This window comes from Schistocerca piceifrons, chromosome 8 (genome assembly GCF_021461385.2).
Source record: "Schistocerca piceifrons isolate TAMUIC-IGC-003096 chromosome 8, iqSchPice1.1, whole genome shotgun sequence".
Lineage (NCBI taxonomy): Eukaryota > Metazoa > Arthropoda > Insecta > Orthoptera > Acrididae > Schistocerca > Schistocerca piceifrons.
In genome coordinates this window covers 244,478,934-244,551,022 of record NC_060145.1, presented here as the reverse complement: position 1 = coordinate 244,551,022, position 72,089 = coordinate 244,478,934, and the positions used below count along the sequence as shown (strand labels likewise).

Here is a 72,089-nt window from a genome sequence, read left to right as displayed (position 1 = left end):
ATATTCGTTCACATGGTCTGCGTAATAATAATCTGCCAAAGTCCCTATCTCAATGGATTTCTTCATTTGCAGGCCATATCTTTGCTAGAGCGATCCCCTGTCCGTGTCTGTTCCTCTTACATAATTTTGTTATGGCGTCACGTGCCCGCAAAGCCACCAGGCGGCACCCAACCTCGTGGTGGGCAGTGGTCATAATGGTTTGGTTTATCAGTATATATTGAGTACACTGTTGGTAAGCGACTCATATGATGCCGAATCTCGAACTTAATATTTCAATCCAAAAGGTTGAAGTGTGTTTGAAGTTATACCTATGTGCTCAATCCTATCACTGAAAAGTGCCTAATGTATAACGACCCCCTAACCACCGACCTAAAAAATCGTCCCCTCTGTTCCCACTGTAAATCTCTTCATTTCTTCAAGAAATGTCCTAACCTTGCTTCCCCTCCTTCAAGTAATACCTCTAACACAGCCCGTCGAACTTAGTCTTCTAGGGTTCAATCTCCCGCTTCCAAACCTGAACTGACAGTTCCCATCAAACTTACTGACAACCTCCTGCACCCAAAAACTCGCTCTACCCACATCCCGCAGCTGAAGACATCATCCATTATATGATCTTAGTTCTTCGAAGTGTCCACTCTTTTCAGACGTCTCACACCCTACAACAAATTTCCCTTGCTGCCCACTCTGTCTTTCATCTCAACATAGAAGCCACCTACTTCTGCAACCAGGCCCACTTTCTTTTCACCCTTATCGACATTATAGTTTATACCCACCTCATACACCCATAAAGAACACCCCTCTTCTCCCTAAATCATAGCACGAGAGCAGTATAGTACCCTACCCCACAGTAGACGCTCCTTTTCAGCCAGCAAACGCCTCTTCATGCACACCCTATCCCAACATCACGTCGATGCTTTCATCCTGAATGAGACCTTCCTCTAACGTCATCATACTATCTGTACTCTGCAGTACTCCTACCGAACACCTTATTATCATCCTCTTTCTGGAAACCATAATTGTTGCCGTTTGCTACTGTCTATATCTGACAGCATGATGCCATCTTTTATGCGATTCTCACCCACTGCCACTGACATTAACATTCGCAGCCTAGCCACTCCCATCCTTAACTCAGTTTACTGGCTGTCTCCATGATAGTATAGTTTCACTCTCACTGCATACCTGCCCTGAAACCATAAAACCAATTTTAATCCTGATATTATCCTCATTCTTCTAATCTCCTTGGGTGTATAACTAGAGAAGAGCCCATTGGAAATGACCGTTTCTCTGTCTTACTAAACATACCCTACACCATACACCCTACCTATTCACCCACTCCTCTTGTTCCAAAACTCATGTAACAGCTGGGATGCCTAAAGGGAATCCATTCTTACCCAACCCAGAAGCCACCCCGTATCCTTTCAACACTCCAGTGACATCCATCAAGCGGCAGCGACCTTACTTCAACAGATTTCGTCACGCCCCAGAACGTGTGTTACCTGAGGTTCTTAGCCCTATCTTAGTAAAACACAATCTAACCAGCCCTTAATTCCACGCAATGGCGGGCCGGAGTGGCCGAGCGGTTCTAGGCGCTTCAGTCTCGAACCGCGCGACCGCTACAGTCGCAGGTTCGAATCCTGCCTCGGGCATAGATGTGTGTGATGTCCTTAGTTCAGTTAGGTTTAAATGGTTCTAAGTTCTAGGGGACTGATGACCTCAGATGTTAAGTCCTATAGTGCTCAGAGCCATTTGAACCATCCAGGCAATGCTTCATTGAAATCCCATACAGTCTGCTATACAGATATTACGACTTCCTTAGTAACACAGTCCCAGAACGATGATCCTAATGATAAAGTATTAGTCTTTTGTACAAAAACGCGATTTCCTACTTTTAGACCATGCTCCACTACTGGCGATACAGACTACACCATGCAAAAAAACCTCAGCTGCAACATAGTGAGGAAAACTCAGTGCCACCTGGAATCCTGGAATGCATTCTGATACGAAATGTACAAATTGCTGGTCCTGAAATGCAGCCAAGAAGTCAGGCATTACCCATCTTTCTCACCCCCACTCATACCTAAGAGAGCGATAAGAGAGCGAATTATTAATGTATTGTGGCTCATGTCTGAGCTAAGTCTCTAGTACATTGGACAGTTAGTTTAAAATCAATTACAGAATTTACACAAGACAGACAGACGGACAAGAAAGCTATCAAAGAAAAACATTTTAGGAAAGGTATGCAAAACGAGAAACTTCCAGTATCCTTCATGTGTGTACCCATAAAAGTTGGGGAATTATTCGAAAGATAAATTATATCACTTGCCCTGTACACAGGGTAATTATGATGTCCATTAGGTATTTTAAACAAACTAGTATAGGTACATGGCTGCATATAACGTAACGAATGATACAGTAAGAGAAAGACAAACGGTCTAAGATTTTTTTAATGTGCTCCGGGAAGGCGGTTTGGAAAACCAGAGATAGATGCACTACTGAACGTAGTTGCTGGAAACGGAAGCGAATCGGTCACAGAAAGCGTTTTGTGCACTAGAATTTGCCCTATGCTAGTAGGAAACGAGTTTGCGGAGATCTTCCCACGATAGACTACCAATTTTAACAATATGGTGAAGTGCTGAAAGCGATTCGAGGAGGATGGTAGTTCGCATGATGCAAAGCTTGTGATCTACGAGGGGTGTCAAAGCATTAAAATGGCCATGAGATGGATGTGATGTTGCGTTGTCTCAGAAGGTCTACCCATGGAGCTAGTGCTACACTGAACATTCCTTACCGAACAATGAGAAAAACTAATTGTAAATGAAACTGTACAAACCGTTACTGCAAGCTGTATGCTATCATTAAAACTTGCGTCATATGCAGTTCTGCACTGATAAGCAGAACCATCTATTGACGACTTCGCTAGCAAATTAATATCCAGTGACGAAGGCACTTCTAATATTTTCGGAAAGGCCAACCGAAACAACACACGAATGTGGGGGCAAAGAATCAACATGCTACAGTCGAACACATCCGGGGCTCTGAGATAATTAATGTAGTCTGTGACATGTCAGCGGGGCTGTCTACGGACTCTTGTTCTTTGCTGAGAGAACTGTCAATGGTATCAAATTGTCAGTGTGGCCATACCACAGTTTAAAGTGATAGCAATGGTTTCGTCTTTCAACAAGATGGCGCCCCCACACATTTTGACAATTGTGCACGAGATTACCCGAATGAGATATGGCCGTATTAGTAGAACTAGATTACCTATGATTGCTGTGCGACGAATGGTGTACAAATCTTGCATAAAGAATATAGAGGGCTTGTCTTTCACATACTACATCATTTGTCACGTTGTTCTTGGCCATTTAACTACACCGATTTTTTGAACAATTTAATGGCTTTTATACAGGTTGTAACGTATATAAGTGCAGGTATTGTTATGTCTGCCATATTAACATATACACACATGTTTATTGTTTTTTATCTCCATTGAAGAGTCTTCTCATAAACACGCGACAAACTTTTTCTGCACAGTCGTAAGTGCATCACTAAGTGGACTACGCCTATCAGTATATAATAACTGGTTTGCATCCTCGCATCCACACTTTAACACGCGACCCGTTGCCCAGGGGAAAATAAGCATTAATGGCTTGCTCTTGCCTCATCAGTAACTAACCCAAAAACATACGACTTGAAGTACCTACAATAGTTAGTCTGCAAATGACGTAAATGCTGAAGTAATATTGCTCAGTATATCGCCGTAAGTCACCAACAAAAATATTCGCACGTGTACCTGTTAGACCCTGTATTTCCCCACTGGGTTCATTGTGTTTATGGTAATTTCACAACACTTACTGTGTTGTCAAGCCAATCATTTTAGTGGGAAAGACGTAGACAGACACGTTTTAACTTCGCGTTGAAATAAATTATAGACGGAGGAGTGACTCAGGCTGGACTAGGGGGAACCATGAAAACAGACGTGATTTAGAAGAAATCTTTCCAGCATGTATCCAACCTTCAACCTCCACGTGAATCGAAGTGGGAGGAAGAGATATGTACAGTTCTTCTCGAGGAAACAAGTCCGTCCATTCAACCACAGTGAAATAGCGGGAAAACGTTTTTAAGAGGTGTGCACCGCCGTGCCGGGGTGGTCAGCGTGTCTGACTGTTGCGCAAAAGACACTGGTTCAGTTCCCGGTAGTAAAGATGTGCTACGTCGGTGGAAGGATTCGGAATCCACTTACCCTTTTGATTGCTGTGGAGAAGGTATATTAATAAGAAAAACAGGTGCCAAGGTTAGGAAACCTGACAATGGCTGCGAGAGCGGTTTGACGACCTTTCGACTCTCTATACTGCTTGCGGATAACGTCATTGACGGAGGAAGGTACGATGGACAACCAAGGCCGGAAAGAGATGCAGCTGCTTGCGAGATATGCACCATGACGACCCGGTAGAAAAGAAAACTCACCCTCCTTTATGCTTTACACAGAAGAAAAATCATGTACTAGTCTTTACCTATCTGAAATCTTTTAACGGTAAAGTTAACTTATACACATTACAAAAAAATTGGAAGCTGTCACTGATGCAGTGTTTTAGAAACTATAATGGCTACACATTTCAAAAATTGATTCAAATGGCTCTGAGCACTATGGGACTTAACATCTGTGGTTATCAGTCCCCTAGAACTTAGAACTACTTAAACCTAACTATCCTAAGGACATCACACACACCCATGCCCGAGGCAGGATTCGAACCTGCGACCGTAGCGGTCACGCGGTTCCAGACTGCAGCGCCTAGAACCGCACGGCTACACATTTCATTCGCGTAATTAAATACATGTCAGTTTTATTCGTGGCTGCGTCCTGCTGACCTCTTGTGTCATCTGCCAGACTAAGTCTATAAGCACGTCACAGAATGGTACGAAATAAGTTTGAAAGGAAAAGAGACTTCAGTTTGAGCAGAAGCACGTTCCACTTGCGTATGTCTGGACTGACAAAACGAGTACTTGACGCTAGCACATACAAGAACGTAACTTTGTAAATCACAGCTGGTCTCTACTTTACTCTTTTTCAGTTTGTGCAACACTAGTTCGAATCGAAAAACTTCCATTCCATTCAGCAGCTCTCTTTGTTAAAATCGGTCTGAGGGCCTAATTAAACTGCAATGCTAGGAATTGGGATAGATAGTTTTCCGTGACACCATGCGAACCAAAGCTACTTGGCCATTGCACGTAGTCCATGTTTTACACAATCATTATTACAAAATTTATAAACAAGAGAAGAGATTATAAAGGGTGAGATTATAAAGTACGAAAAAAGTGAAAGCGCGTGTGAATAAATAATACATTTTCAGTAGGATAAAAAAACTGTCTAGGTTGTAAAACTACAGAAACTTTATTGATGCATTTCGCATTTTTGAGCCATCTTCAGAATTTGTTTAGGTACCTGCTGTTTTGGCGACCTAGACTGTTTTTTTCCACTGGTAATGAACACGGTTGCTGCACCATGGCCATCGAGTGCGAGGATTTAAATAAGTAATACATTATACAGCAGGGCTGTGCGTGACACATTAAACTTCGCGCGTGTATGGTGTGTTGGTCGCTTGCGGGCCACGAACCGGCCTGTCAGTCGGCTATGCTCGGTCCTACTTGGAAATAAACTGAAGAGTGCATTTCATTTATCATTGATGCGACAGTTTTCGTTCGGTGTAACTCTCTATGTTCGGTAGAATCGTACTGCAGAACAGTTTAACCTACGCTGTTCGTTCGTGGTGTGAACGACGTCCTCAGGTCCAATTGCTGGGAATGACAGAAGAGAGGGATGAGAATTCTCAGTTCGTATAAGCGACAAGTCCTGCATATTTGCTATGAAGCGATTTTGCAATACAATGGTCCGCAGCTCGTTGTCGTGCGGTAGCGTTCTCGCTTCCCACACCCGGGTTCCCGGGTTCGATTCCCGGCGGGGTCAGGGATTTTCTCTCCCTCGTGATGACTGGGTGTTGTGTGCTGTCCTTAGGTTAGTCAGGTTTAAGTAGTTCTGAGTTCTAGGGGACTGATAACCATGGATGTTAAGTCCCATAGTGCTGAGAGCTATTTTGCAATACGATGCAGAGTGAATTTAAACATTTGGTCCACAATGAAAGAGCAAAAAATTACAACAATAGACACATATTTGACACATATCAACATCTTCTTTTAAAATATTACATTCTATATAATGCAGTTTAAAATATTTAAATTATGTCTCAGAAGAAAGTAAAGTATACCACAGGAAGATATTACATGTATTCAATCAAAATTTAATAATTCGCATGATTTGAGGATTTCCTCAAATATTAATATGGCCTTATCTCGGGTGCATACAAATGTGACTTGGGACTTTTTTGCCAGGACTCCCTCAAATGTACATGTACATGGATAACTCAAGGTACATGATATCAAAATGTAGTACATGACCACTGAATTATCAGAGGAAGATATTAGTATAAGTTGTGGCCAAGATGGCATCGCATACATTTGCTTCAAGTTTACTCACGAAAGTTAAATTAGTGACTGAGCAGAGAAAAAAATGAATAAACACAAGACTGATCAAACAGTATATGTAAAACATTTGGGCCTTACAATACAGGTGAGCATGAATCACGTTGATAGTATTCACAGAAACATAAGGCTCTTATTATATGTCTTTCAGTAACGCTTTAAGTAACTTAAGATGAATTGGGCCTGTAATCAGCTTAAAGCTTGCGGAAAGTAATCCTTCACTAATCCTCTGTAATACCACGCGACTATACACGAGGCCACGCTCGTAATGCATCGTCTACGCAACACACAAAATGATAGTAGTTTAAATGTGTACGACCTAAATATTCCGACTGAAATGTCTTACTCATTACGTATTAGTAACCCGTCCAAAATAACTCTTAACTGTCTCACCAAATCTCCAACTGCACTCGCCATCTGCGATCAGCTTACACTTCATTGCTGCCACATCTAGAACACAAGTTTGAGTTTCAACTGAATTGACGGCATGGCCCATGTCAATGTTCCAACGCCTGATAGGATGAGGCAAGTGGGAGTCGCCAAACGGGAAAGTAAGCGACTCCAGCAGTGTTTCATAAAGATGAAGTTCAAAGAGCTTGTATGACCTACCGATACCGATTATCGGATTTCGTGATACAAAGAAAAGAAGACTGCAAGTAAAACGAAAGTGCTACTTAACACACTACTTTCAAGCGTCAATCTTATCTCTGAAAACCTCATTCCGACACTACCGAGTACGTTTATAGCTACATCATTTATATTACACTCCACGTCTTTTAATAACGTATGTGTCATAGTCAAAGAATACTTTTTCATTCATCTGTCCTGTTTAGTGACAGATCGCTGATACACACTAGGAAAAGAAACAGAACAAAGAAAGAATCCTGTGCCACCAAACTCTCTTCCTCCCCCCCCCCCCCCCCCCGCCAACCTTCATCCTCTTTGCATGACAAGTCAAACCTCTTCTCTGGCTGCTCATACTGGAAGACAAAATTGTGCTTCTTACTTTTCGTATATTCGTAGTTCGGTATTTTTCCTAATCCGTTAATGTTACAACTTATTTAAAAGTATTGCATGGTGTTCAGAATCAAATGCTTTCGCTAAATGAAAGAAAATATCTACTTTAGCGAGGATAAGCCTCTTTGCCAGGTTCGCAAATTATAACCTTTATTCGTGATAACAGGTTTCGGTAGTCAAAGCTATCATCTTCAGGACTCGACAGACAAGATTTTGCATATGTCTTAACAATAAGAGTAAACATACACTTTTTCATGAATTGTCTGGCACGTAACATGCTTCAGCATGACGAGATTGAAATAACTATGTATACAGTTATTCACCACATATATCTGTGTTATGTCACTGACATCATCGCAGCCAGGGCACTGCTAGACTAAACGAAGCTACCTGTACCGATGGATCCACTCTGCTGGAGCATATTGTTCCCAAGCAACGAACGTGATTGTCCTGGCAGCAGCTACCATGGAGTGATCCAGTTTATTAAAGTCGTCTGTTTGGGGCTGTGAAAGCTTGTAACCTCCCCACAAAATATTTAAATAAATGACAATATTATTTAAGAATGCTAATGGACATTGCGCTAAGTATAACGTCTCTAGCAAAATTTAAATTTAATGACAATAAAAGTGAGAATCGCGATCTGACTCAAATATAAATTCTTCACACAAAAAAAAAAATTAAAGTCTATTCAGTGATAAGAAAATCTCAGTGATAATGATAACTCAATTAAACCGAAATATCGGTCTTTGGCCCTGTGCAAAAATCAGAATTAAATTCTTACCTCATTGTAACAACTAGTCAAATTTCTGCTCTTATTCTTGCGCACGGCTTGGAGGAACTGCATTGCAAATGATAATATTCCTTTTTTTTTATTATTTAACTGAAAACTGAAACTTTTCTTTAAGGGAAGTGGAACGAAATAGTTACTTCAATTAAATAAAATTTTATGTAAAATTGCTTTTGAAATCAAAATTATTATTGGGGGCACTTGTTGAAAATTAATTACAATAAATAAACTTTACATTATCCGATGATTATCATAATTAACAGTATACCTCATTCAGCATCTTGACCAGTGTTGCCGACAGCCTACATCACACAACCGCACTGGGCTGCTACCACTGACCGACCGCTCTGCATGACGACTACTAGCGTACTGCTCTACATGACGACTACTACTGTACTGCACGCCACTGAACAGAGCTACTGCTCGCAACAACTACTGACAGAGTACTGCTCTGCATAGCGACAACTAGCGAACTGCTCGCAATACTCGCGCGGTCAAGCGCATACTCTCTGGTCAGAGACGCTGCAATGCCTCGCCATCGCTGCTACGTTACATACGTGTTTCATAACCCTCCACTGGGGGGGCAAAAATTTGGCAGCGATGGTGAGTCATTTGGACTCGCCAAGCGCGGCAAAATTTTTCTTTAATTAATAAACTTCTACAATTTACAGAATATTTAGATATAGTACATGAATTAAATGTTGTGCACACGCACTAAGTACAAAATATATCAGACAAAGACAAAAATGTGAGTACAAAACATAGTAGCAAATCAGAAAAATGTATATACAAATTATTTGACAGAAAACAAAGTGCACACGCACTGAAAAAATTCTTTGGCATAAACAGAATGGCAAAAAAAAAAAAAAAATCATGATGACAAGTGACATGAGTGCACATGCACTGGAGTTGAGAACATATCAGTAAATGATGAAACGTATATACAATGAGTAACAAATGACATAAGTGCATACGCATTGAAGTATTGAATATACAGTATAGTACAAATCATATTGAAAAATGAGAAAAGTGTACATGCACTGAAGTTCAGTAGAAAACATATTAACACCTATCATAAGTGCACATGCACTGTAATTCAGAACATATTATTAAAATAAAAATGTATATACAATATAAAAGACAAGAGTGTACATATACTGTATGTGGTGTCACCGCCAGACACCACACTTGCTAGGTGGTAGCTTAAATCGGCCGCGGTCCATTTAGTACATGTCGGACCCGCGTGTCGCCACTGTGTAATCGCAGACCTAGCGCCACCACCAAGGCAGGTCTCGTGATACGGGAGAGCACTCGCCCCAGTTGTACGAGAACCTAGCTACCGCCCAGTTGTACGAGAATCTAGCTACCGCCCAGTTGTACGCGAACCTAGCTATCGCCCCAGTTGTACGAGAACCTAGCTACCGCCCAGTTGTACGAGAACCTAGCTACCGCCCAGTTGTACGAAGCCTTTCTCTCTCATTAGCCGAGAGACAGAATAGCCATCAGCTAAGTTAATGGCTATGAACTAGCAAGGCGCCATTGGTATCAGTGCCTATAGCTTACGAGTATTCAAGAGAGATGTATTCCAAGGACTAATAAAAAGATAAGTAATAAGCATCTACATACTTTTCTTCTTATTCATTTATAAGTTCTCATGTTCCAGACTTCACGCCCGTCTGCTTTAGCCGTGCGTGCACTATCGGCTACAGCGTTAGTCTAGCATTCCTTTTCAGCCATCTAAACTTCACGGTGTCGGCCCAGCTACCGACACAACACTGTACTTCAGAACAAATCGAAAAAAATGTCTTTAGCATTTTCGCAATAAATAAACATAATGGCAAAAAAAATCATGTCCAAAGTGCACACGCACTGAAGAAATTTCTTTAGCATTTTCACAACAAATAAACATAATGGCAAAAAAATCATGTCGACCAGTGACATAAGTGTACTCACACTGGAGTTCAGTGAATCGAAAAAAAAATGTATAACCCACGAACATAAATGATGTTACCAAAAAATGATTTTCACTATGTGACAAGAATTAGGATAGGAAAGGGAGGATTGCATCATGGTTGTAGCACTTTAGATTGCACACAGCTGTTCTGAAAGTCCATATCTTTCCACAGAAGTACAACACCAAGTGACACAACTTAAAGTTCTTTTCCCATCAGAATTTATCAGCGTAGCGAAGACACTGAACTGTCGTAGTAATGTTCCATGTTCTCATTTTGGCAGTACATTAGGTACACCAAACAGTGGGACCATAATAACGTCCTCATCGTTCACGGTGGTGGACAGCATGTCGTGTCAACACCACGCTCTTACAAGGCACACCAACGTAGAATTAGTGCAAAACCAAAGATAGTGCTCCATGATCACTAGGATAAACAGGACAAATGGACATTGCAGTAATTCAGGGTAGTTAGCTTATGAGGAGAAGGACATTATGTCACATAATATTGACAATTACAGTCTTCATCAGTAGTTTGTAGCATTCATAGCCCAGTTATTGAACATTTCTGTACCAAGTATGTAGTATTACAGAAAAATGTTCTTGAATTGTTTTACATAGAATCAGTAACTTTCCTTTCCTAGTTACAAAGTATAGCATGGTTAATTAATCATTTGTCATTCCAATTGTATTAATCATTAGCCTTTTCCTAATTACAAACCATTATGAAACAATAGCATAGTTAATTAACTATGTATCATTCCAATCTAGTAAGAATCATTAGCCTTCTTCTAATTACAAAGCATTATTAAACAGTAATTAATCATTTGTCTTCCAATAGTAATAATCATTAGCTTTTTCCTAATCACAAAGCATTATGAAACAATAGCATAGTTAATTAATTACGTATCAGTTAATTAATCATTTGTCATTTCAATAGTAATAATCATTAGCTTTTTCCTAATTACAGTTAATTAATTATTTGTCATTCTAATATAGTAAGAATCATTAGTCTTCTTCTAATTACAAAGCATTATTAAACAGTCACATTCATTTCCAATTACAAAGTATGAACATTGAGAACAAGAGCTAATTAATGGCATAATTAATAACAATTCGTTGAGTGGCATTAATTATTGGCACTCAGTGGCCAGCAAGTATTGAATAGAATAAAACATAGTTCATTATTCAGTATTATTCAGATCATCACGAAGTCATTATTAAAAGTCAGTTAATTACAGTCATAGCATTAATAATCATGGGCATTATAAGTAGTCTCTTTAAATAAATCATTGTTCCTCATTCAGTATTATTCAGATCATTACGAAGTCATTATTAAAAATCAGCTAATTACAATCATAGCATTAATAATCATAGGCATTATAAGTAGTCTCATTACAATAAACAGTGGCAGTTATTAGCCAGTTACAAAGCATTATTTTATACATATATTTTTTTTGTATCATTAAGAAGTCATTACTGAAGTGACATACTATTCAAAGTTGATCAGTATTATTCAGAATTATCATAAACTAGTGACATTATGTGGGACCGGTAATACATTTTTTTTTTGTTAGCAATGCATTGCGTTGGGATCGATAATTAATTGCTGAGGCATTACACTATTTGCTTTTGACCTATTGCTGCAAATGAGGATAGGTAACGTCATTCGTCATGAGTCAGCTGTAGCAAGGTTATGCAACAAGGCAGTATATGTGATCACATTCATAAATGATAAACACAAATGTGTAAAAAATAAAAATGCAAGTACTAGAACAGGTATAATAAGTAACAGGTTTAGTAAGTATCATGAAAAGCTTCTCTTGAAAAAAATACAAAATGGATTATTGACCTGAAAGAAGAAACGCACACTATGCTGAAAAGTAGTGAACTTCGAATTAACAGGTAGTGAAATGTGTATAAAATGTGTTCCATAGCTGTCCTTTCCAAAACTTTCCGTCATCCTACTATGCAATGTAACACCTGCTATCAAAGCAAACTGCAACAAATACTTAAATAACTACGTAGCATAAATACATAACTTCAACATTATCCTCATCTGTAAAGAAAAAACTTCATTATTCATTATCCATATTATCATAAATTCATTATTATCATCACCTGTAAAGAAAAACTTCATTATTCATAACAGCATATCCTTCATCATTATTCATCAGTATTCATTATCATCTGCAACAAATCACTTCATTACTCATTATACAACTATTCCTTATCTCTAGCATATTTCATCACTAAAACTAAGATGTATAGTTCTCTCTGACAGCCTGCATCAATTACCTTGTATTCTGAAAGAAAAAATTAGTTAAGACTGCTATTCTACGATGAGTATAGTATATTCTTGTTAATGCTTGTTAATCCTGATCCATTTACTCTTCCTCATAAAGCTATTGCATCTTCTTTCGTTTATTCCGTAGGTGAAATTCCCATTTATGTTAAATTTATTTCTTAGAATCATCATTCCTTTCTGAAATTGATGAACAAAGATTAATGTCCTGCATTTAAATCATATACCCACTAAATAATGACTGGTTTATGGTGACACAATTAAGTATACAGCATAACATGACAGAAAACGTAATATGTCAAAGACATTGACAGTGTTCAGATGCAAAAATGTACACAGAATAATACAATGCAGCAGCAAAAAATGTAAAACAGTCACGATGTTGAGATGTCATAAGGCAAAAAATGTCAAAGTCAACTGGTGTGTGTTATATCTTAACTATTTCACAGTGCATATAAACAAAACTGGAATACAATCATATACACAAAAAAAAAAAAATGGAAAATGTGCATGGTCTGATGTGTAACGACAAGAAAAGCGACCTGCTAACCTTACCTTGCCGGGCACTTGCCAAGAAAAAATACGATAATCATCAGTAATTAGTCAGGTGAAATAATTGCATTAGTAAATGACATCATAGTGTGTTGAATCATAAAGTGTCTTCACTCAATAAACGGTTTAATGTTTGAGATATGGTGGTTGCCTTTCGATTTTCTGGTTCTCAAAGTTTCGACGTGTACAACATTGAGGTGAGGGATGCCGCGAATCCGATATGGACCGGCGTATAGAAGTTCAAATTTACTGCACTTACCTTTTAATTTGCTGGATAAATAGTGTGTACGTACTAATATCTTCTGTCCAACGTGAAAGTCTCGGCGTCTACAAACCTGTTTTTGCTGTCTTCTCCGGCGCTCTGCGGCACGTTTGATGTTGTTTAGCGCAATGTCAATTATTTCGTGGTGTCTTAGTCGACGACATTTAGGGAAGTTTACTAATTCTTTAATTTTGTTCGGTGGTTCGACGTTTTTCAGTATGACAGACGGAGATAGCATAGTGGATTCATTTGGAATGGAATTAATTACATCTTGGAATGAGAGTATGTGTGTATCCCAATCAATATGTCTTTTGTGGCAGTATATTCGGCACAGCTTACCAATTTCTTTCATTAATCTTTCACAGGGGTTCGAAGAAGCGTGGTACTTGGATATATAAATCGGAGAAATGTTTCTGGCTCGTAACATGCGTGTCCATACGCTACTACGAAATTGAGATCCATTGTCAGAAATTACTTTCATCACATGCCCTACATGAAATAGAAAATGTTTTACAAATGCTTTCGAAACAGTTTTAGCAGTAGCTTTGCGTAACGGAGTGAAAGTAACAAATTTTGAACTGAGTTCAACAGCGACAAAGATGTAGCAAAAACCTCTGTTAGTTCTCGGAATCGGACCAAAAATATCTACTGCGGCCATGTGTCTTAATTTAACAGGTATAATGGGATATAAAGGAGGAATATATGAAGTGGTGTCCGATTTAGCTTTCTGGCAAATTTTACAAGACGCTAAAACTCGTCGTATACGTTTCTCCATGTTGGTAAAATAACAGTTCTGTCTCAGTATAAGAAAACATTTTCGTGCTCCGTAATGTGCGTAACTTAAATGAGTGTACCAAATTAATTTATTAACCAGTTCGTCAGGAATGCATAACAACCAATTGTTGCTGTCAGGATGAGAGCGGCGAAACAGAATGTCATTGCGTACAGTGTAGTGGTTCCTAATCGTAACATTTTTCCTATCTTGCCAAAGGCGTTTAATTTCTTTCCACACATTGTCTTTATTTTGCTCTTGTGCTATGTCCTGTAATGACGATGAAATAAAGTTTTCAAATGCAACTTGCTGAATGTACATGATACTGAAATTTGTTTTGCAGAAGTTGGTTGCTACGTCTTGCTGATTGTTGCTGAGAGAACGCGATAGTGCGTCTGCTATAACATTTTGTGTGCCAGGAATGTGAACTATTGTAAAATTAAATTCCTGTAAATAAAGTTTCCATCTACTTAACCTGTCGTGAGTGAATTTAGCCGAAAGTAAAAAATGTATAGCTCTATGGTCTGTGTAAACGGTAGTATGTCTGCCATAAAGAAAGTGCCGAAATCTCGTAAAAGCCCATACAACACATAATGTTTCCAATTCTGTAACGGAGTAATTTCGCACAGCAGGTGACAGAATACGGCTTGCAAATGCGATGTTTTTAATTACTGTAGAACCGTCTTCTTCGATTTCCTGGAAAATGTGTACGCCTAAAGCGGTGTTGGAACTGTCGGTAGCAATGGAAAAATTTCTGGTAAGATCTGGGTGCAATAAAAGTGGAGCATTCAACAATGCATGTTTCTGGTTCACAAATTCACAATGCGCTTGCTTATCCCATGACCAAATACTGTTTTTACCTGTTAATTGGCATAATCTGGGTGTGTCTAAAGCAGAATGATGAATAAATTTGCGAAAAAAGTTAATTAAGCCCAAAAAACTGCGTAATTGTTTTTTCGTTGTAGGAATAGTAATGTAGCAACCAGCTTGAAGTTTTTCCGGATCAGGCGCAATCCCTTCTGCTGAAATTACGTGTCCAAGAAATTTTATGGAAGTTTTGCCAAAGTGCGATTTACTAAGATTAACTGTAAGTCCTTGTGCATGAAAAGTTTGCAACAGTTGTTCAAGAATCAGATTGTGTTCAGACCAGTTAGCTTCTGCGATAAGAATATCGTCTACGTACGTCGTAATTCTGTCCTTAATGCAAACGTGTGTCGGATGTCGTCAAAATTAATAACATTTTCGTGAAGAAGATTCTGCGTGTCAAAATTATTGCTTACGTTACTGGAATATAAAACCTGTACTGTGTCTGGTGAAATTCTGTCGTACGTGCTATTATTTACGGGAGGATGCTGTGGCATTTCGACTATTTGAACTGCTCTGTTATTTCTTACTGACGTATTACGCTATCGATGACACCCATTGTCTGTTTCATTCATCATAATATGTTGTTGCTGATGTTGTTGCTGCTCATAAGATCGACTGTTATTACATGTACGCTGAAAATTGTGCTCGTTATTTTTAAGTCTGTCATGATAGTAATTTCTATACGGCGCATTGCGATACGAGTTGAAATAGAGTGTTGTCTGTACGTAGTTATTTCTTTGCTGCCATGCGTTACTATTTGTTGGAGCTAGGACTATACGTGCACGCGGCGAAACATTAAAGCTTGGTTGACCCTGTAGACTGCATTGTTGGTTAGGTATGCTAAGCGGTTGACTTTCATGCTGTTGCGGTGAAAAACGTCTATTGTTACAAAATGTGGTTCCTGTTACTAATAATTTTACACATACTGATGATTACGATTTTATCTGTAATTAAAATTACGCTGGTTCTGGAGTGCCTAAAGAATGTTGTCACTTTCAGTAAAACTTTGTCACATCGGGTTTTCATTACAATGTTTCTTAATTCTAGATAGAGCAATAGTTAAAGAGCAGTTTGGATAGATATAAAGGATAGTAGAAGAAAAGGCAGCAGTGCAGAAAACTAAAGATGAAACAGCACTACTACAGCTCGGGGCCCTATGCTCGCTACGGCACATGTTCATTAAAGCGTAATGAATCCCTTGAGGTCAATTACTCACTGCAAATAAATTTTAGCTTTTGCGTTACAGGCAATTGCGGTATAAATTCAATAGCAAATAGTTGTATCCATGTTAATTCTAGTTTCTGCATTATAGGCAATGCTGTTGTAAATACATAAATAACTTGTCGCATCTGGTTCAAAGCTAGCTTCTGCATTACAGGCAATAACGGTGAAAGCATAAAAACAAATTGTCGTATACAGCTCAAAGCGTGTACCTGTGTTCTGTCATTATTAAATTCTTTACTTTTTCTGGCAAATACAAATTGCTTATTATCAACGTTCTCGTCACTGAATTTGAGAACACGTTCGGGTTTGTGTGTGAATCTGTTCGTCTGTGTCATTTCAAGTTGCATAGCTTTTCAGATTTTAAGTCGCGTGGCTTTTCGGATTTTAATTCGCGTAGTCTCTGTAAATTGTTCACATTATACACGCTGCGTGAGTCAGACAAATGCTCGCAACGTGGCGGATTCTGTGACGTATTGGTGACTGAAATAGTTTTCAACTCTGTTACTGTAACAGTTTCGTCAATTTTGTTGTTGTGTCGTTCACTTTTATTAACAAATTCCGTATTCACAGTGTGTGAAACTTCCAGTGACTTCAAATTAAACTCGTCGCGTATCTGTACTGCGTTTTTACGGCATTGTTCAGAGATTGCATTAATTTCGTGTATCTGTGATTCTGTTGTGCCTACACGTGTACTACTTAATTCTTGTGCAACAGTGCCAACTTCATTATTACTGTTATTAGCACAAGCCTTAGTATCCTCACGTAATTGTATTTTAGTGTCCTGACATTGTATGGTAACAGCTGTAATCTGTTCGCTAGCTTGTTTGTTCTGTTCATTAAGGTTATCGTGTTTTTCTCTCGGCTGTTTAATACCTTCAGAAAATTGTTTGTTCCGTTCTCTAAATTGTTTGTTCTCTTCTTCCAGTCGTTTGTTCTGCTCATCAAGTTTTTCATTAAGTTGTTTATAATCTTCCCTAAGTTGTTTGAACTGTTCATTAAGTTGTTTGAAATTTTGTACCAAAAATGCCATAAATTGACCCCTAGTAACATTACTTACTCCATTATCAGTGCTGTTTGATTGTGTACCTGCAATTGTCGCGTTAAATGAATCCGTCGAATTTTCAGTACACTGACCATTTTCGTTCGAAAAATTTGTCTGTACGTTATTTGAATTTTCTAAATCGGGTGTGTTAAGCTCGGCAGCGCTCATTACAATAGGGCGTCCCGCGTCATCGATTGTCGTCAAATCAACAGAGGACATAACCGAGTTCGTTTGTTCATCATTAAGACAAAAGTCATCATTAGTGGTTGGAATACACTGATTGTTAGTGAACGCAGGATTGACATCATTACACTGCGTGTCACATGTCCTATCGGTAAAGTCGTTTGAGCCGATAATTTCGTTCGTAATACTTCGCTATACACTGTTCACAGTCTTTCGCGTCATTTTTACAATAGTCACAAATATTCACAAAACAAATAAGCACAATGCAAAAACAACACACAAATACAACAGAGCAAACGAATTGTCGTTGATCTGTGGAAAGAAAGTCACAAAATTAGTAAAAGCGTAGCGCCAAATCCTAATTATACTTAAGCAAATAAGAGCAGATATCTGACTGTCGTTCAAAAGATTCTCAACGAAATTCGATCCTGGACTGGGTGTCGCCAAGTGTAACCTCCCCACAACATTTTTAAATAAATGACAATATTATTTAAGAATGCTAATGGACATTGCGCTAAGTATAACGTCCCTAGCAAAATTTAAATTTAATGACAATAAAAGTGAGAATCGCGATCTGACTCAAATATAAATTCTTCACACAAAAAAAAATTAAAGTCTATTCAGTGATAAGAAAATCTCAGTGATAATGATAACTCAATTAAACCGAAATATCGGTCTTTGGCCCTGTGCAAAAATCAGAATTAAATTCTTACCTCATTGTAACAACTAGTCAAATTTCTGCTCTTATTCTTGCGCACGGCTTGGAGGAACTGCATTGCAAATGATAATATTCCTTTTTTTTATTATTTAACTGAAAACTGAAACTTTTCTTTAAGGGAAGTGGAACGAAATAGTTACTTCAATTAAATAAAATTTTATGTAAAATTGCTTTTGAAATCAAAATTATTATTGGGGGCACTTGTTGAAAATTAATTACAATAAATAAACTTTACATTATCCGATGATTATCATAATTAACAGTATACCTCATTCAGCATCTTGACCAGTGTTGCCGACAGCCTACATCACACAACCGCACTGGGCTGCTACCACTGACCGACCGCTCTGCATGACGACTACTAGCGTACTGCTCTACAGGACGACTACTACTGTACTGCACGCCACTGAACAGAGCTACTGCTCGCAACAACTACTGACACAGTACTGCTCTGCATAGCGACAACTAGCGAACTGCTCGCAACACTCGCGCGGTCAAGCGCATACTCTCTGGTCAGAGACGCTGCAATGCCTCGCCATCGCTGCTACGTTACATACGTGTTTCAAGCTGTTGTACCTCTTTGGATACACAAGTAGTTCTAGATGGCCTTAATTATTGGTGTCGTTACTATCCATTGGCCTCTGCATTATGGACCAAACACACCTCCTCTAATGCCCTGGATGCGGATAACAGTGGCAAATAATAACTGAATGGGTGATACACTTCTTGGAAATTCTTGGCAATATTATTACATTAAAAACTCCCTTTTAAAAAAGAACAATATTCAGGAACTGTGATAATCTCAAATTTTAGGACAACATATTATTTGAAATATTACAATGTTTCCACAGCTTTCTCAGCGAATACAAAACGGAACTACAATAATTTCAGAAAAGGCACCATAGCAAAACAATATATTTAAAAGTCACACTCTATCGACCCTTCATTATCCATGCATGGAACTAATTGGCATTACATAAATTGCACCAATCTTCTATAAAACAAATAATTACGTAGCAAAGAACCATGTACATAAATCAACACAGATAATAGTAGTTATACAATATTGCTTATAACTTGTCTTATACCTCTGATTGAATACAGCAAACCAGCAAGACTGATCGCACCACACTCATGAACTGTTAAGAAAATCAACTTTCCTTAGGAAAGAGGAATTATAACCAGAGCCTTTTCTGGATACAAAACTTCCTCCGCATGCAACGCAGTAAACTTGGGTTCATAAGCCTGAAATAAATTTAATGACTCCATGGTAACTGGCCAGGAAAACATGCACGTCAAGAGCATGGAAAAAGTGTACTCCGGCTGAGTGGTCTCTGTCGATGGTCGTTACAGGATTAAAGATATTGGTGGAATATATCTCCTGTTGTCATTCAACGGCAGGCAGCTTCGTTCTGGAGACACTACGGTCGGACTGGCCACAGCGTCGCGCAATACGATGCATGGAGGAAGCGCGCGCTAGCTTCGCGATTGACTCTGAGTGGGCATAGTTACAGAATTTAAAACGCTTCGAAGTCCAGCGTGTGCAGAGGTGGCGGTGGCGTACCTGCCTAGAATGCGCCTAACAGCACTCGGTGCGCAGTCCGCTGCGAGTCGTCTTATTAGCCACGACGTCACGGGGGCGGGTTACCTCACTTGTGTTAGCTGCCAGCGGCGACCTCCCCAAGTGGGGCTGCACAAGACCTCCAGGACACGGTGGCCCGGGGCTGCACACAGGGAAGACATCTAACTCATCCGCTCAGAGTGTGTGAAGTCGCGGAGAGAAAGAGACTGTCAGCATCGGTGTGTAACACAGGAAAGGAGGTGAACGTCAGCAGTGGTATGCCCACTCGTTAGTTCGCGCTGCAATTCACAGTGACTGTGCCGTTACACACAGAACTGGCTGCTCCACGAAAGATCGAAGGTGACTTGCCGAGCAGAGGGTCGAGCGCTCTCGGCTTTCCCTCTCAACATGACTGAATAGAGCACCACCACATCAACAGTAGTATTCATGTAAGTGGAGATCGTGTGCGCTGCTATGTAGGGATGCCAATGACATCACCCGTTCTGGTTTCCCAATTTGGTCGCCCCTCTTGGTCATTCAAGATTTCACAACTTCTATTTTCAGACGCTTGCCATGACAGTTACTGAATACTTACTCTTACGTTCGATTTTATCTTTATTGTGACACATTGTGCAGTCACCATATGACAATATCCATCTGGCGCCATGATGTCACTTTGCTAAATTGCTTGCTGGAGCATTTATTGCATTCAGGATGTTGCAATAGCTTCTGCGCTTGCTGCTACTCTATGAGCACTTTTCTCTAGCTGGCATCCTGCCGGATCATTGAACGAATATGCTCTGCCTCTGGCATAGACAAAGAAGAACACCGAATTTTTTCTGGATACACCAGGTGTACTATTCTGCTGTGCAATAAATGCTACCTAATTAGCAGAACAGACGGCATTGTTATATTGTGACAAAAGAAAAGACCTATAGCCGTCCTTATGATTTTATTTCATTTTGTCGCAACCAGTTTAACCGCTTCAATGCGTCATCTTCAGGCTGTTGTTGATGCGATACTGGTTTATTTGATCCCTATATATGCCACATCAGTGGCCAGCATTACTGGATTCGCAAATAATGTGTCAGCTTCAACCAGTTGTTGGTTGATGATTGGAGTGCTGACACATTATCCGCGTGTCCAGTAATGCTGGCCACTGATGTGGCATATATAGGGATCAAATAAACCAGTATCGCATCAACAACAGCCAGAAGATGACGCATTGAAGCGTTGAAACTGGTTGCAACAAAATAAAATAAAATCATGAAGACGGCTGTAGGTGTTTTAGTTTGTTACAATAATAAACGGCCATCGTATCAGAGACCTCCTACCAAAAAGATGGACATACAAAAGCATTGTTACATGGTGTCATCATCTCCCTTGACGTCTGTTTGTGTCCGTTCTTTGGGTTTCTTGATAATTATTACTCTGTTTCTGGAAGAGTTCAGTTTATATTTTGCTTCATTTGCTGATGATAAACGTTACAGCAACTTATGTAGCCCCGTCTCCGAATCTGTAGGTAATGCAATGTCGTCTGCAGACCTTATACAATGGATTTCGTATTCGGTGATTTTGATGCCTTTGCTCATAAGCTTAAATTTTGATATGGACTCCTCAATAAACATGTAGATCTGCTGATGGAGATTAAATCGAGGTGGGCATATTTAGAATTATTTTTTATCCGCGCTGCCGGTGGAAGTACATTCAGATCTCAAAGTTGTGTCCGCTAAGCTCTTCGGAAGCTGTCGTACTTTGTCAGTTTCAATGTGCTTTTATCTTTGGCTGTAAGATGATTGCCAGGGAGTGCTGCTTCGTCTGGCGTGGTCTTGCTGGACTGCAAGGGCAGTGTGAGAGTTAGTATGATGAAGGGTGTATCAGTGGAGCAGCCAAGCAGAAAGGAGGCACCTTGCCTCTGTGTTGGCGTAAGCTGGTGAGGATGTGCGGGGGTCATGTTGGCTTGTGTTTGGCTTGTAGTGCCGAGCAACCTCGGGAGTAGATTAGTGAAAACCTGCTGAGCTGTCAGAGCCGTGTCTACCGGAATTTCTGGATGCTTCGGTTCTGTTTATTAGTACTTGAGTCCACTGCTTCATAGAATTTGCAGGCTACATTACGTGACCAAAAATTTATGCATCAAAAAGTTCCGTTACATATTTCAATTCGATTTTTGTATATTGCATCTTACTGGAAGTCTGATCTGCCAATTCCAAGTGTCCATGGTGCCTTTAATTTGGGTTAATGTTACTGTCCGACTCTACAAGGAAGCTTGCTGTGAAGTTCGTGTAGTATTTATGTGTGGTTAAGTGCTTCTACGTATCTGTTATCAATTTTCGTTTTACTTGAGGCAAATAACTAATAGTTGATATTAGTTCTGGAGCACGGAAGTGTTCGATGTTTAATATTATCACAGAGTGTCTATTCCTGGTGAGGAAGCGGACTCTCGTGGTGTGCTAATATAATCAGGGTTAATGTTAAGAACCATGATACATGTTTAATTTGAACATTTTGAATAAAGGATGTGCTCAACTTGTAGTTGTCGTTTGGCGCGACATTAAGCGCCTTTCTGGATTTGGCTCCACTGTGCCTTATTCATTGAGGCTAATGTACTGCTTATTTTGTTTCAGGTCATATGTATCATGTTTTTATTTTGTTTATATAGCCGGGCGATGTGGCCGAGCGGTTCTACGCGCTTCAGTATGGAACCGCGCGACCGCTATGGTCGCAGGTTCGAATCCTACCTCGGGCATAGATGTGTGTGACGTACTTAGATTAGTTAGGTTTAAGTAGTTCTAAGTTCTAGGGGACTGATGACCTCAGATGTTAAGTCCCATAGCGCACAGAGCCATTTTAACCATTTGTTTATGTGGTTTATATGGAAATTTTAGTTTGTTTTAGGAAACCGCAGTGTTATTGAGTGTTAATTATTCTAAGCACTCTTGTGTCCTTTAATGCTGCTGTTTAGTGTTAAGTTGAACCTTTAGAGCAAATCGGAGTCATGGTATTTGTTAATTGAAAGAGGTTCCCTCTTTATAACCTTGTTGCTTCATTAATTTAACATTTTAATAGTAACTGAGATCCCAACGGTCATTCTTATTTTAAGTAAATTTTAATTATTTGAATATTATCGAGGAACCTTGTAAGTCTTGCTACCATTTCTATTTTGTGAGGTATTGCATCTTTTGTCTCCTCCTTTGGCCACTTCGTAGTTTAGCATAAGAATTTTTGGGCAGTGGCCTATTATGTGGCCGATTCAGTTATATCACATTTCTTAGAAGTGTCCCCCGCTCATGAAATTTTGGTAATTTTTATGACTGTTTGAATTTGGTCCGAAATTTTATCATTAGTCTTTAATCTTATAGTCTGCCAAACAGCGATTGCATGCGAGCTATGACTGACATTTTCTGCCATCACTGATCATTGTTCATTATTCAAATTAATCGTTGTTTCGTTAATTCGTAATTGAGTTCAATGTCATTCAGTGTGTGCAATATAAATTTGTACTTTGTAGCAGTGGGTGAACTGTGTCAAAGGCCCATTTTTCTAGCCGTTTCCCGTTTTCATTCTTGTCCAAAAGAAGAAGCCGTATTTTTGCACTCTACAAGCCTGGCATCGTCATGCTAAGATCCGAGTACCCATCTGAAGAAAGTCCCCTTCTTTTCTTTCTTTCGCTCGTGCCGTATGCCTTTTCTCTACATGATCAGCTTCGTTGCACCGTATGTGGCCATGTTAATGGCATTTGGTGCACAGTGTGTATGTGAGAGTGGACGTCGTTACCAGCCTGGTATTTACTTAGTGGGATGTGGAAATCCCCCTAAAAAGCACATCCAGGCTGATTATCTAACCCACCCCTGGACTCGATCCGCGCTGTCTCGACACTCCAGGCGCGTAATGTTCGAATAAGTTCATTCGTAGCGAAAATTGTAGCCACGAGATCCTTTCCAGTGTAGATAGGTGTTTATTTTATGTGACATTGAAAATGACCCCATAAGGAGAAATATAAACGGCTCATATCAGTCACTAATCGTTGTCCTGCAAAGACATTGTTATACTATTTTCCTTGATCTCTTAACGACTGGAAAAGTCTTTAATACATACATAAATACACCTCCTACTTGTCAGAGACGTTTGAAAATGTTTCTGCAAGTAGACCGTGTCAGCGAATTCTAGGGGTAGGTTCTTCGAATACTAACAAAAACATACTGGGTGCTGGGTTAGATTCCTGCCATTGATTTCATTTCAAACAAACATAATCAGTCATAGTCGCTGCAGAGTTCCAAAGCAGAGAGGAGCTGTTTCGTCAATAAAGCGGAGGAGGAGTATAGGTTATTGTCAAACTCCGCTAAAGGCGAAAGATTCAGCAATGATCAACGGCATCAGTACGCAGCGAGCAATGGAAACCACTGTGTTAATGATACAGCTGTGATTTCAGAAGAACCCTTAATAGTGCAGATCATAAATATAATTTAATTTTATTATTAGTTTGGGCTTAACTAGATGCTATTTTCAGATCATAACAAAATACACTGATTCATGTACAACTGCTTAATGGCGGGACGCATCGTCGTAATTTGTGTGAACAGTGTTTCTTGTACAGTCCAATGGAACAATGATTTAAAGTAGCCCAGAATAACAGGTAGTTTGGAATCATTACCTCATTGTTTGTTCAACAGACGATCTTGTTCACATATATTATGATAACGTGTCGCGCCGTTCGGCAGCTGTACACTACTCAAGTATAAGGCGTGATCAAAAAGTTTCCGTTTGAGTGCATTGCTGCAGCGTGTGTGCAACACAGCGTGACTCTGATGCAGGTCTATAAGGACCGACATGTAGTCAAAGGGTTAGTGGGGTCTTCGAACGGAAACTTTTTGATCGACCTTTTTATTTTGTTACAATCTGAATGTAGCTTGTAGATAAGCAGAAACTAGTAATGAAATAAAATTATATTTGTTATCTCGGGTATTAAGGGTTTTCTGAATCCACAGTCTTAACACAACAGGTCACTTATCTCCAAATTTAACCAAGTCAAACAACTTGATAACGTGCCTTCACTGATGAAAGTTTTCAGGTGAGCCGCCATTAGAACATGCAGAAAGTGCTTCCCAAGGGTTGGGGGAACATGAGTGGGATACAGCGGCTCATTCTTGGCACATGAGGGTCATTCAGCAATCAGACAGAAAAACCGATGAATAAAAAAACTGTAATTTTACATTGAGACTGTTACTGCTACTCAACATAACTCCCAACAATGTTAATAGGCTTGTCGTAACGATAAACTAGTTTTTATATACATGTTGCAAAGAAGTCTCTGTCTTCTTGTTTGATCCACTCTCCCACAAATTCTTTGACCTCCTCGTTGTTGCCGAACTTTTTCCCACATAATGCCCCGTTGAGTGGATCAAACAAATTAAAAGCGGGGGTAGCCAAATCTGGAATGCAGGAATGATTAGGTAGCACCTTCACAACCCATATTTTCAATCGTTTCTTGAGTCAACTGGATGATGTGATGCCGAACATTGTCATGTAGCAATACCACGACTTTTGTTTGAGATCCGCGACATTTTTCTCTCACTGCTGGCTTTACTTACTTCAGTTGTAAGTCTGAGTATTAGGCACAATACAATGTCCGCTGTTCTTCCAAATAATCACAAAAAACGGCACCTTGCGCATATCTTTTTCCACTGATGCTTGCATTCAGTGTTTCTTTCGGACAGGTGAGATGGTGTGTTTCCAGTACATATTTTGTGGTTCGGACTCTGGTTCAAAAGATGAGTCGAAGTTCATCACAAGAATAAATCTTGTTCAGAAGAAGTCATCTTCCATTTCATGCCGTTATTTCGAGTCGGTACAAACTATGAGTTTTGTTTCCTTGGGTTGGAGCGATAACTCTCTAGGGAACCAACTTACACTCGTTTTACTGTGCTTGAGCCTGTTACTGATAATATTACTGAACTGTGCCAGCACTTTGTACAACTGTTTCTGCTGTATGCGCTGCTGTAACACGCCGGCCTTCACGAATAACGTCGTCAGTGCGGGTTTCAAGCGAAGGAGCTGATGTTTCAACATGCCGGCCAGGACGTTGCTCGAGAATCAAGAGAATCGGTCATGGTTTTACCCACCAATAAAAATTTCCACGGTTCATACAACTTTCAGTATTCCGAAAAACCGTTCGAGAATTTTTTTAGCTTTTTTTCACCATCAGAAATAAGTAGTTCAACTAATTTGAAAACTTCAAGCGGACACGTGATCGTTACTGAGGTTATAAACGGAGGAATTCTTATCCGAGCTATTCTCAGCTCATACGAGTGGTGCCAACATAAAGTTGTGAAAGTAGAAAACTCTTACATCAAAATATTTTACTTTTACATCAACTTGTCTCTTTAATTATAGAATGTCGCTGCTAGTAAGACAGTGAGTCAACTAGAAAGACAATAAGTATCTCTGCTCCAGTAAAGAGTAATATCAACAACAGTAAAAAATGCCAAAAGTAATCTGCTGTGAATAGGAAGGTAGTTGAAATACTGAGTTACTGTAAGCGGTTAGGATTATTCTCATCGGAAAACACAGCAAACCAGCAATTCGCGGACATATGCCGAGGTCACAGCAAAAGATGAAGAGATATATTTGAGGTCACCGATCGAGATATTCAGAATGTAAAGCGATGCAATAATGTAGCAATTACGCATTATGTGAACGCTATAATAGGGAAGGATAGTAAAGCGTACGTATTGGCAGACTGCACACACAATGCTGCGCAAAACCGACGAACATAACTGTCGAACGAAATACTATAGCTGGATGAAACTTTGAACCATACATAGAAAGAATTGCTACAGCATAGTACAGACGTTAACTGAAAGAAATACACAATGAGAGAAACATAAGTTACACTTTCATTAGAACACGATAATTACCCCGCGATATATGATGGTGCCCTGCATATGGCAGATGGTGAGACGTTGTTCTCAATAGCGTATCTTATAACTGCAGACGGCACTGCTTCCTCTGTTCCGTGCTCCCACGATAGCTACATGTTTGGCAGAGAGTTCTTTTGGAAGGGCATTCCATTCCTGCACCACTATGGTTCGTAATTGCTGGATGTCCGTCCGTTCATGCTGCTTGTAAACGGAAAGCGTCAAAATGATCTCGTCATTGGCTTGCATTCTGATTTGCGGGAGAGGACTGTTAAGGGTGAGGTGACCGTGAGAAAAAGACTGAATAACCGACCGAAGGATAACCCTCGCCGTGCAGGATTAGCCGAGCGGTCTTAGCCGCTGCAGTCATGGACTGTGCGGCTGGTCCCGGCGGAGGTTCGAGTCCTCCCTCGGGCATGGGTGTGTGTGTTTGTCCTTAGTATAATTTAGGTTAAGTAGTGTGTAAGCTTAGGGACTGATGACCTTAGAAGTTAAGTCCCATAATATCTCACACACTGTTAAGTACCACAAGATATTACACACATTTGAACTTTTTTTTTTTTGATAACCCTCTACAACTGGGGGCGTAGAACTTCAGAAGTTTGCACGTAGTAGTGGAGCTAGAAAATCTGAAAAGGGAAATGCAAAGGCCCAATCCCCAATATAGTGGAGCTTCAATGAAGTGAAATGAAGAGAAGTCGAGGATTTCTGGACAGAGAGTAAAGGGTAAAGTGTACAGCAGAAGAGAGTGGTATAACAGGTGTAGGTTTCGTTATAAATAGGAACGTAGGGGAGGGAGGGAGTTGCTGGGAAAAGCGCAAAGATAGGTTTACTCTCACCGAAATCGACAGCAAACCACACCGACAGCAATACTTCGGATATAAATGCCGACGTCGCAAGCGGAAGATGGAGAGATAGAAAGTACATGAGGATACTGAAACGGCAATTCAGTACGTAAAGCGGCATGAAAATTTAACAGTCAAGGGATATTGGATTGCTCATGTAGAGAAAGAGGTAGAAGAAAAGTTTACTGGAGAATATGGGTTTGGTTGTAGGAACGAGAGGTGAGAAAAACGAAAGAGTTCTTATGTTCCACATCTATGGAACAAGTACTAATGTAAGTACATCTCAGCTAGTAAAAACAAATACTCTGTTCAAGAATCACGAGAGGGAAAGGTAACTAGGAAAAGGTTGGGAGGTACAGACACATTCGACTTACATTACGTCATAGTCAGGCAGACATACCGCCGTGCCGTTAACGGCGCTGCAGTCTGGAACCGCAAGACCGCTACGGTCGCAGGTTCGAATCCTGCCTCGGGCATGGATGTTTGTGATGTCCTTAGGTTAGTTAGGTTTAATTAGTTCTAAGTTCTAGGGGACTAATGACCTCAGCAGTTGAGTCCCATAGTGCTCAGAGCCATTTGAACCATTTGAACCATACCGAAATCACAGACTGGATTGTAAGTCTGACCGAGGAGCAGATTTAGACTTAGATCACAATTTGCTAGTGATGAAAAGATGCCTGAAGTTTAAGAGAGTAGTTAGGAAGAATCAGCGCGCAAGGAAGCGTAATATGGAAGTACTCAGGAGGGGAGAAACACGTTTGAAGTTCTCAGAGGCTATTGATACTGCGATAGTGCATATCTGAGTAGACAAGGGATGGACATCTCTTAACAGAGCGATCACCAAGTATGAAAAAAAGATAGGTACAGGGAAGGTAACTAAGAAAAAATCATGGGCAACAGAAGAAATGCTTCATTAAATCGATGAAAGTACAGAAGCCCTCAAGGATATTCAGGAATACAGGAAAACATCTGACTTAGGAATGAAATAAGTACGAAGTTCTAGAAAGCGACGGTGAGATCGCTGCATGAAAAATGTAAATAAATAAAAAAAGAAATTGTCGGACTGAGTGTCACAGCTTACAGAAAAGTCAAAACAACTTTCAGACAAGTTAACAGCAAGTGTTAAATGAGGAGGAAGGTTTGTCCGTTGTGATAGAAGAATAAATACGAGTCTACACAGAGGAGATAGGAGATCCAATATAATAATCAGAATTTAAGAGAGCTTTGGAGGACTTAAAATCGAATAACGCAGAAGGGATGGATAACATTCTATCAGATTTTCCAAAATCGTTATGGGAAGTGGCATCAAGACGACTATTCACATTGGTGTGAAGAATTAATGAGTCTGGCGATGTACTGTACAATCTCACATTCGAAAAAATATCATCCACACAATTTCGAAGAGTTCAAGAGCTCACAAGTGTGAGAATTATGGCACGATTAGCTTAACAGCTCATACGTCCAAGTTGCTGACAAGAATAATCTACAAAAGAACGGAAAAGAAATTTGAGGATGTCTAGATGACCATCAGATTGGGTATAGAAAACATAAAGGCATCAGAGAGGCAATTCTGACGATCCGGTTAAAAATGGAAGCAAGACTAAAGAAAACTGAAGACACGTTCATAGAATTTGTTGGCCTGGAAAAAGCGTTCGACAATGTAATACGGTGTAAGATATTCGAAATTCTGAGAAAAATAGGGTAGGCTATAGGGAGGGTCGTGTAATATACAATATGTACAAGAGCCAAGAGGGAATAATGAGAGTGGACGACCAAGAACGAAGCGCTAGGATTAATAAGGGTGTAAGACCGGGATGAATTCTTTGTCCCCCCCCCTCTAATGTTCAATCTGTATATCGAAGAACCAATGCTGGAAATAAAAGAAACGTTCAAGAGTGATATTAAAATTAAAACTGAAAGGATATCAATGATACGATTCCCTGATACCATCGCTATCCTGAGTGGAAGTGAAAAAGAATTACACGATTTACTGAACGGAATGAAGACTCTAATGTGTATAGAATATGGACTGAGAGTAAATCGAAAAAAGAGTATAGTAATGAGAAGTACACTACTGGCCATTAAAATGGGTACACCACGAAGATGACGTGCTACAGACGCGAAATTTAACCGACAGGAAGAAGATGCTGTGATATGCAAATGATTAGCTTTATAGAGAATTCACACAAGGTTGGCGCGGGTGGCGACACCTACAACGTGCTGACGTGAGGAAAGTTTCCAACCGATTTCTCATTCACAAACAGCAGTTGACCGGCGTTGCCTGGTGAAACGTTGTTGTGGTGCCTCGTGTAAGGAGGATAAATGCGTACCATCACATTTCCGACTTTGATAAAGGTCGGATTGTAGCCTATCGCGATTGCAGTTTATCGTATCGCGACATTGCTGCTCGTGTTGGTCGAGATCCAATGACTGTTAGCAGAATACGGAATAGGTGGCTTCAGGAGGGTAATACGGAAGGCCATGCTGGATCCCAACGGCCTCGTATCACTAGCAGTCGAGATGACAGGCATCTTATCCGCATGGTTGTAAGGGACCCTGCAGCCTCGTCTCGATCCCTGAGTCAACAGATGGGGACGTTTGCAAGACAACAACCATCTGCACGAACAGTTCGACGACGTTTGCAGTAGCATGGATTATCAGCTCGGACACCATGGCTGCGGTTACCCTTGACGCTGCATCACAGGCAGGAGCGCCTGCGATGGTGTACTCAACAACGAACCAGGCTGCACGAATGGCAAAACATCATTCTTTCGGATGAATCCAGGTCCTGTTTACAGCATCATGATGGTCGCATTCGTGTTTGTCGGCATCACGGTGAACGCACATTGGAAGCGTGTATTCGTCATCGCCATACTGGCATATCACCCGGCGTGATGGTATGGGGTGCCTTTCGTTACACGTCTCGGTCACATCTTGTTCGCATTGACGGCACTTCGAAAAGTGAAATTTGCATTTCAAATGTGTTATGACCCGTGGCTCTACCCTTCATTCGATCCCTGCGAATCCCTACATTTTAGCAGGATAATGCACGACCACATGTTGCAGGTCCTGTACGGGCCTTTCTGGTTACAGAAAATGTTCGACTGCTACCCTGGCCAGCACATTCTCCAGATATCTCACTAATTGAAAACTTCTAGGCAATGGTGGCCGAGCAACTGGCTCGTCACAATACGCCAGTGACTACTCTTGATGAACTGTGGTACAGTGCTGAAGCTGCATGGGCAGCTGTACCTGTACACGCCATCCAAGCTCAGTTTGGCTCAATGCCCAGGCGCATGAAGGCCATTGTTACGGCTAGAGGTGGTTGTTCTGGATACTGATTTCTCAGGTTCTATGTACCCAAATTGCGTGAAAATGTAATCACATGTCAGTTCTAGTATAATTTATTTGTCCAATAAATATCCGTTTATCTTCTGCATTACTTCTTGGTGTAGCAGTTTTAATGGCCAGTAGTGTAGCAGAAACCAGAACAGGGAGAATCTTTAACATCACGTTTGAAGGTAACGAAGCACATGAAGTTAAGGAATTCTGCTGCCTGGGCAGCAAAATAAACAAAAACGGACGTAGCAAGTAGAACATCAAAAGCAGCCTTGCACTGGCAAAAAGGGGATCCCTCGCCAATAGAAGTCTACCAGTATCAACCAAAGGCCTTAATTTGAGGAAGAGATTTGTGAGGCTGCACGTCTGGAGCACGGCATTGTATGGCAGTGAAGCACGAACTATGGGAAAACTGGAACACAAGAGAATCAAAGCATTTGAGATGTGGTCCTACAGGCGAAAGTTGAACTTTAGGTGGCCACATAAGGTTATGAATGAGGATGTTCTGCACCGGTTCAACACCGACATTGGACTGTTTATGACTGGAAACATGTTGCCTGGTCGGATGAGTCTCGCTTGAAATTGTATCGACCCGATGGACGTGTACGGATATGGAAACAATCTGATGAATCCATGGGACCTGTATCTCAGCAGGAGACCATTCCAGCTGGTGAAAGCTCTTTAATGGTGTGTGACGTGTGCAGTTGGAGTGATATGGGACACCTGATACATCTAGATACGACTCTGACAGGTGGCACGTAAGAAAGCGTCGTGTCTGATAAACTGCATCCATTCATGTCTATTGTTCATTCCGACGCACTCTGGCAATTCCAGTAGGATAATGAGACACCCCACACGTTCAGAACTGCTACAGAGTAACTCCAGGAACGTTCTTCTTAGTTTGAACACTTGACTCTTCCCAGACATGAACATTAGTGAGTGTACCTGGGATGCCTTGCAACGTGCTGTTCTTTTCTATCCGGTGTATTCTTACGGATTTATGGATATTCATGCAGCATTCATTGTTTCTGTTCCCTCCAGCACTACTTCAGGCATCAGTCGACTCCATGCCACGTCGTGATGTGGCACTTCTGCATGCTCGCGCCGACCCTACACGACATTAAGGAGGTGTACCAGTCTCTTTGACTCGTGTCTATTGTTCCGACGCACTCTGGCAATTCCAGTAGGACAATGAGACACCCCACACGTTCAGAACTGCTACAGAGTAACTCCAGGAACGCTCTTCTGAGTTTGAACACTTGACCCTTCCCAGACATGAACATTAGTGAGTGTACCTGGGATGCCTTGCAACGTGCTGTTCTTTTCTATCCGGTGTATTCTTACAGATTTATGGATAGTCATGCAGGATTCATTGTTTCAGTTCCCTCCAGCACTACTTCAGGAATCAGTCGACTCCATGCCACGTCGTGATGTGGCACTTCTGCGTGCTCGCGCCGACCCTACACGACATTAAGGAGGTGTACCAGTCTCTCTGACTCTTCAGCGCAGCAACGACAATCCTTCTAGCAACCAAAGATCACATTGCTTGCACTCAGAGCCTACGCGGTGTAACATGTCGACTGCTGATAATCTCTACATGAAAAATATCTAGTACACAGATACGATGTATGACAGATTGAATGAAAACAGAGCTTACGTCACTTTTCTTGAATATCAAAAATAAGCAAGACACCTTAGTCAGAGAATATTTCTCTGATGAAAATGCCATTTTTTTTATAAATACTGCACCGTAAGATGATGCAACACAGTCTAGTTACGGCATCTTTCAAGTTTAATTTAACACAGGTACGTGTACCAAATGCAACGGTAAAATCATTCCTCTGAAGTACATATTGGTTTTTAAAAAATGGCATCGTGTCACAGAAACGAACGCGTGATCCTCTAAACTTTTTTTATGTTACGTTCATGCTCCAAACATCTGCTAGAGGCACGCTTGGGTCTAGAGTATTATTCAGAACACTTTCCTATAAAGATGCTGCGAACGCAAATTTCCATAGAACATTTCCTGGAACATGGACGGTCCAAAATAATTCCCTTGTGAGTAATGGTAGTGGTGATGGAAGTTTACGGTCAGTTGTCTTTATTAAATGATACATGTCAGATAGTATCTTGGTTCTTCAACGGAAATCTTCACAAAAATGTGCTTCTATATTTCATGATTACATGATGATGGCGTCCTCTTGGGTAAAATATTCCGGAGGTAAAATAGTCCCCCATTCGGATCTCCGGGCGGGGACTACTCAAGAGGATGTCGTTATCAGGAGAAAGAAAACTGGCGTTCTACGGATCGGAGCGTGGAATGTCAGATCCCTTAATCGGGCAGGTAGGTTAGAAAATTTAAAAAGGGAAATGGATAGGTTGAAGTTAGATATAGTGGGAATTAGTGAAGTTCGGTGGCAGGAGGAACAAGACTTCTGGTCAGGTGAATACAGGGTTATAAACACAAAATCAAATAGGGGTAATGCAGGAGTAGGTTTAATAATGAATAGGAAAATAGGAATGCGGGTAAGCTACTACAAACAGCATAGTGAACGCATTATTGTGGCCAAGATGGATACGAAGCCCACACCTACTACAGTAGTACAAGTTTATATGCCAACTAGCTCTGCAGATGACGAAGAAATTGAAGAAATGTATGATGAAATAAAAGAAATTATTCAGATTGTGAAGGGAGACGAAAATTTAATAGTCATGGGTGACTGGAATTCGAGTGTAGGAAAAGGGAGAGAAGGAAACATAGTAGGTGAATATGGATTGGGGGACAGAAATGAAAGAGGAAGCCGCCTGGTAGAATTTTGCACAGAGCACAACATAATCATAACTAACACTTGGTTTAAGAATCATGAAAGAAGGTTGTATACATGGAAGAACCCTGGAGATACTAAAAGGTATCAGACATTTCCAGGGGCAGATGTGGACTCTGACCACAATCTATTGGTTATGACCTGTAGATTAAAACTGAAGAAACTGCAAAAAGGTGGGAATTTAAGGAGATGGGACCTGGACAAACTAAAAGAACCAGAGGTTGTACAGAGATTCAGGGAGAGCATAAGGGAGCAATTGACAAGAATGGGGGAAATAAATACAGTAGAAGAAGAATGGGTAGCTTTGAGGGATGAAGTAGTGAAGGCAGCAGAGGATCAAGTAGGTAAAAAGACGAGGGCTAGTGGAAATCCTTGGGTAACAGAAGAAATATTGAATTTAATTGATGAAAGGAGAAAATATAAAAATGCAGTAAGTGAAACAGGCAAAAAGGAATACAAACGTCTCAAAAATGAGATCGACAGGAAGTGCAAAATGGCTAAGCAGGGATGGCTAGAGGACAAATGTAAGGATGTAGAGGCCTATCTCACTAGAGGTAAGATAGATACCGCCTACAGGAAAATTAAAGAGACCTTTGGAGATAAGAGAACGACTTGTATGAATATCAAGAGCTCAGATGGAAACCCGGTTCTAAGCAAAGAAGGGAAAGCAGAAAGGTGGAAGGAGTATATAGAGGGTCTATACAAGGGTGATGTACTTGAGGACAATATTATGGAAATGGAAGAGGATGTAGATGAAGATGAAATGGGAGATATGATACTGCGTGAAGAGTTTGACAGAGCACTGAAAGACCTGAGTCGAAACAAGGCCCCTGGAGAAGACAATATTCCATTGGAACTACTGACGGCCGTGGGAGAGCCAGTCCTGACAAAACTCTACCATCTGGTGAGCAAGATGTATGAAACAGGCGAAATACCCTCAGACTTCAAGAAGAATATAATAATTCCAATCCCAAAGAAAGCAGGTGTTGACAGATGTGAAAATTACCGAACTATCAGTTTAATAAGTCACAGCTGCAAAATACTAACACGAATTCTTTACAGACGAATGGAAAAACTAGTAGAAGCCAACCTCGGGGAAGATCAGTTTGGATTCCGTAGAAACACTGGAACACGTGAGGCAATACTGACCTTACGACTTATCTTAGAAGAAAGATTAAGGAAAGGCAAACCTACGTTTCTAGCATTTGTAGACTTAGAGAAAGCTTTTGACAATGTTGACTGGAATACTCTCTTTCAAACTCTAAAGGTGGCAGGGGTAAAATACAGGGAGCGAAAGGCTATTTACAATTTGTACAGAAACCAGATGGCAGTTATAAGAGTCGAGGGACATGAAAGGGAAGCAGTGGTTGGGAAGGGAGTAAGACAGGGTTGTAGCCTCTCCCCGATGTTGTTCAATCTGTATATTGAGCAAGCAGTAAAGGAAACAAAAGAAAAATTCGGAGTAGGTATTAAAATTCATGGAGAAGAAATAAAAACTTTGAGGTTCGCCGATGACATTGTAATTCTGTCAGAGACAGCAAAGGACTTGGAAGAGCAGTTGAACGAAATGGACAGTGTCTTGAAAGGAGGATTTAAGATGAACATCGACAATAGCAAAACGAGGATAACGGAATGTAGTCGAATTAAGTCTGGTTATGCTGAGGGAATTAGATTAAGAAATGAGACACTTAAAGTAGTAAAAGAGTTTTGCTATTTGGGGAGCAAAATAACTGATGATGGTCGAAGTAGAGAGGATATAAAATGTAGACTGGCAATGGCAAGGAAAGCGTTTCTGAAGAAGAGAAATTTGTTAACATCGAGTATAGATTTAAGTGTCAGGAAGTCCTTTCTGAAAGTATTTGTATGGAGTGTAGCCATGTATGGAAGTGAAACATGGACGATAAATAGTTTGGACAAGAAGAGAATAGAAGCTTTCGAAATGTGGTGCTACAGAAGAATGCTGAAGATTAGATGGGTAGATCACATAACTAATGAGGAAGTATTGAATAGGATTGGGGAAAAGGGAAGTTTGTGGCACAATTTGACCAGAAGAAGGGATCGGTTGGTAGGACATGTTCTGAGGCATCAAGGGATCACCAATTTAGTATTGGAGTGCAGCGTGGAGGGTAAAAATCGTAGAGGGAGACCAAGAGATGAATACACTAAGCAGGTTCAGAAGGATGTAGGTTGCAGTAGGTACTGGGAGATGAAACAGCTTGCACAGGATAGAGTAGCATGGAGAGCTGCATCAAACCAGTCTCAGGACTGAAGACCACAACAACAACAACATATTTCATTTGGTAAGCGACAAGGTGTAAATAAATGCTACAGATTTTGTATCAACACGTAGTGACTGAAACATAGAGAAATACATAGAGGAAAGTAGAACCCAGTTCTCATTGTAACCCCTCATACACAGACACAGGCTGCATTCATACACTCCTGGAAATGGAAAAAAGAACACATTGACACCGGTGTGTCAGACCCACCATACTTGCTCCGGACACTGCGAGAGGGCTGTACAAGCAATGATCACACGCACGGCACAGCTGACACACCAGGAACCGCGGTGTTGGCCGTCGAATGGCGCTAGCTGCGCACCATTTGTGCACCGCCGCCGTCAGTGTCAGCCAGTTTGCCGTGGCATACGGAGCTCCATCGCAGTCTTTAACACTGGTAGCATGCCGCGACAGCGTGGACGTGAACCGTATGTGCAGTTGACGGACTTTGAGCGAGGGCGTATAGTGGGCATGCGGGAGGCCGGGTGGACGTACCGCCGAATTGCTCAACACGTGGGGCGTGAGGTCTCCACAGTACATCGATGTTGTCGCCAGTGGTCGGCGGAAGGTGCACGTGCCCGTCGACCTGGGACCGGACCGCAGCGACGCACGGATGCACGCCAAGACCGTAGGATCCTACGCAGTGCCGTAGGGGACCGCACCGCCACTTCCCAGCAAATTAGGGACACTGTTGCTCCTGGGGTATCGGCGAGGACCATTCGCAACCGTCTCCATGAAGCTGGACTACGGTCCCGCACACCGTTAGGCCGTCTTCCGCTCACGCCCCAACATCGTGCAGCCCGCCTCCAGTGGTGTCGCGACAGGCGTGAATGGAGGGACGAATGGAGACGTGTCGTCTTCAGCGATGAGAGTCGCTTCTGCCTTGGTGCCAATGATGGTCGTATGCGTGTTTGGCGCCATGCAGGTGAGCGCCACAATCAGGACTGCATACGACCGAGGCACACAGGGCCAACACCCGGCATCATGGTGTGGGGAGCGATCTCCTACACTGGCCGTACACCACTGGTGATCGTCGAGGGGACACTGAATAGTGCACGGTACATCCAAACCGTCATCGAACCCATCGTTCTACCATTCCTAGACCGGCAAGGGAACTTGCTGTTCCAACAGGACAATGCACGTCCGCATGTATCCCGTGCTACCCAACGTGCTCTAGAAGGTGTAAGTCAACTACCCTGGCCAGCAAGATCTCCGGATCTGTCCCCCATTGAGCATGTTTGGGACTGGATGAAGCGTCGTCTCACGCGGTCTGCACGTCCAGCACGACCGCTGGTCCAACTGAGGCGCCAGGTGGAGATGGGCATGGCAAGCCGTTCCACAGGACTACATCCAGCATCTCTACGATCGTCTCCATGGGAGAATAGCAGCCTGCATTGCTGCGAAAGGTGGATATACACTGTACTAGTGCCGACATTGTGCATGCTCTGTTGCCTGTGTCTATGTGCCTGTGGTTCTGTCGGTGTGATCATGTGATGTATCTGACCCCAGGAATGTGTCAATAAAGTTTCCCCTTCCTGGGACAATGAATTCACGGTGTTCTTATTTCAATTTCCAGGAGTGTATATCACTCTCCTCCCTTCTCAGAGTAATTCAGAGCTGCCACACATATTACCACATCGCAACACCCACCAGGAGCGAGGAACACCGGAACGCAATCATAAAGCTTGGAAAGACCCTTTGTTAACATTCAAACCATTAATTGACTGAGCCAGCGTGTAATCCCAAAGATCTTAATCAAGACGCACCAACGCAGCAGCAAACGCAACAGAAGCGTAGAACGTGATACTTGGAAGCTGCTAATTATAAGATGCAAGTTTCAAATGCAGAACTCGTCATGACGTTTTTTTTAAAATTATAGGGCGCTTGTTTTGTTGATACACGGTATATGTCGATGGCGGAGCGTTGTGTGTTGCCATGTGTATCTGCATGCTGTTGTTCATTGCAGACTCTTCCGCCTTTACGAACAGCTTCCCACCACTAGAGCAATAGATAAACTCGGTCTACTCTCCCCATCTTTTTGGCAAGGTTATTGACAGAAGGGAAATGACTCTTCGGCCGTCATTGGTGACGAATTTCATTAAAAATGTAAACAGTAGCCAGGAGCAAACCTGGGGCTCAGGGGCCTTTGATTAGTAGTCAAAAACGCTACCACTGTACTACTGTTGAAAGAAGTCTACTGGGGTACACTTGTATGTGGCACTCGAATATTGTAATGATACTTATGCAAACTAAAGTGAAACTATTCTATTGTAAACGATGTATGTCTCTGATGGGCTCTATAAAGCGAATCGCTGACGTTGCACGACCGCAGAGCGAAAGATACTGCTTCTGGTTTGAGATCGAAGTATTGGAGTAAGAGATCTCTTGGAGCACAACAGTCAGTGTGTATCAGTCTGTGAGCGAAAGAGAATGCTATAGGTAGTTTTTGTGGAGTGCTGCGTAAAGCCACAGAGTGCTAAATTATAATGTAGGAAATTTCTCATACCAATATTTTGTGTTACGCAGCACGTAAAACAGGTAGTTAAGGATGATGAGTGATTTTATAATGGAGTGAAAAATGAAATGATGAAATGAATAGTTAATTGTGACAAGAAAGGACTACTGGTTTGATAGTACCAAGAGGCTTTACGGGTACATGTATTACTAGAAATATAAACGTGTAAGCAGAAGTCTTCTCGCAGTTAAAGATTTCCATTATTATTACTATTACTGAGCGAAGGGGTGAGCCCCAATTCCTCACACCTCATTTTCGTGATCCTTATTCGAAACGTACGATGATGGAGGCAGTGTCACTTTGTAGTCATCCTAATATACCGCTTCTAGAAAATTTTATCAAAAGCGTTCCGCGAAAAGAACGTAGCCCTCCCGAAACATTTCCGTAACGCTCGTGTATTGTCAGAACCTGTTTGTACATATCTAGGAGCTCGCCTATGAATTGCTTTGATGTCTTCCCTTAATCCGACGTGGGGTGGATCTCAAATACTTGAACAGTACTCAAGAACAGGTCGCAGTAGCGCTTTATATGCTGTCTCCTTTACAGAAGAATCGCACGTTCCTAAATTTCTCCCAGTAAACAGAAGTCGACTACTCGCCTTCCCTGCCACGATTCTCACGTGCTCGTTCCATTTAAAATCGCTGTGCAGCGTTACGCCCAGATATTTAAACGACGTGACCGAGTAAGGCAGGACTGTACTAAAGCTGTATCCGTACGTCAAAGGTTTGTTTCTCCTACCCATCGTCATTACCTCCCTTTTTTCTACATTGAGAGGCAACTGTCCGCGCGGGATTAGCCAAGTGGTCTCGGGCGCTGCAGTCATGGACTGTGCGGTTGGTCCCGGCGGAGATTCGAGTCCTCCCTCGTGCATGGGTGTGTGTGTGTTTGTCCTTAGGATAATTTAGGTTAAGCAGTGTGTAAGCTTAGGGACTGATGACCTTCGAAGTTAAGTCCCATAAGATTTCACACACAGCCAACTGTCATTCACGGCACAAAATAGAAACATTGTTCAAGTCATCTTGTGTCATCCTACAATCAGTCTTCCTCGAAACTTCCCGTACACCACAGTACCATCAGCAAACAATTTCAGATTGCTGTCCACCAGATCATAAAAAATGTTCAAATGTGTGTGTGTGGGACTTAACTGCTGAGGTCATCAGTCCCTATGCTTACACACAACTTAACCTAAATTATCCTAAGGGCAAACACACACACTCATGCCCAAGGGGGGACTCGAACCTCCACCGGGACCAGCCGCACAGTCCATGACTGCAACGCCTTAGACCGCTCGGCTAATCCCGTGCGGTCCACCAAATCATTTAAGTACTTAGAAAATAATAGCAGTCCTATCGAACTTCCCTTGGGCACACCGAACGATACGATTGTCTCTTACGATCAGTGGCTGTGGAGGACAACATACTGGGTTGTATTACTTAAAAAGTCCTCGAGCCACTTACATAGCTGGGAACCTGTTCCGTATGTTCATACCTTCGTTACCAGTCTGCAGTGGGGTACCGTGTCAAATGTTTTTAAATCTAGAAATATGGAATCCGCCTGTTGACCTATATCCATAGATCGCGGTATGTCATGTGAGAAAAGAGCAAGCTGAGCTTCACACGAGAAATGCTGAAATAGCTTTCCGTCATACGGAATCGTGAAGACGTCGGAGAAGAAGTGTAAAGGTAACAACTTTCCATCCTTGTCCAGTCCACGTAGTGTCACTCCTTTAAAGACCTCGTTTGTGATGGGACGCTAACCTTCCTTTTCTTTCGTCCTTGCTCTCCTCCTGCGAGAAGTACTGTTAGTCTTCAAATTATCCTAGGCTAACGCTGTGCGTAATTACGTCCACGCCGCAACACTTTAATTCAGTTGCGTAACAGTCTGTGGAACACAGAGACGGTAGAAAGTCGAGGGCTCTGCTCTGCGACCAGCGCTGCAGAAACCTAGCGTAACGGTGGCAGTGACGCGCCCTAGGGGCGTCTAGCGGGTGACTGGCGGCGCTATAAGAGACGCCTCGTGTTCTCGCGACCCACACTTGTGTGCCCCAGTCCGAGGCGCCCAGGAATCGCAGGGATGAATGTGATCACGGTAAGTTTTACACGACTTGGCTGGTCTCCAATATCGAGCGCAGGCTGTCGAAGTAGTAGAGTAGCCTTACATTTTCTCGTTTCTTCTATTTATTGCGGCCGTTGTTGGTAAATAATGCAACATGCCACAAATACTTGAATCCATTAACTAATTTCGGTCTATGAGCCCCATCTCCTGATGGTTAACTATTCCAAGCCGTTCGTCGGCACCATGCACTCCACATGAATATCTGAATATTTCGCGCCACTTTACATGTTTTGACACTGTACCACGCAAGCGGCTCGTAGTAAAATTGCGTGCTTATGGAATATCGTCTCACTTATGTGACTGGATTTGCGATTTCCTGTCAGAGAGGTCACAGTTCGTAGTAATTAACGGAAAGTCATCGAGTAAAACAGTAGTGATTTCAGGCATTCCCCAAGGGTAGTGTTGTAGACCCTTTGCTGTTCCTTATCTATATAAACGATTTGGGAGACAATCTGAGCAGCCGTCTTCGGTTGTTTGCAGATGACGCTGTCGTTTATCGACTAATAAAGTCATCACAAGATGAAAACAAACTGCAAAACGATTTAGAAAACATATCTGAATGATGAGAAAAGTGGCAGTTGACCCTAAATGACGAAAAGTGTGAGGTCATCCACATGAGCGCTAAAAGGAACTTGTTAAACTTCGGTTACACGATAAATCTGTCTAATCTAAAAGCCGTAAATTCAACTAAATACCTTGGTATTACAATTACGAACAACTTAAATGGGAAAGAACACGTAGAAAATGTTGTGGGGAAGGCTAACCAAAGACTGCGTTTTATTAGCAGGACACTTAGAAAATTTAACAGACCTGCTAAGGAGACTGCCTACACTACACTTGTCCGTCCTCTGTTAGAATGCTGCTGCGCGGTGTGGGATCATTACCAGATAGGACTGACGGAGTACATCGAAATAGTTCAAATAAAGGCAGCACGTTTTGTATTATCGCGAAATATGGGAGAGAGTGTCACAGAAATGATACAGGATTTGGGCTGGAAGTCATTGAAAGAAAGGCAGTTTTCGTCGCGACGGAATTTTCTCACGAAATTCCAATCACCAACTTTCTCCTCCGAATGCGAAAATATTTTGTTGACATCGACCTACATAGGGCGGAACGATCACCACAATAAAATAAGGGAAATCAGAGCTCGTACGGAACGATAAAGCATTCTTTCCGCTCGCTATACGAGATTGGAATAATAGAGAATTGTGAAGGTGGTTCGATGAACCCTCTGCCAGGCACTTAAATGTGATTTGCAGAGTATCCATGCAGATGTAGGTGTAGAAAATTTTTGAACTTATAATACGAAAGTTAGCTATCTTGTATAGTAATGTAACAAAAACAGCCAATCAAGATGGCAAATGATTTTTTATGGCGTTCGCATAGACTTGTCAAGGCTGAAAGACAAGCAACTCTGCGTGAAACAAACATAGAAAACGATGTGGCACGTAAGACGAACGTATACATTGGACGGTACGGCGAAATGTGATGTTAATGAGAAATGTCAGCAGACGACCGACGCGGGTGCCCTTGCTAACAGCACGATGTTGTCCGCAGCGCCTCTCCGGCTCTCATGACCATATCGGTTGAATCGTAGCGCCGGCCACTGTGGCCGCTTCAGTCTGGAACTGCGCTGCTGCTACGGTTGCAGGTCCGAATCCTGCTTGGGCATGGATGTGCGTGATGTCCTTAGGTTAGTTAGGTTTAAGTAGTTCTAAGTCTAGGGGACTGATGACCTCAGATGTTAATTCCCATAGTGCTCAGAGCCATTTGAACCATTTTCGTTGAATCGTATACACAATTTCTGTTGGTAAGAGCTGATGGTAGGGTTCGAGTGTGGCGTAGACCCCATGAAGTCACGTACCCAAGTTATCAACAAGGCAATGTGCAAACTGGTGGTGACTCAGTAGTTGTGCGTTCTGTGTTTACATGGAGTAAACTGGGTCCTCAGCTCCAACTGAACCGATTATTGACTACAAATATTTATTTTAGGCTACTTGAAGACCATTTTCAGCCATTCATGGACTCCATGTTCCCAAGCAACTACGGAATTTTTATGGAAGACAATGCGCGAAGTCGTCGGACCATAATTGTCCGCAATTGGTTTGGAGATCATTCTGGACAGTCCGAGCCAATGATTAGGCCACCCAAATCGCCCGAAATGAATCGCATCGAACATTTAAGGAGCATGGTAGATAGGTCATGTCTTGCACAAAATCTTGCACGGACAACACTTCCGCAACTACGGACGCATGGCTGACTATTTCAGTTGGTGACTTCTAATGAGCTGTTGAGTCAGTGCAACGTCGAGTTGCTGCACTAAGTCGGGCGAAAGGAAGTCCGAAGCTATATTAGGAGGTAAACCGTGACTTTTGTCACGTTATTGTAGTAGATCTTCTTCCGTCTTAGTTTGGTCCTTGTGCCTTTTAGGACGTTACATGGACTGCTGCTGTACAAACAGCACTCATATTCGAAATAAATTAGGGTGTGACACACAAAATTCTATTTATTGCGAGTATAACTGTAAGAAACAACTTACCATATCTGTCGGAGAGCTTTCAAGACTGCACAAAAGTTAGGATTGTGGTTTTAGTGCTTCACGTGTTCCACATAGTCTTCTCCTACCTGAATCCAATGCATAGGACGTTCATACAGCCTTGTGAAGCTGCCGAAAATGTCCTTCTTTGGGATGTAACTCATCCGCGCCTTCATCGGTCTTGACAAACCGTTAAGAGACCCATTCTGCATTATGTTGTTTTGTGGTAGACTGTTATTGGTAACAGTAAAGCTCATCAGCCTGATGATTTTTCCACAAAAGTAGTCGTCGCCTTTTGCGCTTCAACCCAGTCGCGGCAGTTGCCCACCTGTCGTTGATTTCGAGGGCAAACGTTCCTAACACTTTCCTCTTCTTCCGGAGCTTATCTTTACATTTGATTTGGAGATGCTCCATAGCAATTTATGACACGACAATGACGATCCATTGCGGCCGCTGGTCCACTATTGAACAATGCTCGCTCCCAGCTGACTTGTCAATGCACATTTGTTGTTTGCAGTTGCTAGTTCAAGTGGCGTTAAAGGACTGTGATATTACATGGAAGAAGTTGAATAACAGAGCGAAGGGCAAGGCGCATGGTTCAAGAGGGATAGAAACAGAGGCAAATGGCATAAAACCGGTTGCCCTATAGGAAGACCAAATCACAAGAGTGACGGGAGCAGACGAGTTAAGGAATGATCCAGAAGAGAAGCAGTAACAAAAGTTTGGCTTGCTGAGGCGAGCTCAGTAACTTAAAACGTGAACTAGTCTTTAGTCGTCATCTGAGTAACAAATCCAGCACGGACCTTTCAACCCTTCAAAAATTGCCAGAGTCGACTGTTGGTGAGCCGATTTTGAAGTGTAAACGCTGAGGAACAACCACAGATAACAAAGAACAGGCAGACCTCATGTACTGACAGGAAGGGAGCGTCGAGCCTTTTGGAGAGTAACTGTAAAAAAATCGCATGAAATCAGCGAAAGGAATCTCTCTTGAGTTCCAGGAGAGTGACTGCGCCAAAGTGTAGAAACGACTGGGATATGACGGGATACCACCGCAAGCTGTATATTTCTGTACGCCACTGGGCAGTAAGTAACGGGAAACGAGTGATTAATCATGTTACACCCTGAGTTTGGCGAATGTTGAGAACTTTATCTACCAATTTATATGGTGCCATAAGTCAAATACAGAGGAGGTGGAAAGAAGGGGCGAGTTTCAGGCTTATAGTGTGTCCGCTTATTGTGCCTATGAAAACGGTATGCGCAGAATGATATGAACACATTTTACCGCGATATGTACCGTGTACAGTAGAGGATGATGACTGTATTAGCACGAGCATGCAACTTGTAATAAAGTAGCATCGGTGAGGCAACGTTTTGTGGACATTAACGTTGTTGGAACAGAGTGACCTGTCCAGGGTCTCAGCCTGAACTCAACGGAACACCTCTGGGATAAGTTAGAAATTCGACTTCGCTCCAAACCCTTGGGTCCAACGTCAGTACCGTCTTTGGTATCGTTCTTGAGTAATAATGGACTGCCATTCCACCACAGATCTTCACACACCTCATTGAAAGCGTACCCAGAAGCCTTCAAGCCGTCATGGTAAAGGCGGAAGGGGGGTTCACGCTGTTTTAATGTCCTGCGTACTTTTGATCAGACAGTGTACTTTTAAACTGGTCTGTGAATGTTTCAACCACCTAGACATCCTAGAACGTGTGTGGCCTTAGATTCAAAGGGAGCAGCGAATATAAGAATGAGGCCTATGAAGCTTGATATGTATTTTGCAATGAAAGGAAACTAAAACAACCGAAATAATTGAAAATCCCTTGAATGCGCAAAAGTGAAACAAAAAACTTCGTTGGGATCATACCTGTCAGAAAACTTTATGGTGGCCTTTCTGATCGGATCCAGTATGTGAGAAGGGTCCCGTGGACGCCGTATTGCAAATACTGACTAATACCAACCACGTATAAATTGTGCTTGCCAACATATGCTGAAGGATTAGGTGGATGCCTGCCTCCTGATGGAATGTGTTTACTAGGTGGGTGTGTTGTGCTCGCGCATCATTGTCTTGACAGACAAATGCAACGCCGAAAATTTGACTTGAAGGCTGCGAGTGTGCAGCATCAAATCCACATTATGCACAACCATGAATCTAGACTGCGGTTAGGGGCGTTCTCCATACATACATAATGTTGGCATAAAACATGATTGAATAATCTATCTATACCCCTTAAGGACACGGAAGAGACCAAAAGGATTATGTGGTGGTGGAGGTGGTTGCACACTGTTTGTGTCGACACAGTAGTTCTCATTTACTGCTGCGCACTTTTGCGTAACAACGAGCTGTGTTTGTCTTCAGCTGGCGCTGTTCATCTCCGGGGAAAACTACGAGGCATATCTTCAACGTTCTGTACATCACTCCAACAGTTTAATGTTGAAAACAACGTCGCTGTTTGCGAATTAACATGGCAACACCCCTTTTTTGAGGTAACGCGACAATGCGTGAACGGTCTAAGGTTGGAACGACCATTGCAGACATCCTCACAGACGGAACAGTGTTCGGAAGTTGCTCTGTCCGCTCCACTACTGAAGTCAAAGAGCTCTACTGAATTACACCGAAGAGGCAGATTTGCTTCCTTTCATCAAGGATTCCATGTGCTGAAAGGAGTATTGAGAAATTGGAAAATCAAAACCGTTTTCAACTGTTACTAGAGTTTACTCTTTCTACATTTCTTATACGTCCGACATTCACAGTGAAATTAATTCTTATTTCAAGAGCAGATTATTTGGCTGTGTAATTATACAGCATCCTTCTGTACGCTTTCGATATTTCATCTTCACTTCACAACAAGTCTCGTTTTCCGCGCTCCTTCTCGTGTGTGAAATGAATGAGTTGTCTTGCTTCCGTTCTATAGCTTTCCTTTACGATGTAGCCGGGAGCGTTCTGCAAATGTGTATTTCTATTTAAAGCCAGAATCTGGATGCTTAATATTTGACTAATGCTGCCTAATTCTTTTAGAGAGATGTAAAAAACATAACTAAAGGAAACTTCGAACAGGATGGAAAAGCGGTATCTCATGGTAAACGAAACAATAACTCACAGAGAATAGTAAAATCAAAGAATTTCAGGTAACATGGTGAAACAAAGGAAATAATGTTGTAAGGGAGAGATGACAACGTCGTACCGACTCCTAATTTGTACCACTGCTATAAAATTCACGTCTCTTGTGATATTGGACAATTAGTGAGGTCAGCGTAAAATACGTGCTTCTGGGATTGTAGTATCACCTGTCAGTTGAGGAACAGATCGCCTGAACAAGGCGTCGACGTTGTTGTAGTTTTAGTCTCACATTTTGTGAATGTGGCACAAGAGAATTGTTGTTATAAGTGGCAACGTAATGTCTGAATGTACTTGAGATAAACTATGTTTTCCGACGGACATGTGTCTGTATTTCTTGTGGTTCGTTTGTAGGAAACTGGCTAACAGAAAATGGCGACGTTGCCTATAAAGAGCGGCTATAATTTTTCGATATTGTAGCAGTACACTTTAATAAACTTTCTCTTGTATGACCTTAAAAACATGCATTCAGCGTTTTTAATGTAACATAATGTTTATAAATGACATGGTGAATTTAATAATGCTTTCTTTACCCTACGATATTAATTAAATAATTATTTTGTATTCCAGTACGAGAAGGAACGCGTTAGGGAAGTGAAGTGCAAATGAGTTACATTTAGCTCTAAAAGTATACCTAAATATCGGGAATTAAATCAATGTGCACGCATATAAGATAAGGTAAATGCTTAGAATGGAAACCAAAATTCAAATAAAAACTTAAAATTTTTTGACAGTGTTTAAGTGATTTCCAAAGAAGCTGAAAACGAATTGCAAGACCATTTTCTGCCATTTGAAGAGATGATGCGTCCGACATCGTACAACGAAACAGACTGCCCCATAATTTCAAAATAAATGAAGCAATTGCCGGTAAAAAGGGGGCTGAAGCGGTCCATTCAAGAAATATCGCCAAATCGGAGGGAAATGATGGAAGCTGGAAGCAAAACATCAAGGTGCAGTCAACATGCTTATAAGCCGACAAGAATCTCATGAAAAATGCGGGATAACATGAACAAAGACAGTGTTTTAGGGACTGTACGGTGAAGCCACCACAGAAACTCGTTAGAGAGAGCAGTGATATAGCTACGCGTGTGAGGAAGATCAAATGCAAGAAATGATCAGATGCATGACACGCAAAATGTGGGTTCATGCAAGTATTGGGGGACTGGAGCAGGAGTGAAATAGCTAACTGCAATGAATTAAAAATAGTGATGTAAGAACTGAAATAGTGAATATTTCCCTAAACTAGACTAACACGTATCTTAAAACTAAGGAATAATTTTATAACGGGGATGGGGGTGGCGTGGGTGGGTTAGCGGTTGCAGCTTATGCATCTACTGGAAACAAATTACCAATCTTACCACTTAGAGATGTTTAGAATCCCATTCTTTAAATAAAATACCAAGATCATCATCCTGCAGCTAAGGATGGTTTGTTTAAACAATTTTGTAACCTAGTGTTTAGCCTATAGTAAATAAACTCTTAAAGATGGTACAGTTTAGGCATCTTACCCCTATATTGCGTGGTCCAGTAGGGCTCAAACAAAATAATAATAGTAATACTAATAATAATAATAATAGTAATAATATTAATGATAATCAGATTTCCTAGATGCAATGTGAGAGAACATAAAGAATAAGGAAGTGCATTTTGTATTGCTAGTAATACACGCAACTTACGTTGCCCCTGTTCACAAGTATTAGGTTACGTTATCTAATATGAAAAGTACAGTAATATTCTTTCTTGTAAGACTGTGACTTGACACGCTCGGTTAGTGTAGCTGTTATTTTGTACGTATCTTTCCTTCCAGTTGCTGCTGGCTGCCGCGGCGCTAAGTGCTGCCTTGGCGCAACCTCAAGGTTTCGCTGCGCGCTTCATTCCTCGGGTCGCCTCCAGGCTCGCCAGTGTTATTCAGGAGTTCAACAACTTCAATGGCATCGACCCGTGGCGTTGGGGGTACTATATTTGACTGTTATGTTACATATATTTCATCATCGTCTAAAAGTGCATCTCATTATTGCTGTCTGCTTGCTACCATATTATTTCCCAAAACTTTTCTGTGGTTTTTCCTTTATGGGGAACAACTATTACGGTTAAGGCTAGTGGTAAATAACGCAATTGGAGAATGTTCACGGTATTATTTGGAAGGAGCAAAGAGAAAGCTCTCATTGAGAGAAGTGACGCAGTACCATGAAACTGCGCTAGCTGTCGAGTGGAAGTTGTTCTTACCCTTGTTTGGAATCCAAATTCAGGATTTCGGTGGTGTGGTGAACCAATTCAGCCGGAGGTCGATACGGTGTTTTTGAAAGAAACATTCTTCCCGTATCCTTCTCTAATAGGCGCTGGTACTTCGTCTATGATATTCCTACCCTCAACATCGGTAGACGTGGAAGTCACTGGAGACAGGGCACAAGCTCGAATTTGGCAAGGACAGCACAGGAAAACGTTTAAAACTAAATATACAGGCACTGCATTCAAACTACCTGATTCAGGAACAATTGCTTCGTGATACATTACCCGTGTTAAAATGGACCGTAACAATCCGGCGAACGGTTCGGACACTTGGATGATGTGGTCGAGGATAACGAGCAGCAAACATAGCACACCCCATTGGGCATTTTGATCACAGTAGCCATACATCAACACGATATCCACAATTTACCAATTGCGGAAAAGGTCGATATCGTGTTGATATATGGCTATTGTGACAGCCAGAGCGAGAGCACCAGCAGCAGCGAGTACTGTTTGTATAAAGCGTTTATTTTGCATTTTGTTTACGACCTTCCACTAAGGAAGGGATTTTATTTGTGTTTATCTGCTCTGCATAGTAACTAACAGTTCTTGATAAAACTTTACGTAGTTTTCGTGTTAGATTTCTTAGTGTTTTCTTGATCGTTTAGAACAGAAAGCGCCCTAAAACCGTCTTTTGTTTGTTTCGCGGCCGTTAGCCACTAGTCACTTGAATCAGCAGTTGTCTTGTGACAGCCAGAGCGAGAGCACCAGCAGCAGCGAGTACTGTTTGTATAAAGCGTTTTTGTACTTATTTGCTGCGCTTAGCTTTTAAATATTTTTTCTGGGAAAACCTAGCGTAGTTTTCGCGTCTCGTATTTCAGTGAGTGTTTCTTGATTATCAGAGTAGCTCATCAGAAGATTATCTTGGGAATTTGTCACCGTATAGAGTAGGGTAAACATAGTCATGTGTAGGGACTGTGGTTGTTGTGAGCGGACGCAAGGAGAATCGGCCACTCTTCGTGGGCAGGTGGAGGCTTTGTCTGTTAGGCTCATCGAGCTCGAGGCGCAGGCGTCGGCTCGTAGTGGCGTTGGGGCAACTGTGGTGAGACCTATGCCTACTTCGGTGGCCTTGGAATCACATGGAACCCCTGATGTCGCTGCGTCTTCCGGCAGTGAGCATCTTACCGGTCAGCCATCACTCCAGGGTGAATGGCGGACAGTGGTGGGCTCGCGCGTGCCTGGCCGAAAGGCGAAGGTGGGATCTGGCCGCGTGGCAGCTGCCTTACCCCTTTCCAACAAGTACGGGGTGCTTCCTAGTGGTGATGACATCGTTTCCGAGCCACCACAGGATGCCTCGCCTGTTGGGCCAGTGGCCGATTCTCCGGCAAGGTCCCGACAGTCACAGAGGGCGGGCCTATTAGTTATAGGGAGCTCCAACGTTAGGCGGGTTATGGAGCCCCTCAGGAAAATAGCGGGTAGGTCGGGGAAGAATGCCAGTGTGCACTCGGTGTGCTTGCCGGGGGGTCTCGTCCGTAATGTGGAGGAGGCCCTTCCGGCAGCTATTGAACGCACTGGGTGTGACCGGCTGCAGATAGTAGCACATGTCGGAACGAATGACGCCTGCCGCTTGGGTTCTGAGGCCATCCTTGGTTCCTTCCGGCGGCTGGCTGATTTGGTGAAGACAACCAGCATCGCACGCGGAGTGCAAGCTGAGCTTAATATCTGCAGCATAGTGCCCAGAGTCGATCGCGGTCCTCTGGTTTGGAGCCGTGTGGAGGGTCTAAACCAGAGGCTCAGACGACTCTGCGACTATAATGGTTGCAAATTCATCGACCTCCGTTATTGGGTGGAGAACTGTAGGGCCCCCCTAGACAGGTCAGGCGTGCACTACACACCGGAAGCAGCTACTAGGGTAGCAGAGTACGTGTGGCGTGCACACGGGGGTTTTTTAGTTTAGAGGGACCCCCCCTTGGGCGAAACGATAAAATACCTGACGGCTTACCAGAGAGGACATTATCATCGTTGATAAAGAACGTCCGTCCTCAGAGACCAAAAACAGGAAAAGTTAACGTAATATTGGTAAACTGCAGGAGTATCCAGGGCAAGGTTCCTGAATTAGTATCTCTTATTGAAGGAAATAGTGCGCATATAGTATTAGGAACGGAAAGTTGGTTAAAACCGGAAGTGAACAGTAACGAAATCCTAGACACAGAATGGAATATATACCGCAAGGATAGGATAAACGCCAATGGTGGAGGAGTATTTATAGCAGTAAAGAATTCAATAATATCCATTGAAGTTATTAGCGAATGCGAATGTGAAATAATCTGGGTTAAGTTAAGTATCAAAGGTGGGTCAGATATGATAGTCGGATGCGTCTATAGACCACCTGCATCAGCAACCGTAGTAGTTGAGCGCCTCAGAGAGAACCTGCAGAACGTCGTGAAGAAGTTTCGTGATCATACTATTGTAATAGGGGGAGACTTCAATCTACCAGGTATAGAATGGGATAGTCACACAATCAGAACTGGAGCCAGGGACAGAGACTCTTGTGACATTATCCTGACTGCCTTGTCCGAGAATTACTTCGAGCAGATAGTTAGAGAACCAACTCGTGAAGCTAACGTTTTAGACCTCATAGCAACAAATAGACCGGAACTTTTCGACTCCGTGAATGTAGAAGAGGGTATCAGTGATCATAAGTCAGTGGTTGCATCAATGACTACAAGTGTAATAAGAAATGCCAAGAAAGGAAGGAAAATATATTTGCTTAACAAGAGTGATAGGGCACAAATCGCAGAATATCTGAGTGACCACCATCAAACGTTCATTTCTGAGGAAGAGGATGTGGAACAAAAATGGAAAAAATTCAGAAACATCGTCCAGTACGCCTTAGATAAGTTCGTACCGACTAAGGTCCAAAGCGAGGGGAAAGATCCACCGTGGTATAACAATCATGTACGAAAGGTACTACGGAAACAAAGAAAGCTTCATCATAGGTTTAAGAGTAGTCGAATCATAGCTGATAAGGAAAAGCTGAACGAAGCGAAAAAGAGCGTAAAGAGAGCAATGAGAGAAGCATTCAACGAATTCGAACATAAAACATTGGCAAACAATCTAAACAAGAACCCTAAAAAGTTTTGGTCATATGTAAAATCGGTAAGCGGATCTAAATCCCCTATTCAGTCACTCGTTGACCACGATGGCACCGAAACAGAGGACGACCGAAGAAAGGCAGAAATACTGAATTCAGTGTTCCGAAACTGTTTCACTGCGGAAAACCGTAACACGGTCCCTGACTTCAGCCGTCGCACGGACGCCACAATGGAAAATATTGAAATAAACGATATCGGAATTGAAAAACAACTGCTATCACTTAGTAGCGGAAAAGCATCCGGACCAGACGAGATACCCTTAAGATTCTACAGTGATTATGCTAAAGAACTTGCCCCCTTTCTATCAGCAATTTATCGTAGATCGCTGGAAGAACGTAAAGTACCTAGCGACTGGAAGAAAGCGCAGGTCGTTCCCATTTTCAAGAAGGGTCATAAATCAGATGCGAATAATTATAGGCCTATTTCGCTTACGTCAATCTATTGTAGAATAATGGAACATGTTTTGTGTTCTCGTATTATGACGTTCTTAGATAATACAAATCTCCTTCATCATAACCAACATGGATTCCGCAAACAGAGATCATGTGAAACTCAGCTCGCCCTTTTTGCCCAAGAAATTCACAGTGCCGTAGACACTAGCGAGCAGATTGATGCCGTATTCCTGGACTTCAGGAAGGCATTTGATACGGTTCCGCACTTACGTTTAGTGAAAAAAATACGAGCTTACGGAATATCGGACCAGGTTTGTGATTGGATCCAGGATTTCCTAGAAGAAAGAACACAACATGTCATTCTTAACGGTTCAAAATCTGCAGATGTAGAGGTAATTTCGGGAGTACCGCAGGGAAGCGTGATAGGACCTTTATTGTTTACAATATACATAAATGACTTAGTTGACAACATCGGTAGCTCCGTGAGGCTATTTGCAGATGACACGGTTGTCTACAAGAAAGTAGCAACATCAGAAGACTCGTACGTACTCCAGGAGGACCTGCAGAGGATTAATGCATGGTGCGACAGCTGGCAGCTTTCCCTAAACGTAGATAAATGTAATATAATGCGCATACATAGGGGCAGAAATCCATTCCAGTACGATTATGCCATAGGTGGTAAATCACTGGAAGCGGTAACGACCGTAAAATACTTAGGAGATACTTTCCGGAGCGATCTGAAGTGGAATGATCACATAAAACAAATAGTGGGAAAAGCAGGCGCCAGGTTGAGATTCATAGGAAGAATTCTAGGAAAATGTGACTCATCGACGAAGGAAGTAGCTTACAAAACGCTTGTTCGTCCGATTCTTGAGTATTGCTCATCAGTATGGGACCCTTACCAGGTTGGATTAATAGAAGAGATAGACATGATCCAGCGAAAAGCAGCGCGATTCGTCATGGGGACATTTAGTCAGCGCGAGAGCGTTACGGAGATGCTGAACAAGCTCCAGTGGCGGACACTTCAAGAAAGGCGTTACGCAATACGGAGAGGTTTATTATCGAAATTACGAGAGAGCACATTCCGGGAAGAGATGGGCAACATATTACTACCGCCCACATATATCTCGCGTAATGAGCACAACGAAAAGATCCGAGAAATTAGAGCAAATACGGAGACTTACAAGCAGTCGTTCTTCCCACGCACAATTCGTGAATGGAACAGGGAAGGGGGGATCAGATAGTGGTACAATAAGTACCCTCCGCCACACACCGTAAGGTGGCTCGCGGAGTATAGATGTAGATGTAGATGTAAAATGCCCAATGGGCATGTGCTATGTATGCTGCTCGGTATCCTGGACAACATCATCAAAGTGTCCGGACAGTTCGCCGGATAGTTACGTTATTCAAGGAAACAGGAAGTGTTCAGCCACATGTGAAACGTCAACCACGGCCTGCAACAAATGATGATGCCCAAGTAGGTGTTTTAGCTGCTGTCGCGGCTAATCCGCACATCAGTAGCAGATCAATTGCACGAGAATCGGGAATCTCAAAAACGTCGGTGTTGAGAATGCTACATCAGCATCGAGTGCACCCGTACCATATTCTATGCCCCAGGAATTGCATGGCGACGACTTTGAACGTCGTGTACAATTCTGCCACTGGGCACAAGAGAAATTACGGGACGATGACAGTTTTTTTTTGTGCACGTGTTCTATTTAGCGACGAAGCGTCATTCACCAACAGCGGTAACGTAAGCCGGCATAATATGCACTGTGGGGCAACGGAAAATCCACGATGGCTGCGACAAGTGGAACATCAACGACCTTGGCGGGTTAATGTATGGTGCGGCATTGTGGGAGAAAGGATAATCGGCCCCATTTTATCGGTGGCCATCTAACTGGTGCAGTGTATGCTGATTTGCTACGTAATGTTCTACCGATGTTACTACACGATGTTTCACTGCATGACAGAATGGCGATGTACTTCCAACATGTTGGATGTCCGGCACATAGCTCGCGTGCGGTTGAAGCGGTATTGAATAACATATTTCATGACAGGTGGATTGGTCGTCGAAGCACGTTCACCGGATCTGATGTCCCCGGATTTCTTTCTGTGGGGAACTTTGAAGGATATTTGCTATCGTGATCCGCCGACAAGGCCTGATAACATGCGTCAGCGCATTGTCAGTGCATGTGCGAACATTACGGAAGGCGAACTACCCGCTGTTGAGAGGAATGTCGTTACACGTATTGCCAAATGCATGTGGTTGATGGAGCATTTGAGCTTTCATTCCATTAATATGGTATTTACGGGTAATCGCGCTGTAACAGCATGCGTTCTTAGAAATGATAAGTTCACAAAGGTACATGAATCACATTGGGACAACCTAAATGAGATGTTCAAACGTACCTACCTTCTGTATTTTAATTTAAAAAACCAACCTGTTACCAACTGTTCGTCTAAAATTTTGAGCCATATGTTTGTGACAATTACAGCGCCATCTATCACAAAACGAAAAAAGTGGTCCAACTAAAACTTTCATATTTCTTTACGTACTACACGAATATATAATAAAAATGAGGGTTCCTATTTAAAGAAACGGAGTTGATTTCAGTTTGACCTATGGCAGCGCCATCTAGCGGGACAACCATAGCGCCATCTGGTTTCCCCCTTCAAGCTAGACAAGTTTCGTTCTTTGTAGTTTTTCGTTTGGTGCTTATTTCGTGAGATATTTGGCCCGGTCACGATCAATGGACCACCCTGTATATGTATAATATGTATATGTGTGTAATTGTATGTCTGGAAGAACAGACGGGCGAGATGAAGAAATTAAGTTAATTCTCTGAACACAAATTGCTTGACACCAGCTGTTTCAGGTGCAGATCTGCTACCCAATAGCGACGTACGAAAGTCTGTGCTGGATCGAGACTCGGGGCCGCATTTCCCCCTTATTGAGAGCAGTCGCTTTAACCACTTCGGCTATCCGTGCCCGAACGAGACAGAGAGGAGTCGAGACCAATTTGCTATCTTCGTGTTCAGACAGTGCGTTACATGGGAGTTTGGATCGTTCCGGGGACCGCGAATGGATAGCCGAGGTGGTTAAGGCGACTGCTGGCGATAAACTAGAAATTCGATTTCGAGTCCCGGTTGAAGTGGGGTCTTAGGTTGCAGCGGCAGGAAATAACTATCTTGACATGCAAAACAAATTATCTACGCAATGCTTCCTTTAATTACTTTAATTTTTTCAATGGAATGTGATTATATTAAGTAATCTGAATTAGTATAAATTCAACTTGAGTGTGAGGACGCCAGAGAAACGCGAGTAGGCTTCGAACGAGATAGGTGTATCTCGGAGCTGAGCCCTTATTGTAGTCGTTGGTGAGCCGAGGCAGATTTCACCGACTGTCAGTCGTAAGTTGTCAGTTAGCGTGGCATTATGAAGATGGAGGCAATGTCACTTCGTATTATGTATAATTGCACGTTCTGTTCTGAAGTTAATGTTTACAGTGTGAAAAGACTGAAAGAAAGTAATGTCACCCGCTAACTGAAACTAGTAGCAAAGCGAATTATACTACCTGTTCTTATTGATTTCATCGTGCGTCCATTTCAAGGTTAGAGTATGAAATCTCAAATAAAACTATATCTATTACATCACTGTGACGTTCAAGCTTCCATTTTGTTGATTTATGAAAAAGTCTGCACATTACTTCAATGTTATGGGAGATTTTGCGAATGTGGTTTTCTAAAATAGCCTTTCGACGTGTCCGAAAAGAGAAATTTACCGGTATTGACTACTGGATGTCGACATGGCATTTTATGTGAAAGCCACTCAAATGTTGATTTTAGGCCAGCTTCGATTGCAGAAACATATGTGAATAATTTGTAGTAGGAACAGGAAAAGAAAGAAAGCGATTTACGAACAGACTGGAGCGAAAGGCAATAAGAGAAATTAGAATGAGGTGATGGTAGTGGTGACTGAGGGAGGAGGATGGGGGCGGGGTAATAACCAGCCGCGTCAGTGGTGATCAGTTCATGAAAGTCCTTTGCAGCCAAGATAAACGGAGAAGGTAACCAAAGTTAAGAGGATTGTAATACGAGAACATTAAGAACTTACAGAAGCGTCACGAGTGCGTATAAGAGCGAATATAAGACAGTGGAAAGTACAGGATTGACATTTATCCAGCTGTGGATTTCATGAGACTGATTATGATGAGTATCAATTGATCGGCAAGGATCGTAGTTGTGTTTGAGATTATGACCGTTTCCACGCAAAACAGCCTGTCTTGTATTATATCTGGGTAATCGACATATGTGTTGGGAACGTAATTTGCCTTATACCTCCCAGGTGTTCTGCCATCACTGACAAATGACGACGGCATGCTGTGCATGTAATAAGTTCTGTTTTATGCAAGGAATTAAAAGATTGTAGTAAAAAGGGCGTCAGGAGTTTTCCTGCATGCGTTAACAGTTAGGGAATTCGAGATCACGAAGAGTACAGCCTCGTAGTAACTATTTTACAAAAGATATACACCAAAGCTCAAAAACCTTATGTTCACAGATAAAAGATGAACTGCTCCATTCTCAGCGAGAAGGAGGGATTTTCTTATGCATTTCAGTTCCGAGCTAAGGTACAAAAGGCATGTAAATACGGAACAGAACTTGCATGACTAGTCATTACTGAATAAGAAGTAGGTACTGAAAACCGTGTACAATAGAATTAAATGAAGGAAGAAGGAAGATTAGTTTAATGTACCGTCGACAGTGCGATCACTGGAGCACAAGCTCAGATTGTAAAAATATGGGGAACGAATCATTGCGGCATTTTCCTGGAGAGATTTAGGGAAACCACGGATAACCTACATCAGGGTGACCAGAGGGGATTTGAATTGAGGTCCTCCCGACCACTGCGTTACCTCTCTCGGTAACAGTATTGAAATAATATGGTTCGTTTTATTGTGGCACCCCGAACTTTTATTGAGTCTGTAGTACGAAACAGTATATTTTACTGTTTATAGACACAGAAATGTCGTTTTTGCTGTGACGTTGTCGCAGCTCATGTCATTTAACAATTGCATGTATGACGGGCATCACGGAATAACATGGTACTAGAATGCTGGAGATATATGTAGCGGGTAAAATCTGACAAAAATAAAAGTCCGGAATCTTTTTGACATGTAATCTTCCCTTCCTTAAGATCTGCACATTATTCCCTATTATTTTGTCTGTATAATGTGTCCCAGTGGCAATGATCAATATTCATCGGTGTGACAGGGTCGATCATTCGAAGCAAAGAAATCCCGTAAACGTAGGCAAAAAAATACATGTGTTAAGATATCTTATTCATCTTCGATACCGTGGAAGACATCTCTTCTATTGCGAGCTCTTTTCTTTCCATATTTTTATAGGTGGCAGAATGGATGAAATCAAGAAAAAAAGACCAGTAAACATGGAATCTAAGGTACATACAGTAAGAGTTGTAGGGAAGATGAACAAGTGTTCATAGCTCTTAATGTATGTATTTTAGGTCCAAGGTTAATGCATATTTTCGTCGTTTTTGTAAAGCTAACAATTTACTGAATAAAACATACAGTATGCTAAAACAACCCTGGGTTCTTTCCTTTATTGGACAAAGAACTATCTCGCCCAAAGGCCATCGAAGCCACTAAATTCTTAAGATGTTAATTCGACATTGAATTCATTGGTGGTATTCAGTAGCTAAATTGAAATAATATTCTAGTAGTTCAATGCAACGCTTCAACACAGTATCGCCCCAATGCCTACTGTACAGGGCGATAAAGTAAACTCCCGTTTACAAGTTGCAGGGCACGGATGATTAACGGCAACTGAATAGGTTGAAACCCTTAAAGTCTCCGAGCTCATCGCCACAAAAACTGACACCCAAAACTGACTACAAAATATGGTGATATCAACAGAGTCCCATATTTTAAATCCTTAGGTGAAGCCCTTGAATCTACGGGGCGAGAGTAAATACTACAAAACATTCACCTCCAAAAACTGAAGAGAGACTATGGAAGAACCTACAAGGCGTACAATAAAAAGTGCTTTGCCAAACACTTTTAAATTCAACACTATAATATAGTTTTAAAACCTGAAGTGCTGTATGCCAGTGAAACGCTGACAGTCTAGTTGACCTACAAAACTATTAAATCAAGAACGTAAAATCATTCGAAAGATACTAGGGCCAAACAAAACAGAAGTGGCCTGTAGACTACAATCTTGTCAAACAAGTGATAAATTGTCCAACCATGCAGTAGACATCAGAAGAGAAGATTAAAATTTATGGGCACGTCTCTAGGCTTCCCAAAACAAGACTTACGCTCAAAATTCAAAATACGTAGAAGAATTTAAAACTATACCTTGGATACAAGAGTTCAAAACGGACCTGCAAGAATCTCGGATAAATTATTTAGATATTTTGGACTGATAGGTATTTAAGCAGAAAGTTGACAGAAGGGAAGTTAAGTCAGAAACGAAGCTCCGAAGAAAGCAGGAACAAAATGGACAGAGGGAAAGAAGAGAGCCTGTTGTTGTTGTGGTCTTCAGACCTGAGACTGGTTTGATGCAGCTCTCCATGCTACTCTATCTTATTCAAGCTTCTTCATCTCCCAGTACCTACTGCTACCAAAATCCTTCTGAATCTGTCTAGTGTATTCATTTCTTGGTCTCCCTCTACGATTTTTACCCTCCACGCTGCCCTCCAATACTAAATTGGTGATCCCTTAATGCCTCAGAATATGTCTTACCAAGCGATCCATTCTTCTAGTCAAGCTGTGCCACAAATTTCTCTTCTCCCTAATTCTATTTATCACCTCCTCATTAGTTATGTGATCTACCCATCTAATCTTCAGCGTTCTTCTGTAGAACTACATTTCGAAAGCTTCAATTCTCTTCTTGTCTAAACTATTTATCGTCCATGTTTCACTTCCATACACGGCTACACTCCATACAAATACTTTCAGAAACTTAAATCTATACTCGATGTTAACAAATTTCTCTTCTTCAGAAACGCTTTCCTTTCCATTGCCAATCTACATTTTATATCCTCTTTACTTCGATTATCATCAGTTATTTTGCTCCTCAAATAGCAAAAGTCCTTTACTACTTTAAGCGTCTCATTTCCTAATCTAATTCCCGCAGCATCAACCGATTTAATTCGACTACATTCTATTATCCTCATTTTGCTTTTTGTTGATGTTCATCTTATATCCTCCTTTCAAGACACTGTCCATTCCGTTCAGCTGCTCTTCCAGGTCATTTGCTATTCTATGCAGAAAGAATGAGAGCAGTGTGGAAGAAAAGGAAAAAGAATCAAAAAGCTTTGCGTTGTCCAACAGAGTCTAATCGCACGTAATATATATTAAAAACTATTTTCATTTTCTTCATCTTTTTATTGGCGTTGTTAATTAGCAAATTTTCTTTTTCTATTTAGTTTCTTTTCAATTATAATTACTCCAGTAGCATCCGCCTGTGTAATTCTGTCGTACTGAGCATCTTGGTCTTATCTGATTGTGGCAAACATTTTGCTTTAGTGAAAGCCTTCGCAGAGACCTAAAATGTGTTGCCAGCCTAAGTTCACTCTGGCCTTGGTATTTAAGGATACTAAGAAATATGGTTCTGATATATCGGATTAAGCTCACATAGTTGGCATAATCAGCAACCAATTTCTTTCATCTGAATCGGATGAGATCTTTAATCGAAAAGTCACATGTGTTCACTTACAGCAAGTAAAGCGAAAAGAAGTCTTACAGCAGAGAAAACAGCGAAACCAGATAGCCATGACTACTCGACAAAGGTTGTAAGTAGGCTGTTTAGGTTTTTATGTTGGTAACGCCACGTAGCGCTCTGTAAGAAAAGCACTGGCTGTGCTGTGTGCAGTCTAGGGCTGGTTGGAATTGTTAGGATACTCGCAATTGTAGTGTTGGGCAGTTGGATGTGAACAGCGCATAGCGTTGCGCAGTTGGAGGTGAGCCGCCAGCAGTGGTGGATGTGGGGAGAGAGAGAGATGGGGTAGGTTTGAGAGTGGATGATCTGGACGTGTGTCCATCAGAGACAGTAAATTTGTAAGACTGGATGTGATGAACTGATATATATATTATGACTTTTGAACACTATTAAGGTAAATACATTGTTTGTTCTCTATCAAAATCTTCCATTTGCTATGCCTATCAGTAGTTAGTGCCTTCAGTAGTTAGAAACTTTTATTTAGCTGGCAGTATTGGCACTCGCTGTATTGCAGTAGTTTGAGTAACGAATATTTTTATAAGGTAAGTGATTCATGTTATTGTTAGTCAGGGCCATTCTTTTGTAGGGATTATTGAAAGTCAGATTGCGTTGCGCTAATAATATTGTGTGTCAGTTTAGTGTTGATTAGAATATGTAAAGAGCGAAATGTCTGAGTACATTCAGTAATGCTCAGTTGTTTGAAAATGATATAACGTAAGGGGTTTACCAGCACAGTAATTCATTACTTTTTCTAAGGGGACGTTTCAAGGTCACTGACAATTCCGATGAAGCAGATCGCTAGAAGCTTTCGCTTTTATGCTAGAGATGTAAGGTAGGGAGGAGTGGTAAGGATTATTCATATAGTCTGATGTAAAATCTTCGCTGCCTCGATTTGCTTGGCAAGTAAATGCTGTGCCTTTTATCTATCAAGCTTGTGCTTTCGTTTTATTAGTACGGCCCACTAGTCGCCTACGTGCCGCAATATTACCGGGGTTCAGCGTATCGACGATTTCCAATATGGGTGCGGTAAAGACTCACTTAAAACGACCGTCCAAGCGTCAGATTCAAAATGTGGGGACGACCGGCACGACCTCTTTTGCCAAGAAGCTAGTACGTGCGTGTGTGTGTGTGTGTGTGTGTGTGTGTGTGTGTGTGTGTGAGCAATATATTGCAAAGTACTTAGTGCTGAAGTAGACCAGTAACGTGTGTGTAACAACTCCCCGTTTTCAGGTACACTCGCGAAGACGCGACCACTCGTGAGGAGGAAGGGACCGTGGAGAACGACGAGCTGAAGGTGCGGGGCTCCTACATGTTCGCGACTCCGGAGGGCACGGTGCACAAGGTGGGCTACGTCGCCGACAAAGACGGCTACCGCGCGTCCTCAGAGCCGCCAGACCAGCAGCTGCTCGACCGTCTGGGCACGAACGCCGGACTCACGCTCGTCGGAAAGTGAAACGTGTTTCTGGATACCTGGTAATGTTCCTTTCCTGTGGCTCTGAGATGTGATCTGAGCAAAGACTCCACGCCACGAGCAACACAGTTGATTAAAAAACCGTTTCCTGTCGGACTGATCTTCACGAAAGACTGCAGGACTTTACATTCATCAGTAACAAGCCACGATGTAGTTACAGTGAACTGGCTGATTAAAATCATGTAATTCTTATAGATAACGATGTTACTTAAATAGAAACTATGGGGCCAAATATCGGGAGGGTTACCCCGAGATTAGAAGGAACTCTCGATCATCAGGATTTAATACAAAACAGTGTACTGTTTTCCACCGTTGAGTCAGTTCTGTAAGCAGAATCTCCCTGTGAAACATCCGTAGGTCGGATAGTTGATTACTTTATTTTTCTGAACGTATCAGTGTGTCATAAACAGTGCTTCGGGGTATGTTACTGAAACGTCTACATGTCACCAGTTAGTACACGTTAGCCTTTCCCCCAATTGATGTGATCGAATAAGCCATGTAGCAGAATTTCCCACTTACATTGATAATTGTGGGCAAATGTTACTGCCATCTTGGTGTGATATGGAGTTTGAACAGCGGTTCAGCATCGCCCTGCCAACGGCCAATACTCAAGCACTACTGAGTGAGTGTTCTGTCCTACGTTCAGGTGTACTGAACCTGGTTGAACATTTACTCCCAACACCTTTGCAAATACGGTGATGACCCATTGCTGATGCTATGATTCGAAAATTTCTTGGCAATTTTCTGTGCATCATTATGGTAGTTCAGTCTAATGAAGATACTACATCAGCACCGGTGCCATACGCAATTTAGATAACCACTTTATCCAGTCTTTAACTACCAACACCCCCTTCTTACAACATTCTACCAAGAAGGAACTCAGTGCCGCACAAACTGCATATCGAAACATGTATATGGGTATAAGATTCTACTTAAGTCCGGTTTGCTTTCCGAACAGCCCATTTCCTTCGGTACTGTGTGAATGTCATCAAGTCTTTTTGCTAACATGAATATTCGTCTATTCTGAAGGAACGCTGGGCATGTATTATCGGAAATACCTATTTCTGAACCCTTATATTAAAGTTTTCGGTTCCTTTCTTGTCACAAGTTGCTGTAATTTATTGCTGTAGTTTTTGTTCATCCAGTACTCTATACCGTTGTACGTAAATACTTGCAGTATCCTATACTCTCAGAGACGTAAAACCTCATTTCTGGACACTGCAATAAAAGTAATTATGTTATTATTATTATTGTTATTATTATGTAAATTATTTATTATTCTTAAGTCACTCAGGAAAATAATAATTTCAAATATATATATATATAAATAAAAAATAAAACAGTTCGTTTTATTTGTTGTGTACCACACGTTTTCAACCACTGACACAGCTCACCGAAAATTTCGAGCGATATTGTAGGTGCAAACAACAAAAAATTATTGTGTAAAGTTGCACTGAGGCATGGACACTTGCCGGGGTGTTACATACCAACATTAATACTATTAAACAAACCAATGTCATTGTCAGTTGCACTCATAACCACCGATTACATGGTTACTGAACCAGCGTGGATTTCAAAATGCTACGTTTCTATTCAAAGTAATTTCGTGACAGGTTTCAACAGTGTGAGAAGAATACCATGAATGAATTCAATTCTGTAACCAGTTTCTGGATGCTAAGTTCGTTAAGGCGACCGCTCGCTTAATGTGTGAAATCCGGGTTCGAGTCCCGGTGCGGCACGGATCTTCACGGTCGTCATTCCCTTATACAGCTGACTATTGTTCGTTTTTCGCAACTACAAATGCACCTCATGCATTCGGGCGAATTAGAAAATGATTCTGCACGAAATATCGAACCCTAATATCCTCCCCAAAAATGAAAAGACCAGAGCTCCAAATGGATGACACCATTTGAAGCCAGGGAAGTTTAAATGAAAACTTTCAGTTGCGCGATGCAAATCAAGAAAAAAACTATGCAGGAACTACAGGACGTTCGTGAACATATTTCAAACACCTACTACAAATGCGCTCATACTGGACGCAATGAATCTTACCACACAGGAAAGCTACAAGGAAGCAACCATTTTATCACACTGAAAAACACACGTTCCGCTACACTATCCAGGACCTCAAGTACTTTTTCAAACCTACGACCCAGATTTTGTAATGCGGCCGGCTGGATCTAACTGATCATCACAGCCAGAATTCAACGAATATTTTCTGAATACCCCAAAGTCTGACCCAATGAACGCAGTCAGTAATTTGGATAAAGGACTGCTTCTTCGCACTAAACCTGGAGTAACTAACAAATGAAATAAGAAATAGCGAATGTGGCAAATAAAATAGTTAAAAACAGCGAATGTAACAATCAGATGTCAAACTTAACAAAAATGGTTCAAATGGCTCTGAGCAATATGTGACTTAACATCTGTGGTCATCGATCCCCTAGAACTTACAACTACTTAAACCTAACTAACCTATGGACATCACACACATCCATGCCCGAGGCAGGACTCGAACCTGTGACCATAGCGGTCACGCGGTTCCAGATTGAAGCGCCTAGAACCGCACGGCCACACCGGCCGACCTCAAACTTAACAATGGGAAGTCAGGTTCGAATGACAGCCGTGTAAGTAAAAGATACATTGCTACTTATCGTAAAAATGACACGTTAAGTTGCTGACAGGTAAAATGAAAAGATACTTACACATTAGGTATCAGCCACAGCCGTCATCAGAAAAAGAGAGAGAAAAACATTTCACTCACAAGGAAGCACACCTCAAGCACACATGACCAAGAAGTATGGCATTGATGGAACTCGTAAGTCTTGTAGTAGATAGTGCTTATTATGAAGCACACATCGATGTTGCTCAGGGACGTGGAAGGAGACAAAACTATCAAGGATCCGAGTACAATAAGTTTACTTTTATCGTGAACTAAACGTCATTGATTTACTTCTCTAATAGAAATTAATCACAGGTAAAAGTATCTTTCATTACCCGATTCTATAGTCTTTGGCCTAGAAAACTTAAAGGGACTTTGATTATATTTTAAAACAACTTTTTCGCAGCAAAAATGATTTCAATGCTTGGTTTCTACAGCGACCAGAGATGCTAGGCTGACAGTTAATATTGGTCGATTATTGGAAATGGATTTTAGTTTAGCGCGATATTCGCTACGCTAAAATTTGAGGAAACGAGTATCAGATATTGTCGCTTCAATGCTGCTTCTATCCATGTTCTTTATCTGTCAATAATTTCAATCTCTCTAACTTTCTTCGAAAATAAGGCTTTCTGTTTATTTCGCGAATTTACCAAACGTGGGATAAACCTGTGATCTCTGGAACAAAAATCGACCTTATGGTGAATTCACTTTTTGAAATAAATCGGGTAAAACACAATTTTAATGATACTATATACTGTTTCCAGTTCACAATTACACTCCGCATCGAAGCAACTAGTGCTAATGGACATCTACATCTACATCTACATCTACATGGATACTCTGCAAATCACATATAAGTGCCTGGCAGAGGGTTCATCGAGCCACCTTCACAATTCTCTATTATTCCAATCTCGTATAGCGCGCTGAAAGAGTGAACACCTATATCTTCCCATACGAGCTCTGATTTCCCTTATGTTATCGTGGTGATCGTTCCTTGTTATGTAGGTCGGTGTCAACAAAATATTTTCGCACTCGGAGGAGAAAGTTGGTGATTGGAATTTAGTGAGAAGATTCCATTGCAACGAAAAAGGCCTTTTTTTAAATGATTTCCATCCCAAATCCCGTATCATTTCTGTGACACTCTCTCCCATATTTCGCGATAATACAAAACGTGCTACCTTTATTTGAACTATTTCGATGTACTCCGTCAGTCCCATCTCGTAAGGATGCCACACCGCGCAGCAATATTCTAAAGGAAGACGGACAACCATAGTGTAGGCAGTCTCTAGTCGGTCTGTTACCTGTTCTAAGTGTCCTGCCAATAGAACGCAGTCTTTGGTTAGTTTTCCCAACAACATTTTCTATGTTTTCCTTCGAATTTAAGTTGTTCGTAATTGTAATACCTAGGTATTTAGTTGAATTTACGCCATTTAGAGTAAACTCATGTATCGTGTAATCTTAGTTTAACGAGTTCCTTTTAGCACTCATGTGAATGAACTCACACTATTCGTTATTTAGGGTCAACTGCCACTTTTCGCACCACTCTGATATTTCTCCTAAATCGTTTTGTAGTTTGTTTTGATCTTCTGATGACTTTATTAGTCGATAAACGACATCGTCACCTGTAAACAACCGAAGACGGCTGCTCACATTGTCTCCCAAGTCGTTTATATAGATAAGAAACAGCAAAGTACCTGTAACACTACCTTGGGGAACGCTATACATCATTTCTGTTTTACTCGATGACTTTCCGTCAATTACTACTAACTGTGACCTCATTGACATTGTTAATACACAACAGATCTGACCATTGTGAGAGCGAGTCACTATTGGCTCCATTATTTATAGATTAATACAAACAAACGAAATCTAATGTAGAGTACTCCCACGTTTTTACTCTCTTAGGATTATGTTTTATTTCTTTTTTTATAAGTAATACTTAAATATTATATTTCTTATTAAATATTATATTTGTTATTAAAGTTACGCCTTAACACCGTCAAAGCGTGGCTACAAGTGGAATGGCAGCGTGGCCGATTTAGGTGTCGTTGGCCCCGATCTCGGCTGGTGTAACTGCTTGACGCGACGTCTTCAGTAATTACTGGCTGCGGGCTGTTGGCAGCTGTCTCATAATTCTGTGGCGCGGGAACGCTGACTGATTGAAGAACTCTTGTTTTTCCTTCCTTCTCCCTTGTTACTACTGTACACTAAAATGACTGCTCTGCTTGTTTCACGGTGCCTGATCTACCTCGAAAGCTCAAACCGATTTGTCGCATGACAAAGGCTTGCTAGTTGTCCTAAGAGAAAATCTTATCTTTCGTACTGAAAGGCACCTTATTTCTTAAATAAGGTTCAAAAATGTTCAAATCTGTGTGAAATCTTATGGGACTTAACTGCTAAGGTCATCAGTCCCTAAGCTTACACACTACTTAACCTAAATTATCCTAAGGGCAAACACACACACCCATGCCCGAGGGAGGACTCGAACCTCCGCCGGGAGCAGCCGCACAGTCCATGACTGCAGCGCCCGAGACCGCTTGGCTAATCCCGCACGGACAGTTGCCTCTCAATGTAGAAAAAAGGGAGGTAATGAGGATGGGTAGGAGAAACAAACCTTTGACGTACGGATACAGCTTTAGTACAGTCCTGCCTGACTCGGTCACGTCGTTTAAATATCTGGGCGTAACGCTGCACAGCGATGTGAAATGGAACGAGCACCTGAGGATCGTGGCAGGGAAGGCGAATAGTCGACTTCTGTTTACTGGGAGTCCCGGAATTCAGTTTTTAAATACATTTCGTGAAACTTTCTCAAATTTTTGGAATTTCGCTATATTAAAGGAAATACAACACAAGAAATTAATATATTTTAGTTTATTTGTCTAAAACCTTAATTGTCCCATACTAGTAATCACAGTATCGGTATTGATACACTCAGACAATAATTTACTTTGAGCGGTACTTTGGCCAACAAGTAGTAAGTTGTATTATTGTAACAGAGCTATGAAACCGTCCGATTGTCGCGCCACTTACTCACACACTCATTGTCAGAACAGTGTAGCAGTTGATGTTTTGTCAGACAAACTGCAATAGTTTTTTCTCATATTAGTGGTATTATTGCTGCAGTACTGTGAAACGCAATGCCGAAACGTGCCTGCAAGTTCAGTGACTGTTAATCCAAGGAATGGAATTTCATTAGGAACGGTCGTTTTGATTACGAAGCAGAGTGTTCCGTATGTAACTGTTTTATTAGTATAAGTCATGGTGGACGTTCCGACATAGTTGATCACATCAGGTCAAAGAAACACATTACCAGATACAGCGCACCGAGCTCCAGAAAAACTCTACAAAATTATTTTGTGAAACATCAGTCAAGTGGAGAGACGTAAGTTCGAGCAGCCGAGCTTACACTAGCCTACCACATGGTAAAACATCACCAAACTTATAGATCTAGTGATTGCATTTATAAGCTTAACAGCATTATGTTTGATGATTCTTCCATTGCAAAAAAGTTTAGTTCAGCAAGAACTAAAGTGTCAGCCTTAGTGAAAGGAGTTATTGCTCCCCAGAGTATAAAGGAAAGCCTTGAATACATCAAAAAGTCTTCTTTCTATGGGATAGCCACTGATGCCAGCAATCATAAGGCCACTAAAATATTTCCGTTTGTTTATCAGTAAACACTTCCGGGCTGAGTTGCCGTGGTCGATCTGTAGAACTTCTTCTCCCTGACGTTTCGTTCTCAACTATGGAGAACATCTTCCGAGGTGAGTCGACGACTGGCTGCTAGGAGCTGGGGCCGCCGCTTATATAGAGATCGTAGGGGGCGCCACCACACGTCACGTGGCGTCGATGTGCAGCTATCTCTGGCTATCGTCTGTTCTCTCGATTGCAGGCAATCGATTGTCACGTGATTGATGCAACGTCGACCGCCATATCTTACCCAATTTCAATCCTTCTTCTATACGATTAAAATTGTACTGATGTTTGTGGATTTCAATTACCTCTCTATACATAGTGCGACGTCCTCGCTAGCACCCTTGTTCACCAAATTTTATTTCGTGATCTCCATCCTTAAAAACATGTTCCGCTACTGCCGATTTGTCGATATGTCCCAAGCGACAGTTTCTTTTGTGCTCCGTCAACCGCGTATTGATGCTTCTTTTTGTAGTTCCCATGTAAACCCTGCCATAACTACACGGAATTTTATATACCCCTGGGGTGGCTATTGGGTGATGAGCATCTTTTGTTGATCTTAGGCATTCATTAACAGATCGACCACGGCAACTTAGCCCGGAGGTGTTTACTGATAAAGACGCCGGCCGTGAAAGCCTACATGGAATGATTTCCGTTTGTTGTTCAGTTTTTCGATATTAATCAGGGAATTCAGACCAATCTTTTGAAGGTGAGTTCCCTATCTAATGAACCATCTGACGAAATTTCAAGATTTTGTATGAATACTATCGAAATGTTTGATCTTGATAAAAATAAATGTGAGGCATTTTGTGGAGACAACACCAACACAAACTTTGGTGGTTTAAAAGGACAAGGCAAATGCAACGTATTTACCAAATTAAAGGCAACATTTCATGAAAACATTGAAGGCATAGGGTGCCCTGCACATGTTTTACACAATAGCGTGCAGACATCTGCTGACGGTTTAAGTTGTGATGTTGAAACTATCGTCATGAGGGTATACTCACTCTTTTACATATATACTGTTGCAATAGAGAGGCTTAAGGAATTCTGTGATTATGTGGGAACTGAATATATGAATGTAATGTGTCACTCGAAAACTCGCTGGTTTGTTCCCAGCAGCTGAAAGAGTAATCCACCTGTTTGAACCGTTAAAAGATTCTTTCCTAAATGAAGACAAAGCACCCAAAATATTGGTTCGGTTTTTCAGTAACCCTTTAAGTGAAGCCTACTTATGGTTCACTCACAGTCAGCTTAGCACTTTGCAGCATGGGATAAAGGAAATTGAGGGAAGCACGAAAAGTGTAATACAGGTAAATGATGTTTTGAAAAATACTCTGGAAACTGTTACTAGGAGGAGAGAACAGCAGTTTATTTCTTTTAATGTTAAATCTGTCCTTAAAAGAGCTGAAGTATCAGAAGCAGCGGAAATGAGTTTTGGAGAAGAAGTTAACAAGTTTTATGGTACTTCTGTAGAATATATCAGCAAGTGGAGCGCCTCATATTTACCCTCATGGCCGGTGTTTGATTGGATGTTACTGAAGAGTGCCAAAATGGATAAGTGTTGAAGAGACAGTTTCTTATTTGAAGAGTAAAGAGATTGAAATCGATGACTCCATTCTCTTTGATCAGTTCGGCATAGTGACAAATTTTGTTGAAGAAAGTCTTCACAAGTGGAATGATGAAAAAAAAAAAAAAAACACCATTGGAATGTCATGTGAAGTGGGTGAGATTTTTTAAAAGCTGTGACTGTCGTCAGCATTACTCTGAGTTGGTAATAATTGCAAGGTTCTTATTTGCAATCCCAGCCCATAATGCCAATGTGGAAAGAATATTTTCGTTCATGAATATCCAGTGGACTGATGAAAGAAACAGAATGGAGGTGTACTCTCTTGAAGCAATCCTGCAGATCCCGTACAACTACAAAATGGATTGTGTCGAGTTTTATCACTGTGTCTCAAAGAACAAAGATATGATTAAGAAGGCTGGAGGCAGTGAAAAATACCCTTTTCTCCAAGGACAGTCAATTCCATCTCCAAATGCTCAGTAATATTAAAGCTCATGTTAATATTAATTGATTAAAAGTTGAATGGCTGTAAAATTTTGTAAAATCGTAATACATTTCTTTATTACTGTATACGTTTATTAAATGTCATTAATTATACAGATAATCTAGATTATATCAATCTTTTTTATCCTCTTATTAGTTATAATAATCGGGTTAACAAAATATATCAACAAAACATTAATATTTAAAATTAAGAAACCTGGAAACATGTGGAATGAGGTGTCCATTGGCACCCGGGTGAATGTGTCACGGTTTTCACCGAAAATCATTTGGTCACCCTAGGTTAGTAGGACATATCTTAACACTTAACCCGAAGCATCGGTCTCTCAGACCTCTCGTTTATTTTAGATGTCGAGTGTGGCAGCACTGCAAAAAAGCGCGACTTCATTTGACCAGTACCTTTGCCGCAATAGTTGCCGCGTGTAAAGCAGCAGTCAACAATCAGTTTTCTTCGTCAGTGAATACATACAGAGTATTGTTTAGAGCAGGGCGTCCCAACGTGTGGTCCGCGGATCCCTTAGGGGTCCGCCGGCTATTTCTAGGGGGTCCGTGGCCACCTTTCACCAAATCGTGTAAAATAATGAGTAAAATTATTGAATAAAAATGTGAAAACCAAATTCATCACTATTTTTTTTCTTGTGAAACACATGTGTACTTTTACTTCAGGTCGTGTTCCCAAGCAGCCTTTGCGGTTCCTAGGTGAGAACGCATACACAATTTAGTGCCGGAGAAAGCGGCTTCTCTGATCGACTGTATCGCAACAATACGGAGGTCGTTGGTGCGCCAGCTCACGGCGCTAGATGCGCTGAAACCTTTTACGCACGCTCGGGGTGAACTTTGTCGACCAATCACAGTGCTCACTGGCACGCATGCGGCCCCAGGCATCATTAAATGTTAAACTTGCTCTGTCAGTGCACTACGTATTTCATAAGTCAGTTTTTGACCACTTTATTAATTCTTACATGAATCGGTGGCAAAAAATCAGAATCACCGAAGAAGGGCGCAGTTTCTCCATCGCCTTCAAAACAAGGGAAGTTTCCAGTTGAAATGAATGAGGAGCAAGGATGACCAAAGGAAGAACAATCACAAGAAGCTTCACAGTCGGATTTATTATGTGAAAACGCTGCAAGTACTCCATTGGTTGCAATATCCTGTGGAAGAGGAATAACCAAGAAGTGTAAGTATAACGAAAGCTATTTAGAAATGGGCTTTATGGAGACAAAGGAGGGTAAAGCTCAATGTGTAATTTGTGCGCGAGTCCTTCCGAACAGTTGAATTGTTCCAGTTAAATTGCGCCGTCATTTTAAAGGTACTCTCTCGGATTTTCAGGCTAAAGACACCGATTTTTTCCAAAGGAAGAGTGTTGAACTAGATGCTTCTCAGCACTGCATGAAAACTCATGTAAAAACAATTAATGATAATTCATTTAAGGCTTCTTTCTTGGTTAGTTATCGAGCGCCAAAAACAGGCAAAGTTCATACCATTGCACAAAATCTCATAAAGCCGTGTGTTAATGATATTGTTTCTTGCATGCTAGATGAAAGGGCAGTAAAGCTTGTATCTTTTCTCTGCAGATAGATGAATCCACCGATGTTATAGGATTAGCAATTTTATTGTTTTTTGTCCGTTATGAATATTCTGGATGTTTTGAGGAGGACCTCTTATTCTGCAGACCACTACCTGCCAACACAACAGGTGCTGAAATATTCCGTCTATTGGATGATTTTTTAAGGACTATCGAAGTTTCATGATCTAATTGCATAGATGTGTGCACTGATGGTGCAAAAGCTATGACGGGTTCTACAGTCGGAGCAATAACGAAAATAAAAGAAAACGCCAAGAAATGCCGCAATAGTCATTGTGCTCTCCACAAATACACTTTAGCTATGAAACAAATGCCTGTTTCATTCCAGAAAGATTTAGACGAATCCATTCAAATCATTAACTACATAAAATCAAGGCCGTTGAAGTCAAGACTTTTCACAATGCTGTGTGAAGATATGGGAGGCCTTCATCGTTCCCTGCTTCTCCACACAGAAGTGAGGTAGCTCTCACGTGAGAATGCACTCTCTCGGTTGTACGAATTAAGATTGGAAGTCTTAGCTTTCCTTTTGGAACATAACACCAAATTAGCAGACCTTATTAATGACGAATATTGGCAGTGTATACTTGCCTATTTGTCAGATATTTTCTCCAAAATGAACGAAATGAATATTTCACTCCAAGGGCAAAGTGAAACAAAAGTCACTGCTATCGACAAAGTTCGAGCATTCAAGAGGAAAATCACTTTTTGGGCAGAGAGTGTCGGGGAGGGGGAGATCGAGTGTTTTCCTCTTCTCAAGGAGGAAGAACAATACATTGGCGCTTGGGAAGATTTTGCTTCATCAAATCCTGGAACATCTCTAAATAACTTTTTG

The 72,089-nt window shown here is 41.5% G+C and overlaps 1 protein-coding gene across 1 annotated transcript; it reads left to right on the top strand.

Annotated features, from left to right (window-relative positions):
* The first annotated feature begins 44,178 nt into the window (after positions 1-44,178).
* Positions 44,179-61,234, top strand: LOC124712243 (cuticle protein CP14.6-like). The gene is made up of 3 exons (XM_047242537.1): positions 44,179-44,226; positions 48,067-48,212; positions 61,012-61,234. Exons 1-3 carry the CDS (start codon positions 44,179-44,181, stop codon positions 61,232-61,234), a joined length of 417 nt encoding a protein of 138 aa, XP_047098493.1.
* Positions 61,235-72,089: the final 10,855 nt, after the last annotated feature.

Coding starts and splice junctions, on each gene's coding strand:
- LOC124712243 (XM_047242537.1), top strand. CDS start 44,179: ATGACGGGATACCACCGCAAGCTGTATATTTCTGTACGCCACTGGGCA. Junction 44,227..48,066: donor TTTCTGTACGCCACTGGGCA/GTAAGTAACGGG, acceptor CTTTCCTTCCAG/TTGCTGCTGGCTGCCGCGGC. Junction 48,213..61,011: donor ATCGACCCGTGGCGTTGGGG/GTACTATATTTG, acceptor CCCCGTTTTCAG/GTACACTCGCGAAGACGCGA.